This window comes from Prinia subflava, chromosome 1 (genome assembly GCF_021018805.1).
Source record: "Prinia subflava isolate CZ2003 ecotype Zambia chromosome 1, Cam_Psub_1.2, whole genome shotgun sequence".
Taxonomy (NCBI): domain Eukaryota; kingdom Metazoa; phylum Chordata; class Aves; order Passeriformes; family Cisticolidae; genus Prinia; species Prinia subflava.
The window spans coordinates 121,164,299-121,236,387 of record NC_086247.1 but is presented as its reverse complement, the minus strand read 5'-3'; positions in this window follow the sequence as shown (position 1 = coordinate 121,236,387).

Below are 72,089 nucleotides of genomic sequence, written 5' to 3'. Positions count from 1 at the left end.
GTTTAATTATGATGACAAGGAAGGATTAGGCTTTTCCCATCACATATAGCTTTCAGCTAAAACAAAGTACTTCAGCATGTGTATAACTACTAGCATGCAAACAAATCCACTGAAGTTAATAAAAGGAGAACATCTTGCAATTCTTAAACATGTACATGTGCCTTGGACATCCTCGGAGTAGAACCTTAGAGGACATGGTTCCCAAATCATTGTCTCAGCTCGTGTGTTTGTTAATATTTTGACCTGAATCAGAGTGCAGTGACCTAGCTGTGCCATGAAACCATCATCTATTCCAGCCCTCTTCAAGATGATACAGCATTCTTCTCTACTTATAAAATGAAGAATAACACCCTATCCAGCTCTTGCTTAGCATTTCACTAAAAGATAATTGCTTAAAATCTCAGCAGATTTTGCATCCACATCTGTAAATGACCATATGGCACTTTATGGTAGATTATCCTGAGCCAGACAGGTTGGTATGCTCTAGCTGCCCATGTTCCTTTAATAGTGCAAAGCAGTCATAAACTCACCTTAAGTGTCTGCTTAAGTCAGGTTTACAGCCACTGAGTGACTGAGCTGCTGAAGCCACCTCTTGCACTACATGTAGGTTGTTTAGACAAGCACTTTATTGACATGACAAGCTTGATGTGAAATAGTGTTGTCTTCTACCTGGTGCAAACGAAAGAATAATAATATGTAATGCTACCACTGACTAGAATTATTCCAATAGAAATGAATGTTTTGATTGCTGTCCTGTTCAGCAATTAAGTGTGGACTATAATAACAGTTAAAGACCATTTACCTAAAATGGTTTAGTGGTGGAGTCAGCAGTTCTAGGCTGAAGGTGGGACTTCATCTTAAAGGTCTCTTCATACATAAATAATTCTATGCTTCTACAATTCTGTGAAAATTGGATTAATTTAGCTCAAAGATAAGCAGACTATTTGCTGTTCACAAAATCTCAGAGTAAATCTCAAAGTAAAATGAAAGAACTAGCTGATGCTATGAAAAATTTTTAGTAGTTTAAGCTAAAAAATATAGAGGATCTGGAAGCTGAAAATAAAAAATGTATGGTAAAATTCCATCTTGACAGCTCTTGATTTGTGTGAGTGGGCACATCTGTGCTCTGTTGCACAACACAGAGAGAGCAGAAAAGAGCATTCAAGGTACAGTTCTGATTTCCTATCGTCCCTTTCATAGTAGTTGCTCAGAGCATTCTTTCAGAGAAACAACAGATACAAGTATTTTGTATCAATCCACAAAAAAATACCTGCCTATTGGTGCATGATGCAAAATCTCTGCTTATGCACCCCCCTCCAGCCATTAAACAGAGTCTGGTGGGCTGAAGGCATCTGATGTATGAGTTTCATTCTGTTTCCAGTGGGGACGTCCAGAACTGCAGCCATTTAACAGACAAATGAATATACAGAGCCATTAAAACATATTAAATACTCCTGCATGTGTTTAACTGCAAGTGTTTGACTAATCTGTTTGACTCCAGAGGCAGCAAGGCATACATCTTAAGCAGGTACTTAAGAATTTTGTTGAATGGAGCTCACAGAACATTAGTTCCTTTACTGGCGTGTTGGGTGGTGTAATTGTCAAGGATTATGATGCAGGGAGCAGGAGAGCAGGGCTGCAGTCACAGTGCATTGTGCATTCACCACATAGCAATGGCTTCCAAGGACTGTTTGGACTACATACAGGCACCTATAGGACAGACCCTAGAGAAAATACATGATGACTCCCATCATTTGTCAAAATTAACCTTACACTGGCAGTGAGAAGAGTTAGAAGAAATGGAAATCAGGGAGAAAGAAAAAAATCAGATTTGGGAGACTCTGCAGGTAGAAGCAACACTGAAGTTATTGTGCTGTACTTCACAGCAAGGAGCAATTTCCACCACTGTACAAAAGTCAGGGTGCAGCGAGCACCAGGTCAGGGCTAAGTACTGCCGGATCACTACACACCTCGTGGCTGCTGCTATTGAATGGACTCAAACACTTTGTCAAAAACAGGCAGATCTGCAAGAATTGGGTTGAGTCAAGGAAGGCATTGCCCATCAGTCAGGGTCCTTGGATCCTGGCCTGAACAGTGGGCTAATGATGCAAAGGCAGAGCAAAGTTAGTTTTCTGGAGAAAAGTTACATAATAATTTACAGAGTAACCTTTACATGGTGAGGAAAAGGATTTTTCATAGAGACGAAAGGGACTTGGATCTCATTGTGAAACTTCATTCTTTTTACTTCTGTCTCCATTTAAATGAAATAGGGAGACCCATTTGCAGCCAACAAAATTAGCTAAAAGGTACTCACATAAAGACAGAGATTTCATTGAAATCAAATCCATATATTATCTCACAGGAACAGTTGTCCAGAGTTAATTTCCAGGTTAATAGGCTGCTATTGCCATTTTCAAATAAAGCAATTAAAAGTAATATTCTTATATTACTGATAAGGAAGATCACACTGCATTGGGTCATCAGCTTATTTTGCTCAGTGTTCTTCATCAAAAGGTATCTAGTACAAATTATTCTAGGCCAAAGTGGAACAAGACTGCATAGAGGAAAACAATTACCTCTCTGTAGTAAAAAGTAGATCTTTTTATTAAATTTTGAAACAATGAGCTCTATTCTTTAACTTGTGAGATGTGTAGAAAGTATTTTCTAGCTAAATGTTCTTTTATCAGTTTTTCTGAATTGAAAAGCAGAGGTAAAAGAAGATGTTAATTATACATCAGATATGTTTTCCTGTAGACATTGAATGCTTTCCATGGAGCATGTGTAATATGTTAAACCACAATCTCTTCCACAAATGTGTTTTGTGAAAACTCCCAGAATATTCCCAGTTCTTTACTGCAAGATCTGTACCATATAGCCAAAAATCTGATCAAGGAGAAGAAATATAATTTCTCATGGGGAATTATCATAACATGTGAATGAGAAAACATGACTTTCCCCTTCTAAAATGGCATTACTGTAATGTATGTTGTGCTCCAATTAAAAACTGTCTTTTTTAGAATATCATCATGTCAGCCTGCACTTGTGAAAGCAATTTTGATGGATCTGGGGCAAATTTAAAATCAAAGGCGAGATCTAACCTTAGAATTTAAAAGGGGACAATAATTTTTCACAGAGGGTTTTTTTTGTCTGTTTGAAGAAGACAAAGTGCCAAGCAAATCCCCCATATCCATGTGCTTTGGTGGATAAATGCCTGTGTATTTTGCAACAGCAAAACAACTGTATTCAGCTACTTTGAGGGATTTACTGGTCTAGAGCAATGCAAAGTTTCTGACTTGACATTGTTTCTGTCTGATGAAGCCTCTAAGTTAACTATTTCTCTAGGGTGACTGATCTAGAATAAGAGCTTGTAGTTGTCACTGTCCTGGAAAAGTTTTACTGAACAGGGTGAGTTGATTTTGACTGCAGTTGGTCATCAGTCACGGGCCACGCAGGGAATCCTGACCTGGGAATGTGCCTCATGGTGATGAGAACCTGATGTTTCTGTGTCTTCATGGATCTACAGCACAGATTTGGAGTACAACAAGAGAGAGTCAGTTCCTGACATTCCTCTTCACAGGCATCCAGACGGTCTTTGGATTTATGGGACATATTGCTTCAACATCCCCCACATCAGTAAACCTTTTCATCCCTGAGAAAACACCTGTGGTTTACATTTAATCCTTAAGACCTGTGAAAGTTTTGACACGTGCCTAAATAATGCTTCACTTTGAAAGGTATAAAAAATGACCTTCCAGTGCAGCCTTCCCAGTCACTGGCATGTATTCACCACGTGGGGCAACATAAATAAGAAAGTGGCAAAGGTCTCTGTTGGTTTCAGTCATTCTAGGATATGAAATGCTTGATAAAATGAATCCTCTGGGATCTGATTCAAAGACTCAGATGTAAAATCCAACTGTCTTTTGAGAATTCTGGGTCCAGCCCATGAGAAACAAAATTAATTAGAAATCCAGACTAAGCACTGTATATTTAAAGCACATGCTGCATTGCTCAGTGGTACAGGGAAGGAACATAAGAGAGGGGACTTCAAAGTCCCAGGGAAGTTGTGTTTGAAGAGCACAGGATACTTTGGGTTTGTGCTGTTCACAAGTAGTGACATTCCTTCATCCGTAAAGGCCAGCTCAAGGCCTGTGCTCTCCTCAGCTCTCACATCAAACTTGCTTTCACAGTGTAAACTGTAGGTTTGCCTTCAGGCAGGGGTTTTCCAGAGGGATAGGATGGTGCTGAGAAGGATATAAGCTGTCTTCTGCTCCACACAGAGCTTCAAGAGCCCATGAGAAGCACAAAGGAGTGCTTTTCACTCTCAGCAAGTGACTCTTTGCCTTTCAGATTGAAGTTTTTAATTAAAATGGGAATTTCTGGGCTGAATATTGGCAGCCACAGGACTGCTGAAATGTGACATCATTTATGACTCCAGCAGTAAGGAGTTCACTGTCCACGATCATAAAGCAGATTCCAGTCTTGATTTGATATTGATTTAACAGTCAGCATAAGTTTGCCCTTTAATATTAAACAAAATATGCCAGATCATAGCATTAACAGTGTTCTTCCTATGGGTTTCTGTATGGTTATTACCTCCAATTCTTCCAAGCAGGGATGTCTTGCAGAGAGCAAGCTTCAGACCTCTGTCCTGTAAAACCACTTTTCTGGAGCAGTGGTTCCTGCTGTCCTGCACTGCCCATGTACAGTGTCATTCCTTCATCACTCTTTTTCTTCTAACACAGACTAAGGCCATTTCTGCTACAAACCTTCTGTTACAGTAATTGCCAAAGACTGGCAAATCCAGTCTGCATTTCTTTCTGCAGACACTCTGCAGCTCTGCTCAACCCTTCCTTCCCAGCCCTCCCTGTTCTAATGGCTTCAGTCTATTCTTGCAAGTCTCATTTATTTTCTTGCTTCTTTTTGACATGAGTGACACAATATGTGACCTCTGTCATGTGTCCCGATTTGTCTGTCTCCTGCCCCCGTGTTTCTGATATTCATTAAGGTGATATTCACTTTTCCAGCTCTGCTTTGCCCTCAGTGAGGTACACTCAGAGGCTCACATCAATGTCTTTTTAAATTGAATTTTCTTATTGCCATATCTGAATTTAATCTCCAGTATATTCCTTCTTGGCTTTAGCTGTAATTCTTCTACCATCTTTTGTCCCTTTGTTTAAAAAGGTAACCAAAATAATGCAGTAATTTTTGAGTTCTGAGATATCAGGAGAAACCTGGTCTGTTTGGAAAAACAGTCAATCCCATGAGTACTCCAAAATTATACTTTAGACAACTCTCCTGACAGCAAGTGATGCCAGTTTTGACAACTTACTGCCATTGTGAGCTAAAATATCCTGATAGCAGTATATAATTTTTTTCTCTCAATACCACCTCCAAGCCAAAATCCTTACTTATCAATAAAGATAGAGGCAACACTGATCTGACACAGACCTTGAACAGCCCCTTCCTGTACTGTTCTCTGAGAGACTGTTTTGGGAGAGCTGAGGAGGAAAGGGTAATTTCTTTTAATTGTAAGGATGTGGCAGTTGGGAAAATTTGTATTCATAGTGTATTGTGCAGCTGTTGGGATGGGAAGACTCATGGGATATGTGATACACCTTAAGTGTTTTTTATTTTAGCTTTTCATTAAATTTCAGGGCTGCTGAAAATGCAAGATAATAATATGGTAGATCTATAATATAAATAGAAGTAAACAGATGCATTAGCAACCTGTTTGTATACTTAAACATATCTTGCCCTTGCATATGTCTGTCCTTGCTACCATTTCCTTTTGTTTACTACAGTGAACTGGGATTAATTTTATATGACATTTTAAATCTGGGCTTGGTCAGTAACGCTACTTTTCTGAACACAAAAAGTAGTTTTCTCTATATCAGCGTGCAGAAATTTATAGATGATAGATGTGTAAACTCCATTTTGGTCCTCTGCTTATTTTCCTTATGAAGTCATAGGTGGAAGCAGCTGTTTTGTGATATTTTCCTGCCACTTATATAACAGATCTTGGAAGTGAAGCTGAGGTTAAATAAAAGCTTTGTGAAAATTTGATTGATTTTTACTGCTTGTGGAGGAAATCATGGAAGTGGAAAAGACACAATATGATCAGAGACAGACAGGAACTACTAGTTTGTAAAATTATTTCTACATTAATTCTCCTGCTGTTAAGACTACTGAAAAATCCTTGTTGGTGCAGTACCGGGGTTTCAACCCTAGCAGTCTGTGTTTGCTGCCTGTGGCTTAAGACCTTTGCCTCCTGACCACTTTTGATGGCACTTCCTCATGCACTTGTTCATGTCACATGCTCATGTCCAGCCCACAGTCACTGCTGTTGAGTCTGGATGCCAAGAAAGGCAAATTTCACTCACAGATTTCCGCCTAGACGAAGTTAAAATCCAGTTCAGTGAACCAGGCTTCTCATTTTAGGCACTGATGCTCTGAAGTGATACCTAATCCACACTCAATGCAAGAAAACCAAGTATCATTTGATCGTTCCATATCAACCATGTATTCTCCAAATGGTGAATAAGTTTAATTTTACCCTTTGATTACCCAAAAGTAATCTCCCCCAAAGCATTGATATTTCCATCGTCTTGGACTGATGTCAGGCCATGATTTACATGCAGCAATGTGGTTCTGAGGGGTCTCAGAACCATCTGAATATAAGGTTTAATGATTGGATTACATATTCTCTCTCCATGATAGAAAATAAGACAACTGACTCGGCTTTCAGGCAGATTACATAAGCCCAAGTTAAGTGGTAGAATAAAAATGACTGATATTCCCTCTTGACTTAAATACAGCACTAAGTAGTATGCCCTTGAATTCTGCATAAAGCAATTTCCTCCTCTTTGGTAACAGCTAGGGGGCATTCCGAATGCAAATAGAGTCAGCTTTGCATTTTTAATATTTCTTATATACATAATTCACTGCCTCGGTTTAGAAACATTATTGCTACCTCCTCTGTGCATTTAAATTATTTTGCACCTCTGAACTTTCATATTAACTTTAATGTCAGCTCTTAAAGCGTATTTTGTACAGGCGAGCTTGTGCTCATGGCTCTTGAAATTCACAGATTGCACAAATGCTCATCCAGGCACAAATACACTGTACAGTTTAACCTGTGTCATTTCACTGGGGCATGAGGAGGTTCACTAACTGCACACATGGTTATACCAAAGCCCTGAAAATCAATAGGTAGCAAATGGGAGCAAAGCAAGAGCAATCCGTATTAGAATATTGCATCTGTGTGCAGTCCACTCTGCATACTTAACCCACAGCCATAATGAGGATTCCAGCTGATCAGTAAGAAACAATGCATTTTTTTAAAGGTAGCCTTCAAAATAATAGAAATTATGGATGGAAGAGTATGAACACAACCGAAGGAAATCCATCCCCTTGCTAATGTGGTATTAATTAATGCATTCCATAAAGCAGAGTATGAGACGATTCTGAGCAAGATTTACTTCACTGCATTTTTCAGAAGAGATAGGCAGTTGTGGCTATCTCCTGTGACCATGAATGTTCCTGAGGAATTTTTTCCTTCCAGAAGAATGGAGGCGAAGATTTACAGCATCTTGTTTGGTTCATCAAACTTCTTCAGTTACTGGCTAACATTGTCAACTGCTTGAAACCACGGATCTCAGGGAGGTGACTGATTGATGGCTTTGTTCATCTCTGCTGATACTGTTTGTGGCGACATAGTCTGTCTCTTACTCACTCTATGCACAAAATGGTGCCAGAAAGATCCTCTCTATTGGTCCCACTCCTCCAGCAGCCCATCAGAGCAGGAAGGCAGGGATCCAGCTGTGCTCCTTGTCTAGAAGAAATACCTTTCCTGTATGACAGCCTGAAATGGAGAGTGAATGAGGTCATCTCATCTCCTGCCCCACCCATCCCTATCAGACCAATGTGGTTGCACAGCAGAATACATGACATGTACCAAGTGTTTCCCTGGAAGCCTCTCTCTTACAGCAAAACTGAAGCTGGACTGAATCAATTACAGTGTTTTGAGTGCTGACACCTGTACAGTCAGCATGCCTGGTACTTGCATCATAAACTGTGCTTCCTGTCTAAAAAAGACGATAAAGAAAAGATATGGCCAAAATCTCTCTTGGTTTGACTCTACTGACTGTTTCTCAAAATAATTGAAAATCAAACCTGCTTCCTCCTGCATTGCAATTGAAATAGATGCCCTCCTGTAACTCTATTTTCCCATCAAGTTACACCAATGTAAGACCAGTGGTATGGTGGAAAGTCCACCCCCAGCATGCACAGATTTTGTGTACTTTGCACAGGCAAAGCCAATGCTATGCCAGGATTGACAGTCACAAGCATGCTGGCAAAAGCCTGAAAGTGTTTCCTGCCTGCAGATGGGTGCCATGTTCCAAAGATGATGACTGTCCTTACTGAAAAGGAGATTGCCCTGGCAGTCATTAGCTTAAAGCCCACTCCTGCATCTTTTCCAATAAATAGGTGGTAGGGTCAGTCTTCTGTTTGATTTCTCTCTTCTCATTTGAAATAGTTACTGATGAAGTTAGAGTGGAAAACAGAATGAGTTCAGGGTTTACACTACCATTACTGATGGCACTGTGAGTGAGGAAAAACTGACTTGCAGACTGGACAGTCTTGAGAAAACCAGTAAGATGATGAAATCAGTCTTCTGCAAAGCTTGTCTAGCTGAGACCAGAAGTTGGGACATAAATGAAAATGCGTTGTGTGTCATCAGTGCACACGGCTCCCAGCAGTGCCCACTGCAGTAAATGCGGAACTGCAGCTGGAGCGATGCAAACAGCTCAGGGTGCAGTGGGGGATCCACCTGAGAAGCAGCCAGGGCTGCCCATGTTCCCATCCTTTCACAGTGAATTACTGCCCTTGAAGTGGGCTGTTGTCACTGGCCCTGCAACCACTCTGGGTCCATCTCTAGGCAGGTGAAACGAGTTTATTTTGATCTGTCCAAGGACCCCTGTCATCTGACTGTGCCTGCAGCTATCCACCCTGTTTGCTGCAATAGGTAGGGCAGCTAACTTTGTAATTGCAGCAGCTGTTCCTAACAAATACCTGACTTGAGCCTAATGTTTTGGTTTGCTGGACAAATCAAATGCAGAATTCAATTTGGATTGAATCAGTGGTTACTGTTATTACTTTAAATGGCAAAATAAATATCCTACTTGAACCTCTGCCCTAATATAATAGATTCATTTAAAACAAAATGGCCAACCTTAGATGCAAAAAGAACAACTTTAAAAATTGAAGTTGTTTGGTTTGTGGCGCTTGTAAAGAGGAAGCCTTGGGCTCTGCTCTGTTCATGCTAACTACCCAGTAGCCTAGTGGTTAGAACACATCTAAAATGGGGAATTTGGATTCAGATCTGCTTCTCTCCCTGAAGGCAGTCACAGTCCTGTCCTCAAGGAAAGCTTCGCCACCTGCAGTGCTAAGCCATGGAGATAAAAGTCTGTATACAATTTGGGGTACACGGGGTTCATGATAGGTGTCTTTAGTTGATGCTGCTCTCTTTGAACAAATTGTTGAAAACAGGATCCTTGTCTTTCACTTTTAGGTGAATATGTTACCTGTAAACTCAGGGAGTTGTTTGCTAATATATTTGAAGGGGCATCTTTCAATATATACACTGTATAAGAACAAAATTTCACATCTAGAGATTCATATAAAAATTCATATGGAAAAATTGCTCATCTTCCCTTTTGGACCTGGTTAAAATACTTCACTTGTCTTTGCAAGAGCTTTGAGGGTAAATTGCCAGTGTGGACAATACTCAATGCAAACTTTGGCATAAGTATCAATGCATTTTTATTATTTAGTGAGTTCTTTTGTAAAACAGCTTATAACATAGCATGTGTCTTATTGTACTGGTAGCCACTCCCTTGAGCCACAGAAAAGTCTGTATTTGGGTAGTTGTTGAGACCTCTCTTCCCATATTTCCTCATTTTCCTTTGCTCTAGGAAAAGTTGGAATTCTTCAAAAAAGTGACTTCCTCAGGCACCATCTCTCCTTTTATTTATTTCTCGATTCTGCTGTAGTTCATTACATTAAAGGTTATTTTTTTAATGAAGCACTGTGGGTAGGGAGAAATAACTTTTACCTTCTGTTCTAATTGATGAATGATGTGTTAACTAATCAGAAAGCTTTTCTATAGCCACCATTAAAGCAACAGATGTATATGGCTCAGGAGAGATTTGTTGAACAGCTTCAACCTTTAAGTGCAGAGGATAAATGGGTGGTGACATCATTATACCTTGACAAAAAGAAATTATATCATTCTCTTTTTTTCATTACTGATGGTTGATTTATTTCTATGGTTTTCATTTTGGTGAGATCCATTCATTGTCTCTACAGTTAAAACCTTTGAAAATTCCAATATGCAACTAAAGTGGTTATAATATTTTGCATGTGATCTTCAGCATGTTATCTTTTGAGGTTTTCTCTTGAAAGTTACTTCTAATGGAAAAATGGTATGATGTGGAGTATGATAAGACAAAAAAATAAACATTTGAAATTCATCCTTAGGTTTGTTTTTAAGCTAGCCACAAAAACAGCACATAGGGAGTCAGAGTACACTTGATGTGGTTATAAAGCACCTTCATTTGTTGCTGGAGGATTTTATTTTTGCAGTGAACTCAAAGCCTTAGAAGATAGAGAGTTGTTCTGCACAGCAGTTCTGTGCCATAATAAACAAGCAAATGTTCCCCTCTCACTCATCTCTCCCCACTATATTTTGAGCTCTTACCTTGTTTGATTGCATTTCTCATACAGTCACTGAGATGGATCAGAATTTCCCTGAAAATTTCAGTTATTACTGAAGATTGAATTTTTTCCACTTTTACTGCAGCTTACAAATCAGAAACTAAAAATAAAGTGTGCATCTGTTTGGATAATCCATTTCTCCAGAGCAGATTAAAATGACAGAATAAATCTTGGATGTACTTGGAAGAGCTTTGAATGAATTACAACAAGAGATGAAAACGAGGTGAGTTTTGCTTGGCTAGGACCTCAATGAGGGAATTAAGCTGATGCTGGGTCAGGGCAAAGTTTGCAAGATAAAATAGAGGTCCTTAGTGTCTACTACAAAAGTACAAACAGCAGATTAAAACTGACATTTCTGCCAGAAGACCTTTACGTACACTGGGGAAAAAAGAGATCAAGGTTAGTTAGAAAAGAAAGTCAGGAAGACAGAATTCATATAGAAGTTCTCATGGGTGTGAGCAGGGTTTCCCTGTCCATGGCCACAGCTTGGAAAGCAAGGACTGGATAAGTGCCTATTCTTGTACCCTGGAGTAGGAGCAGTCAACACAAGGATAAGATGTGCTGGCAAGTTCTCTTCTGCTTCTCCAGGTTCCAGGCAGGAGTTCATGGGCTGAAAAAAAAAAAAAAAAAGAGAGAGAGAGAGACCCTGAATGTGTTGGCTGATTCTCAGAAAAGCTGATGAGCAAATCCCAGCATGAAATCCATTTTGAAGGGATACATGGTCCAGAGCATGGATAAGAGCCAGTGGCTGCCTCTGCTAATGATGCTACCAGCATCAGTGCTGTTCTGGCCAGGAGTAGTAACAGGAAAGTAACAGTGCAGTACTCCTGTTCTGGGATTGCTTTACTGAAATTTAATGTAAATAAGTGTCTATTTATGGTTTTAGGGGTCAAATCTTAATGTTCCGCTTGCTGTCAGCCAGATGCCTTTAAAACGATAAATTATCCTAAGTGCGAGAAAGGAATGAAGATGCAATTTAATGTAAATATAGAAAGTTTAGGTTCTGTCACTAAACTACAACTAAATCCATTTTGGAAAAAGCTGTGTTTAGCTTCACAGAAAGGAATGCATTTGCTTCGGTAACAGCAATGGAAAAATAGTGGTGTTTTTACAAGAGAACTGGGAACAGATGATCTTTCAAGTCCCTTCTGGTCTTGAATCTGTGAATCTAGGAAATGATGCCTCATTTCACACTCTAAGTCATTAAAAACACACTTTCATTATTGAAGTAACCATATTTCTTGGAAATGTGGCTACTACCTGCTAAGATGATATATCAGATGATCAGTGTTTTACTGAAATTTGTGAACAATGTTCATTACCAGAAGTCTTTTTTATTATTTCCATAAACCTATTGGAACTCTGAAATATAGAAAACCAGTCAGTGTTATATGTTATTAAAAGACAAACTTAGCAAAGTAGGTGTGATTCCCCTCCCCACTAAATACAAGGAATATATGAAGCTCTCACAAAAAGGGAGAGATAATTAATGGAATATGAGAATAATTTATACAAAAAGAATGTTGGGAGTGGGGATACAGGCAAGAGAGGTGTTAAGCATTAGCTAGTGCTTTTAAATAATCTTAGACACATTTCAAAATACTTCTCAGTTGTTTTCTCAGTACTGGAATCATTCTTATCATACATGTTTCTAATTGGAGTTGCTATCCTTACCCTCCACTCAATGAGGAGACCTTGGGGCGCAGCTGGATCTTAAACAAAGTTGTTTCCTAACCTTAAGGCAATGTACTGGGTCAGACTGCTCTTTTCTATCACATCCTTTATGGTTTTCTGGGGAAGACAGTAAGATGCTCTAAAAACCCCAGTAACGTTACAAAGTCACTGCTCAAACCCTATGTGCTATAAATGTGTCTTTGCAACAGAAAACGTAGGCAGGCACTGTCTTCAGGTTTGCTTCTTTCAGTACCAATCCAAGGGAGAGGGACAAATTTAACTTGAATTTCTTGATGGTGCTGTAAAACAGGACCAATTAAACACATCCAGTGAGCCTCCCTGTGAGCTGCAGTGCTGGTACTGTAAACTAGCATTTGCCTTCCTATGCATGGGCCTGTACTGGCACAAAACTCCATTTCAGACGGGCATTTCTGAGTAAATAATAAGCTCAACCAGGGAGGATGAATAGAGGAAGAAAGTAATTTTTCTTACTGAATGAGTACAAGGTAGGACTGAAGTAAATGAAACAATTTGCTTGAGAAAGTAAGTGCAGTAAAAACTTCTGGTTTTGATGAGCTGTCTCTCCAAAGAACTGGAATACTTTAACAGTATCATTTCTGATTTATCTGCTGTTGCCAGATAAATTTTCTTCTGGGGGAAGAGCAGAATTCTCTTTATTTAATGTACCATGTCTGGAATGTGGACTAGATTCAGCTACATGTCGCTTATAATTATTTATGTAACTTATTAATCACTGGGCTGTCACTCTGCTGTTTATAAAACACAAAAGAACACTTGGAGCCTGAAAAATTACATTTTTCCTCCCCTGCACCTCCCCAAAGGCCTCTTTGCACTTCTGAGGAGACCTCCATTTAAATAAAAATCTCTTGCCCAGTCTAAGAAGGAACTCTGTAATGATAATTTAAAGAACACACTTATACTTTATCATTGGGAAGGGAAGATTTGCTTTAAGGTGCTGTAAAACTTTCTTTTCAACTTTTCTGACCAATGTCCTTGGGTCTTTGTTTAGTTTATTTTCTCAAATAAGTCATAGATAGGGTCCCCTTCTTGCTTGCTCAACAAGCTGTTTTCCCTATACTCAGTATTTGGGAAATGGTAGCACCTCTCAGATTGCTACCTCTGTATCATGCCTGCTTGAAACTTGTCAATGCATAGAAAAGTTAGGGTGCTCAAACACAGACATGCTCGCACCTACTCACACCCTTGTTTCACACATCTCATTTTACTCTGTGAAGAGTTAATCTGTATGGCTTTGTGCAGCTGTCTTGTGAGCTCCTGTGCAGAATAGCTCACAGCTTGTCTTTCAGGGGAAGATACCATGCCAGTTCAGAGAGACGCATTCGGGCTTGTAAATGATGCACAGAAGAGCAATGATTCCATCCAGCTGAATTACATTTTAAATTTGATTATGAATGGCATCTTTGAGGCAGGCTATTCATCATTTGATGTCCTATGTGGGTCTCAATGTCTTGAAGCTTCATAAAGGCAATTCATTAAACAGCTTTTGCCAGACCAAGAGGTGACTCAGCGGGCTGGTGGAAAACAGTGGCTGGCACCCCACTGCTGGCCATGGCATTCCTGCATTATTGTTTAGATCTGCAGTATATATACAGGGTGCTCGTCCTTTTGGTGCCCCAGTTCAGCCAGTGGTGTAATGGCCATACCAGAATTTACCTGCCTTCTCACCCATTTGCTGGGCTGACTAGCAACATGTTTTCAATTTTTGCATGAAAGGCTCCACATTAATCCATGCCACAATTTGCTTTGTTTGCTTTCACCACTAAAATTACTTGTTTCCCCCAAAGATCTGCCATCTGTCACTATTCACCTTTTACATTTTTATGCTCCACAGTTGAACAAACACCAACGCCTGAATAACTCTATTTCCCATTATCAGTCTTTGGAAGTGCCCCAAGGTCAAGGCAGTTGTGATGTCTTGCCCCTGGCTGGATTCCCTGAGACCTCAGGGCTCACCCTGTAGCCTTGCCCTCTCTGCAGCCACTAAAAATATCCTGGGTCTTTTTCTTCATAGGGATTTCCCTGTCTTAAAAAAAAGATAAATTAGTTTTGTCTGCCCCACACTGCCATAATCTGGTGGATGTAACATAGAATTGTAGGAGGGAAAGCCAGAGAGATGACTCATTGTCTGGTAGATGTGGGCAGCTGATGGGGACTGCTCTCTGCTCTCTACATGGTTAATGATATCGTGATATTGTTGGGTATCTTTGTCTGCACTTGACAAAGGAAAGGGGCACACCCTGGGTGACAGCTGGGATGTGCAGCTGTGAGGCACAAGCCAGTGTCTGAGTAGCCAGTTGCAAATGATTTTTGTGTTTTCATAATCCATGTGAGTAATATCCTGTCAAAGTCTTCATCAAAAGTTATTAGTCCCTCCATAAACTGGTACTTCAATATGTAAACTTGCCTTGTAATTAATTTTATGAGCTATGCCCCAGGCACCATAGAGCTCTTATTTCATTTTAGGAGCATAATTGATTAGGCTTCCTGTTGCTGTGATGTAGACCAAGGATGTTGCCACCAAACGAGGAGTAATTTGTGACAGCTCATTTATGAGGAGATATCTAGTGTTTGCCAGCATTGAGCATACACACAAGGCAAAGTAAAATATTTTGTATTGCTACTGCTGTGCACCGCTTGAAGTTAAAAAAGCAAAAGGAAAAACAAAGAGACTATAATTATACAGCCAAATTAGTATGGTTAATTATTATATATTAGTACAGCATCTTTTATTCTTCACTGCAAAGGTTTTTGTTCTCTGCTGAATTCCTTTGAAGATGTTTGTCTCAGCAGAGCATCAGATGACATTCCTGTCTGGGCAACTAGATTTTGCATTGCTAAAATTTCCTTTTGTTTCAATTGTATCAGATACTTTTCTCTACTTCCTACAACTGTTATGGTACAATAAAGTCTCTCACTCTGATACAACTTTTAACTATTGCAGAGTCCATCTTGATGCCAATGGTTTACATTTTCCTTCCTTTTCTCTCCCTGTTTAATATTTAAGTGAATGTTATCAGAGAGAAATATGTTGGACACTCAGTCTGTATTAGCTTAATTTATGGCTAACATAAATGAAACAATATTTCCCGTGGGTAAGGTCAAAAGGGCTTTGTTTTCTATTAATTAAAAATAGGCTCGTATAAGACAATGCATGTAAGTAATAAAGACATAATGCTTACTTGGGGCCATAAAGAAAAGGAGTACTGATCTGCACCAATCATAGCTGCAGTCTCTCCCTGACAACTGACCAAAAAAAGAAAATGTATAATTTTATCCTTTTTATACCTTGCTTATGTGAGCTAAAGAAGTGAGCTGAATATCCAAGAAAGGCAAGCTAGGTTGCTGCAGCCCCTTAAAACCTGAAAGCACAAGTTGAAACTAAAAGTGTCTGGTGTTTGCTGCCTCTCCAGGAGAAACTATGTATGGCAAAATTCAACTGGAGTTCTGTCTAAAATAAAATAAATTATTTAAAAATAGGTAATAAAACCCCAAAAACTACTACAACAACAACAACAAACCACTACCAAAAAAAAACCCCACCACACAAAATCTCAGAAAGTGGATGTTTAAAAAATGAAACTAAGAGAATTTCAGAGGGAGAGTCAGAAGAAATGAGAAATGCTATGCTCCAAAACTGAAACAGAATGATAAATTACTTTTGCCTTTCTGAAGCCAAGCTAGAAAACCTCTGCTCACCTCTATTATCTACTTCTGGTCTCTGAAGATGCATTACCATATTAATTCATTGTGTTATACAATTTGAGCAACTAAATGAGTTTACCTCATGCCCTCTTAATAGAATTTTCTTCTAATGTTAACTTTAAGTGATACATTTTAGGGGATACTTGAAGCAGAATGCATTAAAAAAAAATAGACTCCATTTTGTTTACAAATTAAGACTTAACCCTTCTTGATAAACCAAGTGTAGAAAACCCCCAGCCTCTCTGTGGACAAAATATCTCTTGGCATTGGAAGTACTACCATCTCCTAAGTCATGTGAGGTTTTTCTGGGACTCAGGAGAAGTAGAAGGATTGTTTGTGTGAAAAGACAACCAGCACATCACAAAGAAAATTACATGCATGGTGAATTGGGATGGGTAAATACACAGCCCATCAGAATGGGTGGAGAGGTGCTGTGATGTACGTGTGGTCAATTGGCTGTACCATGAGGGGGCTCACCAGGCAGCAGGCTGCTGGACACTGGGCTTGGGCCAAAGGCCAGCCTGCAGTGCAAAACACCAGGAAGTGTTTTCCAAGCATTGAGAGCGTGGAAAAGAGGATCAAAAATAGGTCAACTCAAATTTGACAACATGGTTCCTATCAGGACAGGAATTTTATGTCCTGCGGCCAACAAGGATACTCCATCCAGGCACTGGCTACATTTTTTTTCTGCATGTATTTTTATGTACGTGTAAATGCACACAAAAAATATGCTTACAAGCAGCTTAGAAGCAGAAATGTGATCTGTGGACTCATTTCTTTCTTTGTTCCTTTCCATTACCCAAGAGACTGAGGAACTCATATCTCATGGAATTGCCCCAGGATTTATGAACTGATGAGCCTACCAACTCCAAACGTGTCCCCACATCACACACAAAGGTTTCAAGGAGACAGAAGCCTCACTGGAAGCTCTCCACACAGCTGGTCCCCACTTCTGCTTGTTCTTATTCCTGGGGTTCCTTTTGATTAGTGCCTTCAGCTATTCAGGAACATTTCTGGGCATATTGAAAAATTTTTATATATTCCAGTTTTAGCAGAGGTGAATGTTTTTCAAAATGACCATTGTGCAGCTCCCCTCTATTCACTGGGGCCTCATTCAGCAAAGCCTTGAGTAGCTGAAGTGTATACATTTCTGTATTTTCCTGAAACACAGAGAATGGGTGTAATTCCAGGGAGTAAGTTCCCGTTTCAGTCATCCATGGGAGAAGCACAAACAGCACTGTGCAATTTAGGTATTTAAATTTTAAACACAAATATTTTGCAAATAACTGGAAAATCACTCATTCAGTGTAATGATTATCAACAAATTCTGACTATTAGAAATAAAAAACCAGTTTCACTTTGTGGGCACAAGAGAACTATAGGTTTGCATTCAGTGGAACTAGTCTCATGTGGGAAGTTAAGCCCCCACATGAAGTTTTCAGGCCTGAGGAATACATCTGGAATCATGCTTTTTTCCGTGAATGATGGAAACTCCAATATTATGGACAGAATTATCACCTTGTTTCAAAAACCCAGGAATAGATGCTACGAATGAAATTTTCTGTTTCAGATTCTTAAAATATAACAGCGAGATCAACCTAGCATCTTTGGTTGGCTTTTGCAGTTGTTTACCTTCTTGGAACTTTGCTTTTCTTAATTTTAAAAAATCAAGTATTAGCTATTTGCAATGATTGATAGAAATAACATTAACTTACTGCCAATTGGAAATCAGTTCCTATTTGACCTTCTGATATGTATTAACCACCTTTACACTTTAAAGAGAATTTCACCCCATCTTTGTGGCACTGACATAAATTAGTAAATAGAAAGTGTCTTCATTTGATATTTTTAACTGTAAGTACATGATCAACAGTCTTACATTCAGTGATTTTAATTTAATGGGTTTATCCCTGTGCTAGGTATGGTTTTCATTTAAACTGACCTTGCTTTATTTGAATTATTGCTCAGATTTGCACAAGCACAAATGACCTAATCTTCCAAAATACGTTTTCTGATTGACATAAGTAAACAGTCTGAAGAAGCAATTATGTAAAAGAAACACTTTTAGGCAACAAATGGGTCTATAAATAAACAAGTACTTTCTAATCACAAGCTAAAATTGTGTCATTTTCCCATTTTTAATAAAAAAAATAGATAAACTCAATGAATTTTAATGTTCCTGGAAGTGAGGGACCGAGATTTTTTTGCAAAACTGAGCACAGCAAAATCAAAAGCTGCACCACTTTTTTGCTAAAGTTCAGCCAGCATTGCTGCCTCTGACCAGTACCATCTTTGACTTTCCAGGTCAAATCAGCAAGAAATCACATAGGGAAAAAAAGTGTCCATTTTTATATTTGCAATGTGTAGGAGAGAATTGGATTTTTTTACAAGTCAGACCTTTTTCCCCCCAAATTGGAAGGCAGTGCAAAAATATACCATGCTATGTAATTTTTGTCTTTTCTGTGTTTTTCCATTGCCAGTGCCCTGGATCTCATTACTTATTTGGATTTACCCACCCTAAGTAAAGGAAGCATATTGAGAACTGTTTGTTGAAAAATGTTTCTGAAGGGGAACTTTCATCTAGTCTTGGTATTTGGGGAAAAAAATGATTGTTAACAGTTGGAAAAGTATTATTAGGACGTACTATAGTTGTGTCAATGGGCATGAGAAGAAGTGATAGCTCTTCTCATGAAGAAGCTTGAAGAGAAGAAGCTTGGTGCTGGAGGGGTCAGTGTAGACAAATGATTTTCTCACAGTGAATAAATCAAGAGACTCAGCTAAAGATGATGGATAGTTACACAGTTACACATTGATATGAGCAGAGTCTCAAGTCTAGGAAAAATAAGGTGGATGAAAGGCAAAAGTCACTTGACGTGAGGAGAAATTATACTGCTAAAGCAAGAAAGGAAGAGCAGCACAATAGATATGAAAGCTGGTTAGAGATTTCTCTGTGGAAAGAAGACAAAGAGAGGAATTAATGGAGAGTGTATGATGTCAGAGAGATTAAAGGGAAAGAAAAAAAGTCTTTTAAAAACCCCAAAGAAATTCAAGAAGACAGAAACACAGAAATGTTTTTTTTTCCTTAAAACAGCTCAGCTAAGGCTAAGCATGAACCCAAACTCCAACTAAGGATGAACCTAAACATACCAACTCCTCCAAAATACTGTGCCTGCTTTGCTCTGCCTTGTCTGCAGACATGTAGGTTGGGCTGTATCTCAGGCAGGCAGGGGACCTGCACTGGAAACCTATGGGAAAACAGTTTTGCTAGGGTAGAGACATGTCTATGAGGTTTAAGAGAAGTTCTTGCAGTCCCAAGGAGAAATAATAAACTGAAAAAATGAAAGAAATCAGATATTGTCCCTGTGCTGCTCAGAAGAAGGGTGCAGGAGTGAAACAGGTTCATATTCACTTTTTAATGTTAAGGACACTTCTTTGGCTGAAGAGAAATCAAAACTAAAAAGGGGAAGTTCTGCAGAAATCAGTCTTCCTCTCCATGACACTGGTGAATACCAGGAGCTGCTCCACTGAAGGGAAGTGGTGGTTGTCACCAGAATAAACCAATTAGAACAGAAAAATCTGAACTTTGCATCTGAGGTCATCTGTGTGTTTTCTATGCACAGCATATACACATATCTCTACTGTTTCCATAGGGAAGAATAGGCAGACACATTTGAGCTGACGACCCCTCTAGGTCTCAAATCATGCTTTTGGTATCATTTTTATTTTAAAGCTGGTTTCTTGCTTTCTGTTTATACCTGTGCTCCCTTGGCAGCTCAAGCTTCACACCTCCATTGCCTTCTGGAGCAGGACTGTAAGTGGAAATGCAAATGCTGTTTGCAGTCGTCCTGTTGGCTGACTCTCAGTGCCCTGAGCAGCACTGTCTCCTTTACCAGGGAACACAAATTCTTCCAACTTAAATGTTCAGCATGTCTCCTATGTGCGTGTTTTGTGAAGATCATGATCTTGGATGTGATGTCAAGTTCCTGTACATGGCACATAGGCAAATGACATGTTGCTTTGTCTAGATGTACTCATAAATACAAATATTTTCTTTCCTTGTTTCCTTTGTGTCAGGAGGCATCATGGATTATAAGGAGGATACATCTTCCCAAGTTTGTAGCTGTTTAGAGTCCTAGAAACAAGAACGTCTTTTCACATGCACTTTGATGTTCTTCCAATGTCTGCAGATTACCATAACCCTTGTGATAAAAGACTCCAAGAGAAGAGATTATTTTCGCCTTAATTTTGCAGCAGTTGCTATAAGGGAATTACGAAAGGAAGTATCCAGTCTGACATAAGTCATATAATGTGCAAATGAAAGGCATGTCTCTGTGGGACTTAGGGGGCCAGCATGGTGCTACCTCAGTGGGCATCTGTCCCCAAGCAGGCAGGGTGGTCAGACAGTGGCATCAGAGTCCCTCAGGAAGGAGGAGGCGTGTTTGTCACATCTCCAGCTGATTGCCTATGTAATGTGGGCAGAAGACAAGCTTTGTTGAAGGAAATACTCCATTTATGTTGCTTGTGGCAGTGTCTTTCTAACTTTGATGCATAGTATGAAAAGAAAAAATGCAATGTACCTAGACAAACAAGTGCATTTTAGATTTACAAATAAGGAGTTATTTACATATCCCTCTCTGGCAAGGAAGAAGGAGAAACATGGCACAGTAGGGACAGCATGTTAAGCAAATGTTTAAGTTTCATATCCAAGATACATGCTGCTTTCTTCTAAATTAAGGATGCTTGTACCCTAGAGAGAAAAACAAAAAAATACCAGAGTGAAAAGAGACACTACATGAAGTTTTAGGTTGATACTTGCTCGTTTCCTCAGACTTCTGAGTTTCTCAAATACCTCTCCTTTGTATAGTTTGGACCATGGAAGGTGTTTCCATGGTGACAAATAGATGTTATGTTTATTTACTGGGCGGCAGGGAATGACAATGTCAGCAAAAGACATTTCTATCCTTTTTTTTGTTTGTTTTTTCCAAGGGAGATGTGTTTTAGCTAATGAAACTAGCAGCAGCAGCAACAGTTTTTTAGATACCCTTCCCAGTCCCACTGCGAATATGTGTGTGTGTGCTTGAGACAAAAGGAGGCAGCAATTCCTGGGGCTGTGTCGTTATCTGATCAACCCTTTGAAGCCTTTTGCTCTGTTTGGTGTGAACATAGTTTCATGTGAACAGCACTGCCTGAGAGGTATCAAGGAGATTTCACGCTTTACTCAGGGGAAAGAACCTAAATATTTCTTGCATTAAATGCCTGGCCCTTTCTTCAACCCTCCCACACACACACCTGTTCTTGTTGACAGCTCTACTACATTGTCCGTAAAAAAAATTCTGATAATTAGACCTCAACCTTGTAGTTGATAATGCTCTGGTAAAAATAAATGAATAAACAAATAATCTTAATATTTGCAGCAGGCTGTGTAAAGTAGGAAAGAGATTTTCACAAGGATTCTTCTCAGATAAGAGACCAGGGTCTGAAAAGAACACAGTTTTTGCAGGTTGATTAATTTAGAGATTTTATACCTGTTGAAATATTTTTAAACCTGAAACCCTCTGTAGCCCCTCAGGATTTCCCATCAGCTCTGCTGGGGGATGTGTAGCTCAGTGGGAAAGTGGAAGGTGATAGGTCCATCCATTGTTCCTTCTTGTATCTGTCTCTGTAGAAAAATGCAGTAGTGTGAGACTTTGCTCTCCTAGCACTGGAAGGAGACAGTGCTGGTACCTGGCTTCACCTTGACAACCCTGTTCCTTTGGTGGGCAGTGAAGCACAGACTCTGCTTCCCACTGCAATTCAGAAGGGGTGTAAAATTACTGCTAGGAATGTAAGGCTTTTGTGTTTGGTCCTTTCCTCCCTCCTACCTTATGTTCTTGAGCCAGAGCTGGCTGGTATCTGTCAAACAGCAAGACAAACAGTTGCATGCAATATTAACAAGCTGGAGGTAGAAGCTGATGATAATAGTGCCAGACTGGAAAAAAGTTTCAACAGTTGACTTCAACTTTCAAGAGCAGTGGTTAGGTAAACTCCCACTGTTTTGGTTTTTTCATGCATAACATTTCCTCAGTTTTCTGTTACTGGATGACTACAAAAACATGAGGATCAGGGGAAAGAGTTTGACAAAAGCTAATTTAATTTATGTCTGGAGGAAAAAAAATCAGTAAAAAAGTTATACCCACTCCTCCAAAAAAACCCACAACCCAAACTAACAAACAAAGCCCAGGTCCCTTTCTACAGCTCTGCTCTCCATCTTCCTCTTTCCAACATCCAGGGTTGCCCTATCCCAGGTGCAGGATGCGGCACTTTTCCTTCTTGCACTTCACGTGCAACAGGCCCCTTACTTGGTGAGGTCTCTCTGCAGGGCCTCCCTATCTTGGAGAGAGTGAACAGCTCCTCCCCATTTTGTGTCCTCTGTGAACCTGCTGAGTTTCCCTTTCGGTCCTGTGTCCAAGACATTTAGTTGCTGCTGAGCAGCACATGCACAGCATCAAGACCCTTGCTGCTTCTCACAGCACCCCACCAGAGCGTGGGCTGGGGGACACAAGGAGCTGGGAGGGGACACAGCTGGGACAACTGACCCCAACTGACCAAAGGGGTATCCCATACTATATGATATGCTTGGCAATAAAAGCAGGGGAAAAGAGAGAGAGGGAGCTAGAGAGACACGCTAAAATGGTACCTATGTGTTTCACAGAAGTGGAATGCAGTCTCTAGTTGAAAGATACACAGTCTGCACTAGCTGAAATGGAATTAGCACTTTCCTACTGCTACTTATAGTCTGGCATCTATATATGTGTGTGTATATATACACAGTTGCATAGAGAGGCAGAAATTGGTCTCTCTCTAACCGATTAAAAAATCAGTACTTCTTCTGAGCTTGGAGGTAGTTTGTTCATGTGACTTCTTTTTTATCTTTTTTACCCCCCGAGCTTTCTGTGTTATGGACCTCTCTTCACATTTCTTCATCCATCCATCTACCTGCTGGATCTTGAGCCCTGGGCCAGGACTTGCTGTTTTCTCTCAAATTTGAGGGAACCTCAGAAAACGTTAAATATAAACAGAATTTGTTCATAGGCCATAGCAGGCAGACAAGAGAATACATTCTCTCCTTTAAGACACAGTAGCTCTGTTTATGCACACAACCATGAGTTAATTTAATTATCGAGATTTGATCCTTACATCTTGAAAATAAATTAGTTGCAATTTTTTTCCTTTTTGACTGATAGTTGGCACATCTCTACAGTCAGGAATGTAAAACAAAGCTCTCACTATTGCATGAGATTAAAATATGTGAAGTTCTGTTCACATCAGGTCCTCTAAAACCGTGTTTGTGTGCTTTAGCAAGGAAGCCTTCTGACTAATGTCAGACAGATCCCTGGGATGGCTATTACATTCCTTCTGTCAGGGATCAGAAGAGTCTGTGTAGTTGGCCTTGGCCTTGAGACAAAGAACTTTGTGGCGTGGTATCAAGGAAAGGAGAAGAGAATAACAAGGAGAACGAAGAAATTACCTGGCCAAGCCAGAAAATGTGAAGTTGGAGCTCAGCCAAAGCCAGCCCTGAGACAGTTTGAACTGTGAAAAGCCCTGGGGCACCTGGCCTGTTTTTTGTTGTGTGTCAGCCAATGTGCAGCAGTGCTGGACCAGGGGAGCTTGCACCCTCCTCTGGATCAGGGTAGGGATGCCAGACATCAGTCCCAAACCAGACTGGAAACCAAAAAGAGAAAAGAAAAACATGTAGAGTTTATGGATTTTTTTAATTGAATTTGAATGATTGTGACAAGTGATGGGGTGCCAGGGCTCTTGATGCATTTGAAGTAAAGGGTAGGAACCTGATTTGGGGATGTGGTGGGCTTCTCTGCTCTTGAAAAAGTCTCTGAGGAGACAGACTGTGCTTGATGCATGAGCTGTAAGGTGAAACCCTGGTGCAACCCTGCTGTCAATGAAAGATCATTTAGATGATATCTAAAGATTTCACACAGGGACACTTTAGATGACGTCAGTGCTCACTGCTCATCATAACACTCCAAATTTTCCCTCCCACAAAAAACCCCAAGCCTTTCAGAGATTGGGGATTTATTGGGAAATTAGGTATTCCCATGCTTAGTATTTTCTAAGGGGTCAGATCCAAAGCCTTTGAAGTCGTTCAGTTGACTGCAATGGTCAGTGGCTCCAACTTTTATATGGCTTTTACCAAGAACTTCATAATGATTTTGTGACACCTCATAGCATCCCTCTGAGGTTGCTAAGACTTCATAAGGAAAATGCTCCTCCAAATCCTTTGTTTTGGTGACTAGATCACATGGTTTTTCATGCTGAAAAGGGAGGAAACCATCTGCCAATCCAGGTCCTGTGAGCTTCATATAAAAACCTAGGGAAGAAAAACAGATCTGAAAAACTGGTCTTCTTCTTCCCATTACAAACCTACCAATATAATTCTTCTGCCAGTGTTTGATCATCCTTGATGGATCACATGCAGGCAAGGACAGCCTCAACATTGAAGACAAAGTAGAGAAATGAGACAGAGGTGGGTGTGGCAACAGGAGGGAGGAGTGGAAAGTAGTTTGAAGATGGGCTGACACCAGAAGGACCAGCAGAGGACCATGAAATGGGCCTCGCCATTTGACAGTGGCGCGTTCTGATAGGAGTTGGAATGGTACAAAAGCAAATGTTGGACAAAATAACCAGACCAGACATTTGGAAACATACCCATTTCCATCAGAGTGACAGTCTCAGTAATCATAAGTTTTGTGGCATAAGATCTCACTGGCAGAATTGACATTGAAGAGCTCCAAGTAAAGCCACTTGCCCTTACTAAATGTCTAAGGCCTATGGAGTCTGAGGAATCAACATTATCCTTTCTATATGTTTGAGACATTTTAGGTCTTGGCCAATAAAGATTATGCTTTCAAGTCCTGGCCATTTATTTAGTCCTAAAAACAGTCAAGGAAGCACTTAGATAGGTAAGGTTTCTATATAAATCTTCTCACAGGGGCAAATGAGAACAAAAATGTTTTTCTTTAGTATACAGGCTCTCTTTCACCTCTGCCTGTGTTCCTGCAGGCAAATCATAAGTCTTCCATGTGATTCTGATATTTCTCTTTTGTTGTTTATTCCCAGATTCACATTTGCCCAAAGCTGAAGCTTAGGAAGAGAGAACCTTTAGCAGTGCTTTGTCTAGCACAAGCTGCAGAGAGAGGATCCAACTGGAGGTTACCATTCATTCCGGAAAATAGGACGGCTTTCCCAAAACAGGTGGTTCTGTCATCATTCAAAAGAAAAAGGGTTTTTTCTTAACCTAAGATGCCAGAAGAGGTAAAGTCCTAGTCAAGATGATGACGGAAATTGTTAGGTTTGGCAAAATCCTACTTTCTCATAGCCTTTAGTTCAATCTACCATTTTCGATGGGAAACTACAAATGTCTGATTCCATCTAAAGATTGTTTTTATTCTGTGCAAACATCTAAAAGATGACCATCTGTCCCTTTTCTCACATCCTCACTCCCTGACCCTCAAATTCTTACACTGTTTGTTTTTCACTGGAAAAAAAATTTTAAGGTTCAAGATCCAAATGCAGCTACAGTTTCTATGCTGACAGGATTTATAATTTCCACTGGGCTGATGAGAATGATGCTTTTAAAAACTGTCTATGTGAACAGAAAAATCTATCTGATTTTATATGCTTTCCTTTTATCAGAAAGTGCTGAGAGACATGGAGGATTTCAGGGTTGCTTGTCTGAGTATAATAGATTTTTAGTAGTGTGCACTTTTGGTAGACATAGGCTGCAAGTGGACGCAATTTACATGATGCACAACTATCACTCATTATTGGAACAGATCTTGTTATGTTAATAGACCTGTGACCCTTCTGAAACCATTCACAGCACCTAGTGGCATAGACAGACAGCAGGAAGGGTTGAAATGAACAGCATTTGAGTAACACATGATTTTGGTACTTAAAACAGGAAGTTTGATGGTAAATCATGAAAAAATAATGTGCGTGTGCCTGAGTAGGATCCTTAAAGGAATGCAAAACACCAAGAGATGTGCCAGATGACTTTAAAATGATAAGCTTTTCCTAAATGCATTTCCAAGAACAGTGTCCAATCTCCAGTGTGGAGCATGCTGCTGCAGCAATCATTTAAAATTCTGCTAAATCATTCTGCGACTCTCTAACCAGCACTAATAGCTCTTAGGCTGGCTGGCAATTTCACTCCAATAGGAAGTCGTGCACGGGCTTCCAGGCCATTTATGTGTGTGGTAGAGAGAGGGAGAGCACTGCAAATTTAATTTAGTGCCCTTGGTGGCTTTCAGGAAAAAATATATATATTAATCACTTATGACTTCTGGTTTGGGGGTGGGAGTTCATCCAGAGTACAGGAAAATCAAATGAAACTCATAAAGATGAAAGTTGTCTTGATTTCATTTGCTGATTTTAAACAGCAAATTGTTTCTTACTCATCCTTGCATGATAATTGGTAAATGTACTGAAATGGGTTATTTGAGTTTGAATGGACTCTCTGGGCAATCACACCATAACTAGAGTTCAGAATGTGCCCTATAGGTACAATTGCTAATGGCATTGCTCAGATAATTTCTGTCTGGGAGAAATGCATATTTTGAAGCTGGCATCTTGCAACAAGGAGGCAGGGCCATATTTAGCTGTGTCTGGTATGGGGTCCCCAAGCAGATGAGAGGCTGTAGCACAGCCCTGAATATGTGAGCCATTGACTCAGCTGCAGGGAGCAAGAAATGGGAGTAAATTGTGTGAGATGAATGAGACTCAGTAGATCTGAAGGCAACATTACTCTGCAGATGAGAGTCACTTCATCAGACATTAGGCTTTGAATATTGCACTTTAATTTGGTTGAGTAGTGTCTGTGGCCCTCAGAGGGCAATTTATCCTATCTGATGCTAAGGGTTTGCATTTCCAGAATATGAGTCATCTCCTTATCTGTGGATAATTCACCTTCTGCAGGTGTCTTTGAGAATGGATGGATCCTGGTTTTCACTTCCACACTGAGCTCCTTAGGTGATCACAGCTAGAATAAGTGGTGTCATGCCAGGGGCAGAGTTTGATCTAAGAATCTCCAGGATAGAATGGTTTGCTTATAAAGAACTAAATTTGGAGTAGGCATGAAGCTACAGGGTTCTGTGCAGATGCAGCTGAGAGCATACTGTGCCTGTAGTCTGCAGATTACAACTGTGGGGGCACTTCCTTGATTCTTTTTATCTCACACCTACAGAAAGCAAGGAGGAATTTTGTTAAATGAGTGAAAATAGTGCAAGGGAGCTCAGGGTCTAAAGAGGGGTTGGAGTGCCCTGTGCTCAGAGTGGTGTACAGGTACCTGCAGTCTGTGGGAAGAGCTACTGGGGTGGCACTGCTGGCAGAGGGACATCTGCCCTTTTGTCCTTCAAACCCAGCAACACAGTACTGAGCAGTTCTGCTGAAAATAAGGGAAAAAACAATCACCCAGCCACAGCTGGTGCCTGTCTCCTCCTCCACCACATAGCTGCGGTTGCCATGGCAGCAGTCATTGCCATTGCTCTGGGGAGCCTCCTCCTCCTCACCTGCTGTTCTTACTGCCCTAGGAGCATCAGACTGCTCCTACGGATGAATCAGTGACAGGTTCCTTCACTGCCTCCCCTGCAGAGTGCTTGGCTTCCTCTCTCCTGAGAGTGTCTGCAGCAGTGTGGCCGTTTTATTGATCATTGGCAGCACCACACAACAGTGACACCTTCCCCTGCTCTTACTGTACCAGGTGCAGAGGTACTTCCCAGTCTCTTGGTCCAGACCTGTGTGTGTCATTGCCAAGCATTTTGTTGTTCTTAGCATGTATAAGAGCATATGTCAGGATCACGGCATTTCTTTGAGCCTTGAAGATGCAGAGAGCAAGTTTTCCAGTCCTCTCAGTGTGACAGTGTGAAAATCCGCCTGTCGTTGCCTGTTTTTGTGCTGCCATCAGGCAGTGGGAGTCAGTAAGGGTTGTACGCTTAATTCTGCCAGCTCTCCCTCAAGACTGCCTTGTTTTCTGTTTAAATTGCCAAGCTGTACTACTGAGCCCTGATAACTTTCAAACACCAATAGGCATATAAAGGAAAAGTTTTGAGACGTGTTGTTTGCAGATTTCAAAGTATGTGGATAGGTGGATCTTGGAACCAGCCACCAAAGTATGTTCAGGTTATTTCTGCAATTCACTTCCAATTTTTATCACCTATTTTCTAACTAGCTGAGGGTCTGGGTCAGATCTAAGTACAAATTTAAAGCAGGGTTATGGTTGTGCAGGACTTCAAGGGGTTGTTGTAGCAGGCAGACATTCTGATGTAGATTTTGTCTTGCTCCCTTATCCTATGAGTGGTTTTCATGCATAGAGGACTGAGAAAAGGATGACCTAAAAGTCCACATGGTACCAACCAAAGATTTCTCCATGCAGAAGTCATCATAGTTCTTGTCTTCGTATTTAATTGTATTTGTTTTCTCTCTACCCCCATGGAAAATTTAAGCTATGATTGAAAGACAATTATTACAGGGTTGAACCATAAACTTTAACTAAGTTTAAAATAAAAAAAAAGACTACTTTGAAAAATATTTTCCTGTTTGAATCCAGACTAAAGATCAACTGTCCATTCTCTGGGAAATTCAGACCAAAACAACCTCCTCAAACAACATATTAAATTCTCTCGGCAGGGATTTTCTTAAAGGAAGCAATTATAAAACTATCAAAAACATCTCACTTCAAGGCTTTCATAAGGCAGCATCACTGGGGGAATTCAAGCTCTGATATCCACAAGGCACCTCTTCCCCGGCTTCCTACTGTGGGACCCAGATCTGCACTTCATGAATCCTGATTGATGACCTGCAGCCAGAAGAGTGTTTGAGCTCATGGTCCCTGTCTGGGAAACCAAAAGTTTTTCAACCTGCAGGGTTCTGATGACTGCTAAGTTTAGCAGAGAGGAGGGGAGTGGGGGTGAGCTGACAGGAAAGCAGACGGTGCTCCACTGGAGCTCCTGCAGGGTGAGTGAAAATCACCATTTCTTTTCCTGAACAAGCAATTTTCAATGGAAAATTGTTTTTGTCAGAATTTTTCTGCCCAGCTCTTCCCTGCGGCTTTTAATGCCTGTTCTCCATGCCCTTACCCTTCTCTGCAGGCCTGGCAACCTACCCAGCCAAAGTCCCATGGACAGCAAGGTCTCCTGTCTGGTGGACACACTGCATTGCAGAAGAGCAGGAACTTGATCTTACAGGTTGAAATGGGACAAACAACTGAGAGCTTTCAAATGGGAAATGGAAGCCTAGGGTTACAGGATACTTACCCTGCAGCACTTAGGATTCACTGCACCAGCATTTCCTGATAAAATAATTTGAGGTACTGGTCAGAGATGTTGCTCACGGGTTCCATTTTTGTGAAAGACAAAAACTTTTCAGTTCAGAAATAATTGTTGGGTGGGGTTTTATTTTTCAAAATTCATCATTTTCTTCAGGCAATGGAGGTATTTTTCATTACTATTTTCATGAAGATGGGACGTGAACTGTCAAAAAGAAAAACTAAAATTTTGTACTAAAACTGGCTTAAAAGGATCATGTGGAGGTGGACTGGATATAGCTTTTACAAAACAGAGAGTGGATATTTAAAGGAAACCCCTGTGTTTGCCACAGCCAAGGTTGTATGTCACTAATATTGTCTCACACTGAGCCTTAATAGGATTTATATGTTATCTGAAACAGAATTTCTGCTGTCAGCTTCAAACTGAAATAAAATGTATTGGTGCAAGCCATACCTAACATTAAAACTATTTTTTTTGTATTGGGCACTCCAATTATTGCTAATACATCAATTTATTAAAAGGCATACTGCAAGCAGGCTATCATTTAATAGGAAATCCAGAAATATGCAGAGATGGCTTAAGACAGATATGTTTATTGCTGCTGCTGACAGTGTCATCTTTAAAAGGGAAAAGAGATCACATAATTAAATGCCTGTAATCTCTTAGTGTTGTGCCACAGTTCTCATGGTAGGGCTTGAATCCTTCTGTTTTCCAGAAAATCTGGCAGTTCCAGTCTATGTTGTTCTGTATGTCATTATGTGTGCCATGCTATTAGGGAGTGGCTTTACCCCAGAAATTAACAGGATGAAGGTGTTCCAAATGGAGCTGGTATATCCCATGTCTTGGTCATGCAAGAGCAATTTGTTGATTCTTGAAGGAATTACTCTGAATATTTTTAATGTACTCCGTGCTCTGTGCAGGGACAGAGTTGGAAAACTAATAAGTCCTAAAGCACATGTTCTCTCCTATCAACACAACACCAATATTATTGTGGTGCTCTTGAGAAAAATCAACAAATTAAAAATATGCTGATCCTGGGAACTGCTAATGTATATGGCACACTAGACATAAATTAAGATCATTAATCGTACAAATTAGCCATTTTATGAATAATATTATAACTAGCATGATACTACCCAAGTTTAAGAATAGCCCAATTCAAGTATATTTATAATTTTGAAGTAGAAGAGCTGGTGACATTATAATTATTATTAGAATACTTCCTGCATTACTTCTGTTCTGGAGGGGAAAAAGGAGGGGAAGCAGTCCAGCATTTTAAAGATAACTAAGGAATTTCCTGATTCTTTATTAGCCATTTTGAACCGCAAATTTAGTTCTGTCTGGGGAAAAAGACTGGAATAGGTCTGATCAGTGATTCAATAAAGGAAAAGTCTTTTAGTAGCCTAGCAAAAACAAAATCATCACCTCAAAGAAAAGAAACTTGGAAAGTCACAGTCAAAGCAGGAGTGTTCATGCAAGAGTGTGGAAGCACAGGATATCACAGAAGACCTACCCAAGGGTGAAAGAAAGAAGCACATGAGGAATTTACATTAAGTATTCTCTTCTGTATTGCTCTTTCAAGCAGTTACAATTAAAAATAATAATTGAAAAAACAAAAATTAGCCCTCCTGTTTGTGAACACAATTTTAAAGTGTAATTGATTTCCTTTGTTTGCTTTACTTTATTGTTATTATTAAATAGTTGCTAATAATCTGCTAAGGCAAAACAGAAGTACTTGATGAGAATAAAATATATTTTCAGACCTGGAAATCATTAAACAGCATTTAGTCACCAAGATCAAGTCAGCCTAGGCAGATCATGCTGGAGCACTGAATACTTAGATGTTTGAGACCAATACCTGGGCTGCAGCAGTAGCATTATTTTTCATAGTAAGTAAGCTTTTTGAACAAATCCAGTCAGATATCTTGGAAGGAGCAATGGTAATAGAGTGGGAGTTCAGGTAGGGAAGGGAAAAATGGAAATTAGTACAACTGTTTAGTTTCTCACTTCAGATGCCTCACTCTGATGATGCTGAACAACACTGGACATTGCAAAAGTTCTGTTCCATGCCCCTAGACTGTGATTTAGATTTTAGACATTACCATTAATTATTGAAACTCAGAAGGCTGCAAAAACATCTTGATTCATTGGCAAACTGACAAACATATGGTGTGTTTTGCAAACCTCTAGGTTTTTGTTCAGAGGAGGAGAACATTAATTGCATGCAAATTCTACTGGGATTTCTGAAACCAGCCATCGTTAACATTGTTAGACATCGTATCTGGGAAGCTCAGTGCATTTTAAAATCTAAGTTAAAATTCAGAGCTTTTGCAAAACTTCTGAGAAGGAAAGTACTGCAGTCTCATAAACTCGAAGAGCATAAAAATATCCAATGCTCTTTGGTATCTGATGTTGCTGTATCAACAGCTTTGCTTGTTGATTGATAGTCTGGATGGTAGGGTAATATTTGTCTTGGTAGGTTAATATTTGTCTTGTTAATATACCGTGGAAACTGGAATCAGTTGTAGCATCAACTGATGCCTGTGTCCTCCTACCATTTCTGTTTCAGCTATTTGATTGCCAGTCTGACATCTGAAATCCTATGAATGTCAGAACTTCAGACCAAGGTTCACTGAACTCGGAGTTTAATCAACATTGGCAACAGGCCCCAGATGAAGGGGATTGTGCAGTGATTATTGGCACAACCCAGAAAGCCTCGCAAGAGAGCGCTACAACAACACATCATGTAGAAAATAAATTGCCACCTTTTTCTAGGCTGCTTGTGTGACAGCTGTTCTTCTGCTGATAAAGAAGTGTGCTGTCCAGCTATCTCTCTGGTTGAGGAAGGTTGTATAGATGTGGCTTTGCAGATAGACATGGGGGGGACAAGATCGTATGGGCTGTTTTGACCAAGGGCTGCAGGATCACCCTACCAGGTGACCCAACAGGTTTGCTCCACTTGCATGGAAGAAGTTTGAAGAGCACTCACCACAGGCTCTAACTTGCAGGATGGTAATTCTGTCACAGCATGGCTTCACAATCTGGAGTGATGGGAGCTGGGATGCCCCTGACTTACAGAAAGGTCCAGCTGAACAGCCCATGGACTTGTCCTGTAGCCCCAGCACGCAGAGCAGAGACTAGCTCTGTGTAGGGCCTCTCTGGGACACAACAGAGAGAAATCCTGGGTTGTGCTGTGGCATAAAGTGACAGGATGAGAGGACATGGCCCCAAGTTGCCCCAGAGGAGGTTTAGGTTAGGTATTAGGATAACTTTTTTCACAGAAAGAAGCAATGAAACAGGCTGTCCAATTAAGAGTTTGAATCGACATCCCCAAAAGTTAAAGAAATGTGTGGATATGGCTCTTGAGGACATGGTTTAGTGGTGAACATGGTAGTGGTACTGTGTACACGGTTGGATCTTGCTGGCCCAAACTTAATGATTTTGTTTGTATGATTCTAAAGGACCTGTCCCATTCCCCCACCTCAGTTCCTTTTATTACTTTCCCACTTCTATATGCCTTCCATGACTCCTTTCTTTCAGAAGCGTTAAATTCCCCCTTGTTTAGCAATTTGTACATAGCCCTAATGATTTCGCTATCAAGGGCTATCTCGTTTTAAGCCTCGTATTTCAGTACTTCTGGTCAAACTCCAGAAGCAAAGCACACCTCATTGTACTTCTGTGCACACCCCTAAGAACACCTTTCTGTAGCAGTCTCTGAAGCTGTGACTGCTGGGTGGATTTCCATGCTTTCATCTTCCATCTCGCTTTCTTTATGTGTGTGAACTAGTTTAAAACTGAGCCCCAGTGTGCTTATAAAATGCCAGGTCATTGACAACAGTGGTACTCATTTGCTGTGGTTAATTTAATATTAATAAGCTGAAACTGTTCTGCAGGGATTCTTCTACATGGAACATAAACTCTTTTTCCCTCACTTAAGAGCGCTTTCCTATGAAATTATTGCAGCCTAATAGTTTTTCTCCTCATTTTAGTAACCAATCTCAGTCTATATTAGTGCTATTTTCCCCAGCAGCTTTCCCTTTAATCTCTATTTCAAGGCACCGAATCAATGATTACATGGTGTGCAGTCCATTCAACTGTCCATCCTGGGAAGCCAGCATGTAATGCAGCCCCTAATATCCTAGTGCCACAATGAAAGTAGAATTTACTGCAAAAGGCTAAATTTAATGCTCAGACTCTTTTGATTTTTAATTTTCTTTCGTTATATCCAGAGATTTTAGAGCAGGTGGGACTTCTTTGGTGCCTCTCAGAAATGCTGAGTCTGCACATGGGTTTCCTGACCCTCTGCAAATGCAATAACAGCAGTGAAAAGGAAGTTTCACACCCTCCTAAAATCATTATTCCCTCAGCTCTGAAGACTGCAGTTGCATATGTTAATCACCTTGGTCATTGCATCTCTTTTCCTTTTAAACTTGTCCTGTCCCTATACCCAGCTGATTTCCCAAATTTGTTCTCCTTTTGCTCTTCTCTCCTTTTGCTTTCCCTGTGGTTCTGGTGCTTTATATGTAGTAATCATTCTCCCCTCCACATTAGTCTGAACATTTTTCAAAAATGTCCTTTATGCTTAATTCCTACTCTGATTTGCTGAAATTTTTACTAAAATAATCGAAACAAAACTGTAAGCAACCCCCAACACGAATAAATGAATGCAATTCATACCCTGCCTTCTTCTGGTGTCCTGTTTGTACAAGGCATTTCTTGCTTTCTGTACCATGTATCTGCTGCAGCTTCATTTATCCTATTAATATATGTATTTTCACCAACTGCTGATCAGATCTCCCTGATCATATATTGTTTATATGTGAAGCCACAGCTCAATGGGGCTAGAACGTCTGGTTCAGTGGAATTATTATTAATAATCCAGAGTAAAGCTTTCCAGCAATGTAGTTACCTTGTCTGATCTCTCTTTTACAGCATAAGTGTCGTCTCTTGTCTACTTATACTCCAGGAGAAGAACTATATAATTCCCTGATAAAATGACTCTTGTAATTTTATTCCCAATAAATTGACTGTGTGACATCATTAACTTCCCGCACATTCTGTGTGGCTATAAATAACCATCACTCCCACATGGAAAATGGAGAACGCTATCTTTCTTGCAGGCTATGCATTTCTATGAAGACTTATTAAAAAGAGTTATTAATTTTATATTAATTAAACTAGTATTTTAACAATAACAGCTTTGTCCTTATGTTTTCCTCAGCAATAATCAGATTCCTTCATTGTGATAAAGTGGCCGACCTTCAGCCTCATGGCTTACTCACTCGGGAATTGAATTATTGCTTCATAAAACAGAGGGTAGATTATATAATCACTTAATTAAATGTTGTACTCAGTCATTGCCAAGCTATTCCTGAAATGCATTTGGCATCTGTACTCACTAGTCCAATTTAAACATTGGAAGAGTTATTTTTTTCAGATGTGCGTCTTTAAAGGTTATTACTTCCAGTGTTCCTTTGTCTGTGTGGTCTGGTTGTTTTCCATGTGTCAGGCTTACTCTTAATCACAAAGGGGATGAAATGGTCTTTGTGTTCTTATCTGACTTGCAGATTGCAGTCAGATTCTGGCTGTTATCATTTTGGAAACATATTTCTTGCTTCTGTTTGCAAAAGTGCGTAGAGATAAAGAAGCTGCAGTCACTTATTGGAAACTCACTTCTGAGCTAATATTCAAGATATCACCAGTGACCACCAGAATTACAGTAATGAACTGTGCAGGAGGCCTTGGAAACAGTCAGAAGCCCAGGCAAATCCGCTGCAGACAAGAGCAGAGCAGTGCCAGGGGGCTGGGCATGAGACAAACCCTTCTGTTCTGCTGCACCCAGCCAACACCCTGGCTCGGTGTTGAGTTCCTGAGGTTACAGTTCCTGAGGGAGATACCCCGGTGCCAGTGACCTTTCATGGGGCACAGTGCAGTTGTAGGTCCCAGGACCACAGGGGACATCGTGTATCCCCTGGCCAGCTCCTACAGTCTGGCCCAGAGCTTCACCCTGACAAGGCTGTGTGTTTTCACCCTTCAGCAACTCAGTGACAGGATAAGTAAAACGCTGGCCATGAGACTACATTGCTCAGTATAGTCTCATGGCCAGTGTTATAAAACAATATAAACATGCATAGACAAAGAAGTGAAAGGCAGATTTACAGGAACAAAAAGTGTACATTTTTGTTCACTAAACTTGTTAGTTTCCTTGCTTTACCTCAATATTTCTTCAAGCTTTAGATCATAGGGGCAGTGCAGAATTCACCAACAGTCTCTGCTTCAGTATTTGCATCTTCGTGTCTGTTCCTGCCTCCATCACTACCAAGAGATGCTCTTTAGATTAAACATAGTTTCATCACAGGCTAATGTGACCACATGCCCTGGACGTATGGCACAGATGCAAAGCTCTTCCAAAGCAGGCAAAGGGATGAGCCATCAACAACCAATACTTCTTGCAAGGAAGTCCCACAGTCTTACCAGAACCAGTTCAATTGTTCATTTTCCCTATGGTCTATCACTAAACACAGCTGTCATTTATTTCTCTCCTACCAGGAGAAAGAAGATGCTCAACTTGTCGAAGTTCATAAGATTTCTGATCTGTTCTTTTCCAGCTTGGGTTTTGCCCTCTGTTGGCTATAAGTTGAGAAGCACAAATAAGGCAGTCTTAACCTTTTTTCTTCCTCATGGTTCCGCTTCTCTGTATACAACTCCAGGGTCTGGCTCTGTCTCCTGCCAATTTTAGTAGTACTGTTTCTGTTACCATCCAGGGGAGCAAAGAAATAGGGCAGAAAACACAGGCTGACTTCAACTTCACGGGGTTTTTACTAGTATAAAAAAGTGAATGCAAGAGCTTTTGCTCCCTCTGTTTCCATTTCTCTCAGAAACAGGGATGTCTAGGACAGTAAGGCAGTAATATTTATTCTGAAACAAAATCGGATTTTCCATGTTTATACTCATTTTGCTCAATAATAGGCAGATGCAGCCAGTGAAATAGCACAATCTCATTGCTGATTTAGACTTAGCATCCCTCTCTCTATTTCTGAATTTATAGAATTTTTCTAGATTGCAAGACCTTGTGACCAAGAGGAAAAACTTCCTTCTCGTTAGGCTGAATCGGCCATGTTTTGGCTAAGAACTGCATATTCTGACATATATTTTCCCCGTGATCTTGTTTAATTATTTCCGCAGGATTAACTACTTTCTGTTGTGTGTCACTTTCCTCTGCAGGAAGCTCTGCGCTGGGCAGTGTGTCTTCTCTTATTATGCGTTTGCTTGGAATATAAATTGCTTTTCAATCAGATCTTTGCATTTCTAACAACGTCTTCTGTATTGCAGCAGGTGCTTTCCCTGGTGGTTACTTATATGGACTCTAATGGCATGTCATCTGTCTATGCAGGCACTTTGCTGCCAAATATGTAATAGAGGAATTTTCTAGTAGCAGAAGCTTCTGGTAATTTTGGTTCTTTAAAGGCTGAGAGTTTTTAATTTATTTTTACATAGCTCATTTCACTGGGCTTAAATAAACTAAATTGGGAAGGTTTAAAGAGTCCTTCTGGAAGCCTGATCTCATCTCAAATCAAGCTGCTTCCTTTTCTTCAACTTGATTTCATAAGAGCAGTAAGAACTGGTTGGGTGGGATTTTTTTTTCCAGTCCTGTTTTTAAAGCACCAATAGGTTGAAAGATTAAAACAAAATAAAATAACTATTTTTCACACATCAAATAGTTAAACCATGAAACTTAACTCTGTGCTATTGTGGATGCCAGGACTATGGACAGGTTCACAACACAGCTAAAAGAGTTTCTGAAGAATAGATCTGATGGTGGCTTTTGTAGCTGGTGCAAATGCAGCCTCTGATTGGGTAAGTTGACAGTGCCCTGCTGGCTGATAGCCAGGGGTCAGGGAAGGATGGGATGGGATTGTTGGCTTTCAAACTTGGGTTCTGTGAGCTTCAGCAGCCTATGCTCTGCAACCATCCTGGGCTGGATGCTGGCTGAGTATAACCCAAAATTCTTGAAGATGCTGACTCAATATAAATCAGGGATAGGGACCAGTCTGAGGACACTTATGACTAGAAAAATGCTTAGGTAAGAATACAGTGGTAGACATAGTAGGTGCTTCCTAGTCTCCACGTTTCTGTTCTGCCAAAAAAAAGAGTTGCTCACATGGAGCAAGTGTGGCTGTTGAGTGAAGGCAGGGATCTGCACTCCTCCATCCAAACCAGGTGCAGCACAGGGGGCATTGCTATCCGAGAGGAATGAATGGTGTGTCTGCTACTGGACTGCTTCCTTCTCTCATCGACTTGAGTTTCATCAATTTCAGGACATCAACTTACTGGTCCTTCAGTTAATCAAAGCAGTGAGATGATCACTGCAGCAATGCTGAGGTCACAGACTCTGTGACAGTTTATTTGTATGACTGCAGGCAATAAGACAGTTGCTTACAGTCTGCAATGAAAAATCCATGTCCTCACCAGCAAACAAAGGTCTACAAGTCCTCCAAACTCCAAAGTGGTCTTATTGAGAATATTGTTGCTTTTTGTACTATTTCTATAAATGAAGAGATTGCTTTTATTTTCTGTTGGGATAGCTTTCTTCTCATCTTGAAGAGTGCCAAAACCACAGCAGCAAAAGAAGAAAACAGACATGTGAGAAAAGAAGAGGAGGAACAGACATAACAAAATAACAGAACTGTCATGGCCTGTATGCCTCTACATCATCTCCTATATAAGAAAAGAATTGAAAGAGTTTGTTTGTGATATGATATCAGCAAGGACTATTGCCCTCTTTCATCACTGCTCTGATGCCAAATCTCCTGCTAAGCCCAGCAAAACACTTACAAAACAGATTTGGGCAGTACTGCTGGTAGATTTATAAAAAAGAAATGCAAACACTACCTCACTAGCTAAGGTCTTTTAAAGCCACATGAGATTGAGAAATAAATATTTTCTGTGTCCAGTGAGACTTAAAATTAGAACTGCTAAAAAAAAAATATAATTAAGCAGTTCATTCAGGGCACCACCATCTCTTTCTTTCTCTCCTTGTATAGCCCCCCCCGAAGGTCTGAGGCTGCTCATACACATTTCATCCTGTCAGTGGCTGCTTGTAACCTTTTGTACATCAGGGCCTGCAAAGAAGTGCCCATGTTAACTGAAGGGCAGGATGGACTGAGGAAAGCTGCTTAACCCTAAACTGTGCAAGGGCTGATAGCAGGACTGTGGGGAGGTGCAGAGGGGATGCCACTGCCCCTTGGACATGCCTTGATCGGTTCTCTGTTGTAGCCTTAGGCTGTGCAGCACCAGCAAAGAGGCCTGGGAAAACAGTTCCAGCAGGAGCCTTTGGAACTCTCAAACAGCTCTGAAAAGCTCATGTCTTCACTCAGTTTTCTCTGATTGGAAAGTGTTAAAAAATAAAGGCTTTGGGGGCATAATATGAGCCCCAACTACATTAATGTGGGAGAGGCTGGAAAAAGCCACACAGTGGGCAAGGTTTGGGTTTGATTATACTCTCCTGCTGCCAGGGTGACTTCAGCTGGGTTGAATTTCCTTCTGCTTGAAATTTATGCATACATACTGGATTTTTACGTGAAATCAGAATGTCAGGAGCTCAGGCCAAGGTTCCTAACCATAAAAACAACTGTTAGCTCTGAAGGCAGTGACTTTATTAATTCTATCACCAAAGTCTTTGAATTTTCTACTTGGGTCTGCCTTGTATTTCAGGAATAAATCCACCTGGTCTTCATCAATGTAAACAATAATATATGTCTCAGAAATATATTTTTAGAATAAATCCTTTCTTCCACTTCACTGTTACCTCTTGAGACAGTGACTTCTAAAGATTTTCGTAGCTTTAAAAAAAACATGGTGGGACACTTTTAAAACAAAGATTTTTAAAAACATTTTTTGAAATCAGTTCAGAGACAGAAGTTCATGCTGGGTGGACCATAAGGACCAGCTGGATTACCCACATTTACACTTTTATCTTATAATTTTATTTCCAATATGTGGCCTTATTTGTACAAAAGAAACAAACAAAAAAGTGAAACAAAACAAAAAACCCGTATACAATCCAGTGAAAAAGAGGAAGGAAGGCAATGCTAAAAAATCCCAGATGGTGGAGCTACTTCATTGCCAGTGACAGTATAGTGCTGTGAAAGTTTTCTTCATAAGCTCTGCAGAAAAGAATCAGCCTCAGCATAGAAAAATGGATGGAAAAAGAGGCATAGAATGCCTCTGCCATCACATCCTAGATCTTGTGTTTCCTGACTACAAAGTATAAGTCAGTGTGCACAACTTTCTGCAAACCCTTCCCAGGCAAAAGTCTTGACTCTTCAATATGTGTGTCCTCTTTTCCTTCCAGAAAAAAAAAAAATACTATTTACTTCTTCTTTGACAAAAAACTCTTTAATGAATTACATGCAGGACACTGTGGTAAGCAAATTCTTATATCTTTTGTAATGAAAACATTTATACTGAACCAGAACTTTCAGAACTCTTAGAAATTTTGGTACAAGGAGGATGATATAATTTGGTTCTCCTTTTTTTTTAATACAAAGGTGTTAAGACCATTGGAAGCATATAATGTATTATACTTCAATACGCAGCATATAAGGATGATTTTGAAAGGAATTTTTTTCCTCCAAATAATTTTATTTCTGACTAATTCTAGGAAACAACAGTAAGAAAATGGCAAGTGAGAGTATTCACAGTGAATTCCCTCAGTTTTAGTCTTAAACAGCTCAGCTACTGGTTTGTGCTTGGAAACGCACAATGGATACACCATTATGTTGAGTTTATGCAGGCATTGCTAGTGAATCAAAAAGAGATTAAATCTTTAAGAAACATGGGTCAAGGTTCAAATGTCCTGCTTAGCTGGGTGCAGGTTTTTACTAGGTGCTGTGTTTTAAACACGTATGAAACAAACAGAGGAGCAACAGCGACTTTTATTAGAGCTGAGCACTGAGGAGCTGGGTGTGAGTGAGAAAACACCTGGAAGCATACAGATCTCCTGGGGCATCAGAAGAGCTGAAACACTGGTGTCCTGCCATCAAGGGCCATACCAGCCACCCACTGGGCTGGCAGCCACTTTCCTGGGGTGCCTGGGAGAATGGGGCCATTTTCCTTCCCTCAGTGACTTGTCAGAAAGGTCCTCTCCTGCTCCTCAGGAGCAGAGGGGTGGGGAGCCATCCATCCAGCCACTGTTATTCTGTCATGTCCCTATTGGCATGTCCTCTGCAGCTGGATAGGGTGGAGGCAAACATTGTATCATGGGATTTTCCAGAGGACCAGCTGAGGTATTGCATCACTGTGGCTGCTCCCTGGGGTCAGCAGGAAAGCCTGTGGGACCTGCCAACATTGTCTACAGCCGTTATTAGAATTTATATAGTCATTTAGGGAACGGGCCCATCTGGCTCTGGGGATTGGATATGGGATGTTAGCTTTCCATCTCCAGGTCACCTCACAGCTGTTGGATGTGCCTGTAGTGTGTGTGACATGAGTGATGGTCTGAGGGGGACAGCGGGGTCTGCATTACACGCACACATACCCATAAATGCTGTGCAATTAGCGTGATTTGGCTCTCCCCTTGGAAACCACCACCGAGCAGCCAGGGACCGAGCACCGCGCAGGAAAACCCAAACTGGTGTTCAACTCTCCTAATAAAACTTGGGGATTTGGCCTGAAAGATCAATTTTGGAGCTCTTGGACTGAAAAGGTTAAGCCTGCCCTGGAGCTAATTTCATGTCTTCCTTTAGTATCAACATTTGGAGAATTAAATAATTGGGCAAAGGAGGACTGAGTGATTTCCTGTGAGTTTATAGGACAGATGATCTGAAAAACCTCTGCCTGCCCCTCAGGCTCCCTGCCATGTGTATAAATATGAACAGATATTGGTGCCAATTAAATAAACTCAACCTCCCCCTCTCCCAAAAAACTCCAAAACCTCAAAGAAACTAGGAAAAAAATCCAAGGTAGTTATCATTGTCTTGTGGCAGATGTTTGGGGTCACAGAGGATGAATTGTATATTAACTTAAAAAATACCATACCTTAAAATGGCTGCTCTTTGCTTATTTCTAGACTTTATTTTTCCACAGCCTGATGAAACAGTCAAAGCCACCAGATTCATTTCTTTCCACCACAAACCCCATTGTGCCCAGGTTCCATAACTCCTCTCTGCTCAGGTTCCCTGGGCTTCCCTGGTCCCTTCATTCCAGAAAGGCATCCTTCGTTTCAAAGGCACCATGGCGAATTTAAAAATATTTTGCTGTCACTGAGGGCCAGGAGAAACCAAGGTTTTGCAATCTTCTGCTTGACACAACAAGCACTGTCTGCTCTGCTCTCTGTACATTGCAGCAAGTGCAATTTCTTGGGTGTTGCTTTGTTGACCAAATGTACCTGGAACTGGAGTAAATACTCACAGCTGTTCCCATGAATCTCCCCTGGCTCCAGTGAGGCTTGACTGTGACTTCCCTTGGAGAGAGCAAAATGGGTCTCACACATGGAGCTGCAGTGGGGTGGCTTAGTGGTGCTGGGGCTCAAACCCTCCCAGCTCTCTGTGGATGTGCTGTATCCATGGAAAAGAAGGACTGCATAGAACACAGTCAGAAGCAGCATCATTTAAGGTTAAATTAACCATTGGGGACTCCCAAGTCCTGTGTTTTATCTGCTGCTCCACTCTCTGGTGCCTGACAGCATGCCTTGGTCATGTCACTTCATTTCATTTTACCTTTAATGCCTCTCCTGTTTCCTACCAACATCATGTGCAGCACAGCCTTTTGCTGGGCTGTAGTGTGGTACTAAAGCATCTGACACAACTGCTACCAATATCAGGGAAGTTTCTGACTACTGCATTTACATGTACATACTTTTTCATCTTTATTATTATTGCATTTGATATGATTTCAGTTTCCATTATGTTGCTTTTCAGAGAAAATTGAAATATATTTGAAATTATTACCATTAGTACCAGCAGCTAACAATCCTATACAATGTTGCATACAGATGCAGTTATGAAACTTCTTTAGTTCATGTAAGGTGAAGGTTAATTTTAGAATGGAGTAAGAATATCAGAGCCATTAAAATAGTATGGAAAAATGTTACCAGATGAGAAATTGTTCAAAATAAATTAAACCCATGATTTCAATCATGTCTTTCCAGACCACTTTGATACCAGACTGTATTTTTCTTGCCTGTATCCTGCCAGAGATTTTCATAGCAATCATGTTCATTTCCAAGGAAATCATTCTTTCTTAAGTTAACAATAAAGACTCTTTCTCAAGGTATGTGAAGGTACTTTGCAAAAACAAAATATGTCTGATCCTCTGAAAAACCTCCAACCCTTCAGTTTTACTTCTCTTTTGTGTTGGCCTAACTACTGATAATCCACTATATAAAAACATTAGTGCAAACACAGTATGCTGCATTATTTTGACACTTCTGGATATATTTCTTCATTCCCTTCTGAGCTTTATTATGCCACTGTCAAAATAGCTACTGGTAAGAAATTTTATGACTTGTGTGGCAAAGGATGTGGTGCCAGAGAGATGAACAAAGAATGGGTCAGCTACAAGATCATCCATCTTTCCCCCTCTGGATTGCACTCCCCCTTCCTCCTCTCCTTGGACAACTTCAAGGCTCTGCCGCAGAGCAGAGCATTGCTGTGAGACTCAGGGTCACATTAATGCTGTGCTGGACACCTTCCTATTCCTTCATCCTTGTGAGGATATTCCTGATGCAACTGTCATTTGCCAGCTCTGATTTAGCACAGTTGGTGTAAAGAGATTGTGAAAAATAAAGCTAGCTTTATGTTCCACCTTTGTTTTTTCAAGAACGCTCCCACTGATTGAGGAAGGCTTGTAGATGCTTTTCCAAACTAGGGTCCAGGCTCATCTGCCTGCACGTCCTTGTTTCTGAGATGAGGAAAAGGTTATATTTTATCCCCTCCATAGAAAATATCATCATCCTATGTTTTTCTACAACATTAAATATGTTTGTTAAACAGTGCTTACTGCAAAACCTTGTCTCAGAAAACAGTTTTATTCTCATACAGAGCCCAAGCACTTTGCTTGGGCAAGGCAGATTGTCACCTGTCAAAGGCTTCTTTCGCCTCTTCTGATGGTGCCTTTCCTTAAATCCCCTCCTGAGCATAGTTTAGTGGAGCAGGCAGCTCTCCCAGCTATTTTAACCTCTCACATTGGGTAGGGCATGTTTTGCAAGGTCAGACAAGAAAAACCCAAAATCTTATGGTGCAATTGAAAGGTAAGACACAGGATCATGTAATGAGATGTAATACTCTGCAATGAGGTGGAATACTCTGCATGATGATTTTTAATGCGTTTATCTTTTTGTGTGAAAACTAATTTAAATACAGAGACATAGAAAAACCTCATCAAGCATTGGCCAAGGGCATTCATGCAAAATTTCAGCTTGTAGGAAATGCTTCTAAGTAGTCAGCATAAAGTACCTGTGTCCTGCAATAGTTTCCTTCATCCCCACAATTAATGTATATCAACAAGCAGCCTGTGTGGGGAAACCAATCAAGTATATCCATGCAGTAACTCTAGTCCCATTGACCAGTACCTGTGAACGTGCACAAATGTGAGCAGCCGAGGCCTGTCCTTCAATGCTCGCTGAGTGTTGCCAGCAGGGCAGAGTTTGACATCCCACGCAGGACAGATCAGCAAAGCAGAAAGGATTTCCCTCCCCTGCTTTCCAAATGAAGACAGGTTTTGACCATGGAATTAACTAGTTCATTTTCTCTATTTTCTCCTCACTGTGCTGTGCTAAAATGCAATTAGACAAAGACACAGCACACAGAGTCTGTTCCCTGCCAGAGGGCACTTCTGAGGAGACAGGCAGCGTATGTTGAAGTTGTTCCAGGAGTTAAGGCTTGAAGGGTGATTTAAAGGGAAGCATGTTGCATTAAGAAATGTTACATGCTGCTTTGAATCCATCATTTTACATTTGCTCAGTTATTCCCTGTGTCGCTTGACGCTTTGGCTGTTATTGCATGCATTAGTTTATCAAATTAAATTTGATCGGGGGAGGAAGGTGAGGATGGGGGTATAACAAGATTACATGTCCTTCTTTTCCCCTTTTACTCTCCCACAGCTTTTTGGCTGTGATGGCAGCATTCCCCACTCAAGCAAAACCCATCTTGCTGCTTCTTGCCTGAGGCCCTGGTGCTGCAGCAGCTCAAGGGAGGTTGGGTGAGAGCAGAACAGGCAGAGGCTGCAGGATAGGTGGTGGGGATCAGGTCACTCCTGTCCTCAATCATTGGGGGTAACCCTCCTGGTGACAGATGATGCAAAACAAAGATCTACCAGGAGGGGAACAGGATGTGGTTATTCTAAACAGTGTTATGAAGTTCCTGTGGTTTGCAGTAACAGCAAATTTAATAGGCTACTAAGTCCTGAATAAAATGTCAGGAAGGTTGAAAATTAAGTTTTATGTCAAAAGACGCAGAGAATTTGTTGAGCACATGGAACTCACATTTATTTTATATCTGCAGAATGCCAAAGAAGCCCTCATAGGCTCAAGTTTTAAATTTGCCACAGTAACAATATTTGGGAAGTCAAAAGTCATGGTAGACAAATGGCAAACATTAAAAAAAAATCACCTGTTGGAATTAACCGTTCGATTCTTCACATATATATTGATTCTGTGTACAGAAAGGATGGAAAATCCAGTGTACAGCCAGGTCTCAAGGACATCAGACACAGACCAGCAGTGGAGTGGAGATCAGCTCTGTGCAAACCAGATCTTGCACTGATGTGGAAGAGAGGATAGAGAATGGTATTTGCTATACTGAAATATAATTTATCACTGTAAATTCTATTCACATTGGCTTGCACTGTCTTGAAAAAGTATGTTAACAGAAATATAGATCTTCTCAGTTAAACATAATTGAAGTGGGAGTTAAAGGACTTAAAGGAGGATTTTCTTCAGAGGCAGGTGGGGAAGAACAAGGCAGACTTCTATAGAGACAGTTGGGTCAAGAACCACTTTGTTTTTCTCTTTGTATTGCAGGTTTCAAGTTAGTATTCATATGCATTAATGTGAACACAATTAATTTGCATATTTCTATAGCACAGAAAATGTCACATGTAATATTAATTTTGAATATGAAAGTTTTAAAGTAAGAATCCAATTTGCACTTGTACCAAAGAAAATCTCAACTAACACTCCAGAAATGTTACAAGAAATCCAAACTTGATATATTTAACTTATTGAGCATTCTAATGTCCTATGACCTTATGCAAAAGCTTAAGAATTTTTATTATTAAATATTTACACAAATGATAAAAAGGTATATGCAGTTACTCTGTTGAGGCTATAAATTCATGATAAAGAAAAAAAAAATCTAAATTTTCAGTGTACAAATCAACTGAAAGCTTCCTGTTCAGGTAGAAATATATAAAAATATATGGGCAATAGCCCATAGTTCAGTGAAAAACTTTAAAGAATTGTGAAGATTTTGAAAAGAATGAAACTCATTGCACTAATGCAGTTTATCTTATCTGCTTATAAAACCTACAGATTGTAACAGGGAATAATCTCTATAACTTTACTGGATCCACAACTGCATGGTTCGCAATTAAATTTTGTTCACTTGCTCAAAGGCCTTTTGATTAAGTTTAGATTTTATTAAATTAGGTTAGATTTTATTACATTCCACAGGATTTAGTTGTAAGAGAAAATGGAATTGGATAGCATACAGTCTAGTACTCCAGTCCAGTACTCCTGTATATATTGGAATCACGAATCACCTTTTCATTGCTGGTGGCATCTTCAGTCTCCTGGCTCCTGAACATATTTAGCATTTCATTTTCTTCCATTCCAAGCTCTGTTTCTAATAACAAGTTGAACAGTATCTGTGCATATGGGTTAGACAGACTGAATTTCTCTAACACCCAATCCAAGATCTATTAGAGAAAGCAGAGGGGTGCCCATTGATTTTATGGCGAGCTAAATCAATTGCAAATCAGAATAAAAGTGGTGCAAGTCGGGAAGAGTTTTGCAGCCTCAGAGTATAAAAGTACTTGGAGCTGCAGGAATTGTGTGAGATCTTTTCTGAATAGGCATTTTAGACCCAGGTCCTCAGTAACGTTTAAGCCCACAAAGCATTTTGAGTATCTGGGACCTTTCTGAAAGGGGATAAGTTGTCCACAAGATAGTGGTACTTACTATCTCAGATACAGTTCTCTCCCTGCCTATGGCTTATCCTATAGTCATCAGCAGGTACCAGATCCTTCCCAAATGAAGATTTAACTTATATCTAGAAAATGTAAATCCTGGCTATTCTTTCCTCTCTTCAGGATGGCCCTGCCCAAGTTGACTTCTTGAGGAAACTAAGTACACCATGACACAATCTCTTAGGTCATTTGCATAATGATCTGAGGCCAAATTTTCACATCTTTCTAAAATTAACTGGAGGCTGCTTCTTTTGTAGTTTAATATTCCTCAAAAAAACACCTGTCTGGGAAATCAGTGTGGATACAGTTTTGCTTCTGTCCCAACGCTGAGACAGTCTAATGGTTACAAATAATTACATCAGAACAGTAGAATAATAATTGTATGAAACAAAAAATCAAAGCAGCTCCTCCCTGCTCCAGTTCCACCACATCTCTGAGTTACTATTTTCCCCTAGAAGTGCATTTGATCTCAAGCACATTTGGAAGACAGGACAAAAGTTTTGATTAATATTCCTTCCCCTGTGAGCAGAGGTCTCTAGGCAGACCCTCATGAGGGATGTCATGGGCAGAATCAATAGTGGATCAGAGCATGGGAGATTTTTTTACAGATGTGGTTGCACATGGCTTCCTCATGACTCTCCCATATCTATATTTTGCTCTCAGTCCCTTCAGTAGAGTTCTACAGATCTTTGGAAACCACAGCAGCATCTAAGATTTACTTCTCTAAACCAGAACAGCTTAAGGTCTGTGTACACTCCATTAGCAATCTCTCTTTCCATTGCACAAAAAGATGGATCATATTCTGACCCCAATGGCGTCACCAGTTCACCAGTTCGCGGTTCACCAGTTTCTGTCTCCAAAGACTGTGGTACCAGTGACAACAAAAGCAGGGTTTATATTTTGTTACAGGCTTAGAGTTTGGCCACTTTCTTCAGAGCTACACAAGGACTGGACCCATCTCTACAGCTGGCAGCAAAGCATTACTGCCCTGTTAGCAAAAGGAGTACCTCACTGTCCTGAAAGTAGAAAGGAGCTCCTGCTCAAGCTGCTGTTGCTTCAGAGAAATATCAGTATATGAGACTGGCTTCTAGCTTCGTGGTGTCATTCATCACAACACCTGTACACCCTCATCTGTTTTATGCAAGCTTAGGACTGTTCAGAAGACAATCGGGGGACCAGATCTGATGCTCCTGTCCCTCAGTGCAAAGCAAAATGCACAATCCCGTGAAAACCAAGTGATAAGTCTTCTTTTTTCCCCAGTCTGCTTTCCTAAAGCCTGCAATATTTCCCTGGTCACATTGTCCCAACCCAGGACAGAAGGGCTGTTTCCATCACATAACAGATCCATACCTTGTTTTTCAGTCTGCTCTGTGCCCATCCTGTTTATCTCTTCTGAACTGCGCATTGTTTCCACTTTAACAGCTCCTGCCAGCTGTTTTCTTTTGGTACCTTTTATTGCAGATAGAATTTCAAGGGCTTCCAGGGGGAAGCTGCTGAAAGCACTGCAGCTCTCAGACTCACTTCAAAGCAACTTTCATCATTTTTCACGCGCTCTTTTTAGGACTCTTCTTCTGTTCTTTCCCCAAAACAGATTCTCTCAAAGATCACACTGGGAGATAGCACTATTTATGGCACTTCACCAGGAGACATTGTGTTTTTTGTCCGATTTGGACACATCCACTGTCCTGTAAAGGTTAAAACCAGTGAGGTCTCCTCCTCATCTCACTTGTAGTTTGTTGTTGGTAGGATTTTTTCCAGAGGAAGGGGTGGGAGGAAAGGTTATTGTTGGAATTTAGCTGCCAGAATCCTGAGGGTCAACTTTAATTTTGTTGAACCTCCCATCATTAAAGAGATTGTAGCTTCTGCAGTGGACCAGGCAGACTCGCCTGTGGGAGGCCCTGGCTTCACACCAACGCTAATTGTGGCTGAATTGTTCTTACAAGCTGTGAGGCTTTGTTGCTGAACTCAGAGGAGAGATAGCCCATCAGTTTCACAACTGTCTGAGGGTGGAGAACAGGACGGGAAAGAACAGTCCTGCCTAACCCATGCCACCCTCCCCAGGCACAGGGCAGGGCTGCTGTCCTGAAGAACTAAAGGCTGTGACCTGAAAAGTGGAGGGGAAAAATGGGCAGTAAGTATTGAAAAGAAAGGGTTGAATGCCTAAAGGAGAGGGATGGGAATGCCCAAATCAAGCGATGATATAAAAGGCTGTGACCTTGTGAGTTAGTGCAGATACACTCCTCCAACTGAGACGCTTTCAGGTAGACCAAATACAGTGAGGAAGTGGTTGCAAGAGCAGCTCGTGGCACCACATACTGTTGTATGAATTTTCTTGAGTTTGAGCCACTTAAGAAATGAAAAACAAGGCACTATTTAGACATTCATCTATTTAAATTCTGGTTCTTCCACCTGACTAATTTCAAAACTCACCTGGACAAGGCCCCAACTAACCCGTGCTGTCAATCTGACCTTGCTTTGAAGAGGAGGTTGAACTAAGTGAGCTTCAACAGCCCCTTTCACTCCAAACTTACCTGGGATCTCATGACGAGATCAGTCTCCAAGAAACCGTATTTAAACCAATAAAATTCTTGGTGAAGAATAGAGAATGTTGAAAAGGATGAAGACTCATTTCCCATTATATCTGTAGACAGGAATATATTGTAAATCTACCTCCCCCCTACTCTCTAAAGCACCTGTAACACCACTGAAAAGAGAGGGAGACTAAGGCCACCTTGCCATGCTTGTGAGGGCTCACACTCCATAGCCACTGGCACAGTACAGAAGGTAGCAATAGCAGTGAACGGTGAAAATGCTTAAACCTCCTCTTCCCTTGTGCATCCAGAATTTAACAAGGCATCGGTAGCTGAGAGCACAGTCCCATATCCCTCTCTTCAACAAGCATGGCTCAAAGTATCACTGGAAACTCTCCTCTGCTGCCTGCAAAACCAAGGATAGATTTCTGTATTTTGTGATGCAAAACTCTGCAGAGGACACGGCATCCAGTCAGGACCTGGAGCCAGGACCAAGGCACAATGGCTGGTTGTTACTGCTCAGTGGTGGGCAGAAGGTGGTTCACAGCTGCTACTTCTTCTCTGCTCTAAGTTAGTGGTTGCAGAACTGGATAGCTGGATGGTAACATCTGGAGGTGCAAATTGGTCTTGGATTTGCTTTGCCCCGAACCTCTGAAGTTGAAACCATGATTGCCTAGTGGCCCATCTTTCAGTCCTTGTGTCTTAATTCTTAAATAAATAAATAAGCGAAAAGCAACCTCTATTTGTCCCTCTTTATCCATTATTCAAACAAATTAATTTAACAATTTTAGAACATCTTGTATCTACAGCTACCAAATGTTCCTAAGTGATGTTGCCCACACACTCTAGTGGAAGACTGCCAAACATATCACGGATATTTTTTCTCCTAAGCATCGAAGGCTGAAGGGCATACTGAAGTTAGTTGCTGGATTTGTGCCTTTGGAGCACTTTCTTTAGGTCATTTGAAAAGCAAAGGCAAATCTTTTCCTGAATTATAGGTGCAGAGTGTTGTTTAGAAAACTGAATTGAACTTGAAATATTTGGGATGGTCTCCTGGCTATCTCCTGGCATGGGAAGGTGGTGTGATGTGATAAAGGAGATGAATTTTCGAGGACATGCAACTTGTTTCATGGGTATGCAGTTCCTGGACTGTATTTGACGACTTCTACTGATCTCCTTGTGACCTCAGTTAGTCTCTGGAACAGATACACCACTGAGAATACTGTCTTCCAATCTGTTTGGTAAAGCATTGAAAAGTTTCCACCTCTAAATCTCAAAATTCAAAGAATTTTTTATCATTAATAAAACCCTGAGAACAGCATCATTTTGAGATTTTTTTTTTTTTTTTGATTATATGTAAAAAAATTCTCATGAACTAAAATTTTGGGCCCACAGTGAACCCAGAATTTACCAGCCTGAAACAAGCTTCTTCAGGAACTATGACCTTTTGGTGGAAAAATGCTTTTCTTGTAGCATAATCCCTGCATACATAGGATGTCGATTACTGCAACTGTTTTCTTGCATAAATGAACAGCTCTGGGCAAAATATTGCACAAAAATTGATGAAACTCACAGAAGCTATAAGCACACATTACAGCTAATAGAGGCTTTTCCCAAGGAGAGGCAGCAGAAGTTTCATACTGGCAAATCTATCACATCATTGGACTATGAAAATGGTAAGAAATATTCTAGGATACATTATTATATTAAAAGAGGAAGCCTCTGGCAATTGTAGAGACTACAAGAGCTCATAGCCTAGGGCTTACTCTGATTGCAGGGAAAAATGATCTTGTCTTCAATTTCTCAAGATACAAACCAAATGCCTTGCAAATTGGTCACATTCCATTTAACTCATATTAATCTACATCATGTTGCCTGGGGGTCAAACCCATGTTTTTGGTTTTTTTTTTCTTTTTTCCCTCTAGACTATATTTCTTTTTGGCTGTAAAATGTGCTGAAAGCTGTACAAGAGACATTCACAAATATGCTTCTCATTACCAGCATGGTCCATGCAGTGATGCCCACACAATCATGCTAATGTGCTTTGCTTCAAGTTCACGTAAATCAAGCTGGTGGGTCAGCCCATTTTAGCTGTGTTAGCACTGCAAGAGATTCTGGTCAAGGAAAGGAATTCTATTAGAAGTGATTTGCTTTTTCTGACTTCAAAGATACAGAGATCCCTCAAATGCAACAACATGCTCATTAACTGCTGTGTATAGAGTCAGTTTATCAGGTATTTCCAAGACTCTTAAAGCAGACCTTGCACAGTGCCCTAATTCAGCCTCCAAGGAACAGCCTTTAGGACTGGAAGAGAAGCGCTTTTCCTCTAACTAGCTTCCCTGTTAAGGAAGTGAAGCTGAAAGCTGAATTAAATGTTTCAGGCTATTAAGAAAAGCATTAAGCCATTTTAAGATTAAACTGGGCATATTTTGTATGCTCAGAGAAAAAATCCTGCTCTCCTTCATGCCAGTGAAAATAGAGACTCTCTTAAACTTGTCCTTTGGCCTGTAAATATCAGATACAAGAAGGTCAGCTCCTTACTGAGGAAAATGTTGCTTTTTACTGTATCAGCTAGGATTTCTCTCCAGAGAAATTTGATCAGAGCAGCGTGACCAGAACATGCCTTTACAATGAAAATTTGAGCATGGAGCAGAGATACATGAATATACCCACAGCTCACTAGTGCAGGATTTTCCAGAAATGCACAGCTTAACCCTGTGTGGAATGGCACATCTCAGACTTGGTGTCCAGGCTGGGATGTCCAGCCCCTAGAAGATCCAGACATGTTTCAAACATGTATATTATACCTTTTTACCTTTTTTTTTGATAATTTACCATTATACATTTTTAATGCCCTAGCTTAGACTGCTGCTGCCTGAGACCCTCCTCCTCATGCCAAAGTTCAGTCATGGTGTTCTCCTTCCTTGGCTTCCCTTTCCAAACCTGGCAGTATTAGGTCATTCTCTATTCCAGGGAGAAGGATTTCCATGGAAGTGGAATGCAGTTGGGGGTCACTGTTCCTGAGAACAACTCAGCTGATTTGCAAACACCCCTTTAGGGGGCTCCGGGGCACAAAGGAATGGCTTCCCTGGAAGACTGTGAAACCCATTCACCTGGATAACGTCCCCTGCCCACAAAGTGGATAGTTCATGGACAGCCTCTGGCATGGCCTTTGAGAGGGGCATGTTGAGAGGCTTCCAGGCTTTACATGCCACAACAAGCCTCCCATGACATAGGGCCTGGGCTCATGTATGGCTCTATGTGGAGGTGTGTACCCATGAGGTTGATTCGACAAAGTGCTGCGTGTGGGGGTGAAGCACAGTGGTCTGTAAGGACACAGTGCTCCTGGGATAGCCTGCTGGATATCAGTGTACCTTATACAGATATTATTGTGAATTTTTTACAGTAAATCCCAAGGGAAAAAAATAAATTACCCAAGGACCTGTCAAAAGGAATCTGAAATCACATATGGATTTACCACACCTTCACTCTCTCTTGCAAACACCAGCTAGACTAGGTCCCCAACCTGGCTGAGCCCCCAGCCGTCTCCCTGCACACTGGTCTGGTGGCGGGGAGAGCCACGCTTGTCATCTGCACTCCCAAGTCCCCTCCTGATGTGACAAGCTGTATTTGCCTTTAACCCAGGCAAGGTTCACCTTCTCCTGTGCTGCTTCTTCATGATAAAAGAATCAGTGCGTGAAACCATCGCCATGGATATGAACAGATGCAGAGGGGAGAACGGGAACAACACAAACATTATGTTCCTCCCAGAGCAGCGCTCCTGTCGCTGCCCGCGCCACATCTGTGTTTTTGAAGGGAAATGTCATAACATTGCTAATCAATAAGAAGAGTGACAGGACCATTTGTCATGAACGAGCCGGCACTGCAGCTGTTGCAGTCATCCTTTCCCTGGGCTTTGCGACAAGAAGCCGAGGGAAGGACCTGCTTATTTGCCGGCGGCAGCCCCCGCCCGCCTGCGGGCAGCCCCGGGCGAGGGCAGCCCCGGCCAGCTTGCCAAGGTGCCGCGCCAGCCTTGCAGCGGCCAGGCTGAGCAAGTGGGCAAAAAGGCTGGCAGGAAGCATGGAGTTTGGAACAAAGGACACCAGACACCCTGCAAGGGGGAGACGGGCCTGGGTGTCGGAGGAGTCTGCTGACCTTTAATCTGGAGACCGCTGTTGCATATGCATCACGTTTGAACTGCAGATGTTCCTCGCCGCTCCGCCGGTCAGGGCGAAGAGCGGCTGATCTTAGAGGAGGAGGCAGGGCTCAGGGAGAACTTAATGAAGACTTTAAGCTGCGGGTTGCAATTAAAATGGCCCGGCGGTGTAAGCGTGGGAGGGGGTCACTAAGCTCCTGCAGCTGCTCTGCCGGCAGTAATGTCCGTGCTGATCGGCACAGCTCTCCTCCACAATGAGAGCAGTCGTGCATGCCGGGGGGTGTTGGCGGAGGTGACAAAACTGAGCTGCCCTTTCCCACCCCATTAAAATAATTCTTAAATTAGGAAATTTATCTTGATCTGATGGTCTATCTGTGTGTGGCACTGCCACATAAAGCGCTCCATCTCTTTTCCCTAGACAGACCAGGCCAGTAAATAGAAAAGGATTAAATATCAATATAGTGAAAAGCATATAGGGAAATACTGGGAAATATAGGGAAACAGCTCTCCTTTTTCAAACCACGACCTGCTTTTTCATAGGCATAGTTTCACCCTCAACATGGTCTTCAAAAAGAAAGAAAGCTGCCTGCTCAAAAAAAGAGATCTGCTTCTCTGCTACTGAAGATAGCCAAGTAAAACAAAATCCACACATCACTTATGGAGTCTATGCCGAACTGACAGGATGTCTACAGGCTTAAAAGGATACAGGCTCAAGCTTGGATTACACTTCTGAGCAATATCCACCAAGGTGCAAATACAATATTGATCCCACATGACATTTCTGAGTTCAGCAGTAAATGCTGTTTAACTAACAGCAATGACCAGGATCTTCCCCCAGTGTCACCTTAGCAGCACCTGAGGGTTGTCTCCTGACACTCAGGTTCAGACTATGGTGCTGGAGCTCAGCAAAGCACAGCCAAATTATTATTTTTTTTTTAAACCAAAGTTTCTTCTAATAAAAAAGTGCCATTTTTTCTTTTATTCGCTGCTTTGAAAAAAAATGTCAGTTTTTGGCAGTATTTTGTTTCCAGAACTTCTTGTCCCAAAACAAAGCATTCCCTTAAGGTTGAAGTGGCCCATGTGAACATTTCTGGAATGGATTTTTTTCAGTTTTAATCTGGAAATTATTTTTTCCCACACGCAATTCACTGTTATTATTTTCGCACAGAAACACATCGACAAGCTTTCAAAGGGAAAACTTGGACCAAAGTGCTTTGATTTCATAACAGTGGAAAGTTTTGATTGACCCAAAGGAACATTTTATCAGACCTCTATTGCACACAGAATTTCAGTTGCCTTTTTTTTTTTTTTTTTTTTTTTTTTTTTTTTTTTTTTTTTTTTTTTCTTTTTCCTTTTTTTTGAACCAGGAAAAATATTTCTGTAGATGTTAAAGTCTGGCTAACCTTGATCTTATGAGTCCTCCCAGGAGCTGATGCTCCCTCCCTGCTGGTCTTCCTGCTCAGGCTAAGAGCAGGCAAGGTTTGGGTACTGCCTGCTGTAACAGCCATCACTGGATTTCGCCCCATTTCAAAACCACAGCCCTCACAGCCTCCTCCAAGGGCAAATTCATTACAGCTGGGAGGTCTGATCAGAATGCATGAAGTGCTACAGCAACGGCCAGGCTTGAGAGATAATTCGTCAAAGTATTTGTCGTTTCTCATCTTTTTTAAACATGCTGCAAAATCTTCAGGCACCTGTACCAGCAGTCCAAGAAGTGGTCACATAGTGAGATGAAATTTTGAGGAAAAGGGGTAGGTCAAGAAGGTTGAATTCATTTTAAGGAAAGATATAGCTTTCCCAGCAATATATCTACTGCCTGTAATTTATAGTCCGGGCTGCCATAATGATCCTGTATCCCTTTTTCTTTCTGCAGTTCCAGTTCAGTGAAGAATTTCCGCATACCCTTTGATTGACAGGGCAGATGTTACATTGTTTGCTGTTAATGTTAACCTATTATTTAGTATATGTGTTAGTTTTATTATTTTTAACAGGATACTAGTGACTATAAAGTTTAATTGACCTTTTTTGCCAATAAATAAATCATCGCTGGTTTCAGCAAGGATTGTACTTTTATCTGCCAATAAAAAGCTGAATGAAACCTCTTAACTACACTCTTTCCTCTTTCCTTTTCCCTTTCATCTCCTTAAGACTCTTCTTATGACAGCACCCTGGAAAGAAAATTATCCTGTGATGGAATGAGCAGCTCTATATATGTGTATAAGTTAGAGTTTACATCAGAAAAAGAAATGGTGTTTAAATTGGCTTCATGGTAAATTCTGTCTCTCAAAGTCCTGACATCACTGGACCCGAAATTTTATCCCAGGAGAACACAGGTTTGGATCACATCTTGGCTGCACTGGACTTTGCAACTTCAGGGCCTTTGATGTCACATTTGTACTTCGAGTAAGGGAAAGGAGCAGCAGAATCAGGCTGAATGTATTTAAAATGGGAAACTTAAGTAAGAAAAACTTATCACAAATAACTTTAGAATAAGCTTGCCCCACTTTATTTACTGTTGGGTGGTACAGAAAGAACTTTGCAGTTTAAAGCTTTATACCAAGAGTACATGATTAATGCAGACACTAGAGCCCAGGAAAGGCTCAATGAGGGGATGGCCAGCTGCACTTTACCGGAACAAGCTGCTGTGGATCCTGCACACTTTTTAATGGCTTCTTCCTCTTGGTTTTGTCCTCTCCCTGATTTAAAACTATCACCTGACAGATTTTTATTTTCCCTGTAAGCACTTCAGGCCAAAGTCATTAGAGAACAGAAAAAGAAAACTCAGTTTGGTTATCTGAAGATCTTTGCTTAGCTGACTCTGGAGGAAAGTCCATCCAACCACAGAGAAAGAATAGTCTCCTTTTTCAAAACTCTGAATTCATTAAGAGAACTCATATGCATAAAAAGCAGTGAAGCTGAACAAAATGTAAATTTTTCTGGCTGAGAGAGATTTTCTTATGTTGTTATAAGCATCTACAGCTAAGATGCTGGATTTACATTTAGGTTGGGGTTTTTAGCATCTGATTTCTTAACTATGTGCCTCAAGTTTTCTAAAGGTTAGGGTTTGGGAAAGGAAACTTGCTGTTGCATAGGTAGGACAAGTAATAAAAACCCTGTGAGCAGGCATACACAGCATGTGCTGTACCATCATAAAATTAGTATGCTACTCTGGGTAGAATTTCTCAGCTTTTTTCTCTGCCACACATCTGGACACAGTTCTCATTGCTCGAGAAGTAACAAACTAGCATATGCATATATATTACACATATAGATCAAAGACACAAAGAGCACAAGAAAAGCCAAACTGGGAGGTGAGATTTCCCTTTTTCTTAGTGCAATGATCACCACTCCAGTTAAATGGAGAACAGAACAATAATTTCCTTTTTCTTGTCCTATTCAGTTGAAGCAATTAAAGCTGAGAGGGGCTACAGTGAAGATGTAGCTGGTGGCAGGATAACCTCAGTGAATGGGGCCTAGTCTGGCTCTGAATAAATTTCTGTGTACAGTAATAAGAATAACACATCTTTTGTGTACTCCAGAACTGCTACATCAGGTGAGATCAGAGGGGCTGCTTCTAAATCAGTGTTTTGGGGAGCTGGGATGGAGTTGCTATCACACCAAGCTCTGGTCATACCAGGGACTGCTCCTTTAGAACCCCCCTGGCTTTCCACCAGACTGCTGGAGGATACTCCTTGACAGTCTGATCCCAAAGAGAGCAAGGTTCTGACATGCTAATATGCACACCCCTTTTAGAGGTGAGAACAGAATTGTTACTTTTCACACTATGGTTACAATCCATTTCTGGTAACTGCATCAGGCAAACAAGCAGGTGCTGCAGCTATGCTGGTGTTATTATGGAAACCCTGCTGTGATGGGCAGCAGGGATGCTGAGAGGATGGAGAAGTAACCCACTTAGACCTGCATGCAGTAACTCCAGTGCCAGGGCAGGTGTCATGCTGCATTTTGCTGTCTATTTAATGGTGCAGTGGAAAGCAGACATGGGCTGTAATGGGCTGACAGCCTTTGGATGGGTTAGACTTTCTATTCTGTGCTGTTTGTTCAAAAATCTTCTTGGTGTTATTAGAATAATTTTTCTCCATCTTTCTAATGGGTTGTGAACAATTAATCCTAAATGTTGCTATAACAGGGAAGCAGCTTTGAGTAAGTATGGGAACCCATTTCCTGTGTGCAGCACTGCAGACTAAATCCCTCATCTTAGTCTATTTGTGGAAAATCTTATTTGCCTTTTTGCCTTGCCTACAAACTTAAGTGATACAAGTCCTGTTTCTTTTCTGTGGACCTAGAGGGCCTCTGACCCTTGTAGTTCAAAAATAATAAATTTAATTCTCTGCCAGAAATGAGTCACTGCTTAATGTGCCTTAACACGCAGGCACTATCTTCTTTCACCACTAGAGTCTGGGTGGGGGCAGTTGTGTCCCTCCTCAGACCAAGGCTGTCTCCTCTCATCATATTGGCTTTATTGTATTGAGGCATTCCTAGGACAACTCATCTCCTCTTTAGCATCATATTATCCATGAAAGAAGCCTCTGCTAAGCAGAGATGACAACCTATAAGAGCTTTTTCTTATGCCAAGGGAGCTGAATTAGAGGAGAAAACTGCTTCTAGATTGTTTGGGAAAGTGTGGAGCTCACTGGCTTCCATCCACTAAGGCAGGAAAGCATTGTTTTAACTTCAACCACACAAATAGTTGACTTCAGTGGGACTGTGCAAGCCTGTGACATGTATGTGTATGTGGAGACTCTAGTTCTCAGAAATTCCAATAGCAACAAAACTTCCTTTGTGCTTTCCCTTTCTTTCAGGTTACCTACCAATATCTCAGATTATTCACTGTTATGGCAAGCTACATGACATACAGCTTCAGTCCCAGAGTCTTGAATCTGTCTGAACTGAAAGAATTTGTATTTCTGTGCTCAGTTCCATGTTACCTCCAGAGATCCATTCTTTTTGTTTGCTCCTTTCTTTGCTCTGAGACTTGCAGAAACAATGCACAAAAACAACACACTAAAACAATGGACTTCCTGTAAAATTCAGGTTTTCTACTTTGCCATAGCATGATATTTTGCAATTTAGATTACAAGAATGTATATGAAATCTTTTTCTTTTCATTTCCAGTGATAACGAGTAGGAAGGAAGACATTAAAAGACTAAGCAGCTCCAAGGAGGGGAGCTTTTTCTGACAAGGCAGCTGGTTTGAAAGTAGTGGGATTGGCAGTCCATGCTATTTACTTGAGTGTGCCTGAATCTACCACTACAACTCAGTAATGCTGCACTTAAATGCATGAAACATTTTACCATCCTCATACCTGTATTTCACAGATGAGAAGAACTGTTTTACTGAGGAGCAGTTCAGACTCTTGCTTCCATGAGATGGCAAATGTCGCTCTGGATAGATATAAATTGTCAGAGGATAATTGTGAAAATTTCTATTTGTCCCTTTGATGAATATGGTCAGTCTTTAGGATAACACTGAAATTAGTTCTGTGTTCAGAAAGTTATTTTGTGAAGTTTCTTGTGTCAGCCAGAATGATTTGAAAATGTCACATCAGCTTTACCAGTTTGCTCTGAATAGCAGCTGCAGCACCTCTCCATAGAGCAGTGGCAGCTTTGGGCCTGTCTCATGAATGCTTCTACACCAGGCCAACATTGAGTGAGCTACAGGTGTGCTTATGAGAGGTTTGGGTCAGTGAGAGTTTTCCATGGTATGATAATGTGATGGACAACTTATTCCGAGAAGGTAACTGAAATAACTACATTAGTTAAGCACATATGGAACTGTGTGCCACTGTATTTTCAGTCATGTTACTGAGAGAATAACGACTTGTATCTGAGAACTGTAGAAATTTGCAAGTGCTAGTGTAGGACACTTCCTGGGGATGGATGGAAGCTCTGTTTTTGAAGGTCATTCCTGCTCACCTTCGGCTTAATCTGTTCCAGATGAAAGAGGGAAAGCTGTAGGGACAGAAATGGTGAACACATTGGCACCTGTGTTTCTTCCTCTACTATTCTGCATGGCAGGGAAGCACTTTCCCATTGTGCAGTAAGCCCTTCAGTGAGCTCATTTCTACCTCTTACAGACAGTCTTGGAAAGATCCTAACTCTGTGTCTACAAGAGGCACAAGGAAAAGAGTCTAGACTGAAGGACACCAAGTAAATATTCATAAATAACAAAAATACCAAGGTATTTCTTTGACATCCCAGAAACTGTTTTCCCTGTCATGACATAGTCTAACAGCTGAATTCAGGCCCAGAACTGACCAACTTTATCAGTTCCTTGACAAGCAATTTTCTTATTTTCCCTCTCTATAAGATCTTTCAGACAAATCAGCTTAATGCTCTCAGTTAACATGAGAGCAGCTTATTCAACCAACCTCTAACTTCCCAAGAGCACTATAATACTACTACAAAGCTCAGAAAAATATTCCCCAAGGTTTCTGAGTTGGGTTTCAGGATAAATAATTTGCTCAAACTGTCTTCCCCTTTTTTCTGGCAGACTCAGCTTAAGTCTGAGTCCAAACAGAGATATTAGACTAATCACCAGCTCCTGGGAGCCAAACCCTTCTCCCTCTTCCAAATACACCAATCCCTATTTGCCTACCAGCCTGCCTTTTCTCTAACACAGGAATCTCAGCTGGAAATAATTGGCAACCTGCACAATTTCTACTTGCTGTAGTTTTTAACCCTGAACCTTCCTGATCAGACCTTGGAACCATTCATCTCATCACCAATGCAAGTACTATTTAAAATCAGCAAATGCATATTTAAATTCTAGAGAAAGACAAGGGTTTGTGTTCGAAATCATTATTTTTCTGGTGAAGAATCTCTTACACGTTCAAAGTTATGTGATTCTAGCATGACTTGTGTATGGGATTCTTTAGGAGAGGAATTAGAAGCTCAAGGCTCCAGCAGGGCTTGATCAATTTGTGTCACAAAGTACTAATCCATTTAGCACCACGATATAGCAAAAACACAGGAATATGTACTGTCAATGAACAGGACAGAGATAGCAAAAAATCCCTTTTGATAGCTGAAATATTGCCAATGGTGCTGATAGACAAGAAAATACAGACTAACACTGAGAACTGTATTACTCATTATATTACTCATGCTTTAGGCAGTAACTGAGTCACTGAATCATCTCCTCCCTATCAGAAATAGACATTGAAAGGGGTGAGGAGGGAACATCCATTGAAAGGACTTAAATGTACTGCTCCTGTCCTCTGCATGTGAGGTCTGCTCCCCTCAGACTCAGCCTATGCTCCCATATGCCTCAGACTAACAGCTGTGGATGGAGGCACCTTGTTGATTATCCTGCTCTTGACACAATCTTGTCTAGTCTGGAGAAACAAATTCAATTATTCCTCCCCACCTTACTGTCTCAGACTAAGCTTTTATCTACTGAAGTGTTTCTTCTGTGAATGTAAATTCCTTCTGATGGTGCTTTATTTGGCTTGTGAATGATCACAAAAAGTACAAATTCATAAAGTAATAACAGTAAGTGTTTTGTTTTCTTTCTTGGTGCTTCTGCTTTTACTGGCACATCAGCATGTACGTGATCCAATGGGTCATGTTGGATTGATGAGGTGGGAGTCATGCTAGGATACATTTGACTTTTCAGCTTGACTAACTAGGTGCCTCTTAGAGCTGGATCAAGTGGGAGTGACTGTCAAGACCAGTCTGAAGGAAAGCTCAGATGGATATGTTTTCAACTATAGCAAAATATCTCTGCCACCATAACCCCAGGGAGTAAAGCAGAAGAATTTCCTCTTTGGAGAAACAATCGTACATCAGCCACCCATCCCAAATGTTGTGACCCCCTACCTCTGGGAATGCCCAGATCTCTGCTGTAACCATTAGGTTTCAAGGTTCTCTGTGCAGCAGCTATTTGCATAGGAAGGTTTTGAGATAAAATTCTCTACTGATATGCAGGAAACCAACACATAGTATGAGGGCATATACTGCCATACACGGGTGCAGAGGGCAGGGACATGGTTCCTGCCCTTGCATCAGGAGACGGGGCTCAAGGTGTCTGCAGCTTTAGCGAGGCACACCTGGGAGACAGGTTCCACCAAGAGCTCTGCAAACATGACTGCCTGTTGGAGAGCCAGGAGCACTGCATCCCACTGCAGCCCTGCCTCCCACTGCAGCCCTGCCTCCACTCTGCCTGGGAACCATGGGCTTCTGGTGTGCACACAAGGATAGAAACATCCCTTCCTGTCATTCAGGCTTGCTCTGAACCCTGTCATGAAACCTGTGACAATGCAAGGACCTTGTCAGGCAGCCCCTTGAGATCAGGTTTGATTTCAGTGGTATATGGAGCAGCAGCCAGAGGACTGTAATTTCCTATTGCATTCTGGAAATGAAATTAGTCACGTTTTGGACTCTACTGATAATTAAAAGATTACTTTTTTGCCTTTTATTTGTATTTTCAGAAGTTTTTGTCTGAGAGACCTGTTATATTCAGTTTACCTCATCTTATCTTTATCATCACTCTTGTTTTTCTTATAGCTGGGAATTGTTAAGGGAAACAGCCCTTTGCCCTGTGGTCTCACAACTGACTTGTCAAGGGAAGCAAAGCCTTATGTTTGAAAATAGGCTGTGCCCTTTTGGCATGTGGTGACAGAAATGATCGAAGAACGGAAAAAAATGCAGTGATAAAACTGATAATCAGTCAAAAAGTCTTTTCTTATGAAAGAATTCTTTGGGTCTGATTAAAAAAAAAAGGCAAAAAAATAGTGCTTCACATTTTTACAGATGTATCTCACAAAGTGCGATTTTATTCCTGAAGTTTCTGGATAGCGTTTGAGTTCACAGCTCTGATGAACTGTCCTTTTGTTTCCAAAGGCAGAAATTCTTTTTCCCTTGGGGAAAATGAAAAGTCAAGAGAAGACACTATTGAACCATTTGATCAGTGCCCATATCTAGCTAGGCTTTGAAAAAGGAAAGTATGCAGTAACACTAACCTTTAAAGACCTCTGTTTAAAAAAATTCAGATAAATAGGCTAAAGATAAAGGTAATAGCCTGAAAAGATTTCAATACAGAGAAAAGAATCAAATGTCTGACAGCAAAATGCTAGTTAAAAATAATCATTGCAAGATGATTAAATTATTACAAAAAATTATACCCACCAATTTGAAAAGGAAAAGCAATTCTTACCGTATTAAATTGGGCTTTTATAACATTTCACTGCTTCTAGATTTGCAGAAATATTTCTGTACATTTCAAATCCCTTGTTATTCATTGTCTTCCATGCTTCATGAAAATTGAAAAGACCATATAAACCTGTGGATAGGGATGTTTGTATGTATTTCCTATTTCCCATTTCACTCTATATTGGTGAATTGTATAATTGGGATATTTCATCTGATTATTTTTTTCCACAGTCAGTACAACAAGTACATTTCAAATCAAGTTTGGTATGCACTTCCTTATTTTCTTTTGGAGGTCATTCAAAGACAATATCAACAGTGTCATCTCATTTCATTCTTTGAGGAGAATCTATTTTGTTCAAGCCAACAGAGATCTCCCACTAAGGTACAATAGAGAACATTGTCCTACTGTGATTAAAGCTGTGTTTAGGGCAGCAGATCCAGCTGGCAGAGGATTTTGAGACTGACCTTTATCTTCTGCTGAAATTGCAATTGCCTCCTCCTTTGCCCCCAAATACCGGTCTCATAAATAAGAGAAAAGCAAAACAAAACAATACTTGCAGGTAGGTTAACAATCTTAATTCCTTTTTTCTTCTCTTGAGATGTAGTTAGTGCTAGGTGAGAGTTTCATGATGAAGCACAGGCTTGTTGAAGCAAACTGTGTCCCAAACAGGTGCTGCTGGGAGAGTACACTCTACTCTGGGCTCTGTTTGCCTGGTCTGTGTGTGGCTTGTTGGCATGGCTGATGGGACACTGGGTCTTCCCATTTCCTTAGCTTGGTGTTACTTTTTAAGCTGACTCCAGTCAGCAAATTGCAGAGTTCCTGTGCTCTGCAGGTCCTTTCATCCCAGGACAGGAGCCCTTGGGGTGTTGATCCCTTTTTAGAAACACCAGGGACCCTCCTTCAGGTCTGCACTGAGTATCTGGATGCTGTTGAACCATTGCTTTATACTAGAGCTATCAGGACTCCCAGGGACTGTGTCTGAAAGAGTTTTCTCCAGGCAGAGGTGAGAGGGCACCAGGAATCAACCAAGCCCTCAATGCTGAGTGAGTGAGTGAGTCGGCTGTATAAAGGCCATATTCTCTCAGGCTCTCTGAATATGTGTAACAAAATGATAAAGTTATACCTAGATGAATCACTGCCTGATTTTCTGTAGGTAAATTGGATGACTGGATCTGTCATGCTTAAAGAGATTCTCTTCTTACCCTAAAGTGGCTATATTTATCATGGAATCAACGTTCTATCTTTTGAATAGCAATATTTATAACTTGGAGGCCACATCCTTTAAATTTGTTTTTTTTTAATTGAGACATCAAAAAATTTATTTAAAATATTGAAAACATAGGGAACAAATATTTACCGTTTCTCCTCCAAAACCTTATTTTGGCCAAATCAGACCACTTTTGTAAAACATTTTGTATTTGATGAAAATGCACATTCTGAGGGAATGACAGCCTGCCAGAGTTTTGGGGTCCAGCTTTAACCACAGCTCTGACAACCATGGAAGGGCTGAGCTGGGCAAAAAGCCTTCAGTGGAAAATCCTGTAAATTTCTGTTTCTTCTACGGGATACATCTGGATGATGTGAGGAAAATGGAGCTCACTTTGTATCCAAGTCTAGGGGTTTGATTTACCTCTGCAGAGCTCTTGCAAATGTCTTTGGAGCCATGTGGGTTTAAGTCAGTCCAGCAGGACATGGATAGCTCTGGCCCCTGCCCAGGAAAGCGTTTGAGCACATGCTTAACTGAAAGCATGCCATTAGTCCCCTCTAGGGCCGTGCAGCCCAGGCTGAGCAGGGCTTTTGCACAGCGTCTGCTCCTGGGGAGCACATCTGGGGAACACATTGGGCTGCTTGAACTGTTACACTCGCTGCAGGTAGGGCTGCAGTGCAGTCTGACTCGGGGTTGTCTCCAATGATGTAGGCAGACATCATCCAGATAATGGGGCCACGGCCTGCCCTAATAACTGCACGTGCACACACAGGGCCTGTGTAAGAAGGGCATTGTTTGTTTTGTGCTGTGACACACACAGAAATAACTTGTGCCACAACCTTGCTGAAGTTACTTAATCCACTGCCAGAGGACACAGGAGCTGTAGTGTAACGGGGCAATTTACGTTCAGCCAGGGCAAATGAGGTTCTAATGCTGGGAGTCAGTCTGCCTCAAGAAAGCTGAGAAAGGGTTTTCTTTGCCCTTTTTTCATAGGCAACTAAGAACGTGAAGGCACAGAATTATGCCACAATTTGTCCAGAAGAATGTCAGATAAGGAACTGCATAGCTTAATGTACTCTGTTTGTTATACCCCTCGCAGGCAATACCATTCATACTCACAGGCTTTTTCAAACTCAAATTACTTGGCAGGCCTAGATTGCAGCTGGCAATGTCCTTTTCTTTCTGAGATTATGGTCTTCTAATTAAAAACTACGTTGCTACTTTGCTCCCAGCTGCAGCAACACAGATAAAATCAAAGGTCAAGTCATAGTGATCTGTTCTGATCTAAAAGTAATGAACACCAAATTCACAGCTTGCTCCTAATCCAAAGACTTTCTGAAGTTAAAAGTGTTGTTTACTGTCATAATGACATCCCTTGTGTCCTTGGAGTACCAAGAAATCAGTTATAGAACTCTGGGTCACTGAGGCCCTCCCGGTTCCTAATTGTGACATGGACCAATGAATGGCATATGCTTTTTATGAGACAGGTTGTTTGGAAAAGGAGTAAATGGCTGGTTGGAGCTGCTGCCAGGATCTGATTGGAAATGAGTGGTAAATTGTAGATACCACTCCAAGGAATGGTCATGACCTGTTTAGGTAGAAGAGTCATCTTTAAATACTATGAAGCCTTTCTCATGCTAGTTATCATTCAGAGATGTTCCTGCTGTTCACAGACACAAGCAGCCCAACACTACAGTGATCTCTGTTATATAAATACTCTTGTTTAGTGAGAAGCGACAATTTGAAATGTTAATAAACCAAAATGAGGTGTCATGCCTTTTGCCTTGTTACAAGGGCTCTGCAATGCAATAAGTAAGGGCTAGCAAAATAGTTTTTCAGAGGGTTTGGAGGCCTGCTGGTCCTAAAATCCTACTGTGACATAACTATACTCAGCAACTGAGAGTGTCAATCCATGGCTCTGAAGCCCCATGCCAGTAAAGCTTGCATCTGGGCAATGAGATGAAAGTATTAAAAACTCAGTATTTTTTCATAGTTCGGTTTCAAGAGGAGAGACAGTGCTCCCTTGCTTTCCAGGGATTCATCCCATTTTGTTTTAATATTCAGTAGATGGCACAGAGGGTTCGGGTTGTCATCTTGGCTGTTACAGCGAAATGTCAGTGGATTCTGTGAGGAATGCCCCGTTTGCTCACTGAGTCCCAGACCCAGCTGCTTGGAATTGGCTGGAGACACTTTTAGCTTTTGAAATAAATAATTTGAAAATGATGCTGTCCCTGCTCTGTCTTCAAAAGTAAAAGAAACTGTTCAAAACAGCAGTTGCTACACCAAAGAAGGTCTCATTAAGTGATATTGTAATGCACAAGCACAGGTACTGGTTGTCACAGATGCTATTTTACAACTACTTAACTGCAGAAGTAATGACACAGCAGAAGGTGGGAGTGAACATTAGCAGTGATCTTTATTCTGCTTCATGTTCTCAGGTTATTTCAATTTTTCTCTTTGTTGTACAACTGCTGCAATGTACTACATTAAAACTCAAGAGCAAAATTTAAGAGCAGCTACTGTCACATGCATGAAATCCAAAATAGATTTATTTTTGACAAGGACAAGTTTCTAAAAAGAATATCATGTCATGCCTACAAAAATTGTAGTAAGCTCTCAAACCAGATTTAAGCATATCTCTTCAAAAAGCCCTGGTTAAGAAGAAGGTTTGAGGTTGCCAGTTTTTTTTCTTAATTGCTTTAAATTAGGAGGTAGTTTTGAAAAGAGCATTTCACATGTAACTCCTTCTTCGTGCAGATACAGTAACTCCTTGCCAGTGCAGTGCATTACAGACATCATTTTGTAATGCGATGTGAAGCAAAGGGAAAGACTTTCACAGAGGTTATGGGAAGAAGACCTGGAAGGTTCACATGGAATTTCAGATCCACATCAAACACTGCAAGCAATAGAAAGTCCTCTATGCATATTTCACAAACAGCCAGTAGCTCCAGCTTTCCAGCGCCCTGGGTTACGTTTTAATCCAAAGGCATAACACTCTCACTGCTTCAATAGATGATCAATCAGAAAGGCCATTCTTGGGTTCACTTACACTCCACATAGCCATGGTCAACCATTCAGTACCTTTGACCCGACCTTTGAACGGGAAAATGCAAAGACAGCAACAGCCGGCTTTAGAAAGAAAAGCACATAACAAAAAGGCAGAGAAACATTTTCATAACAATAGGAACTGTTTCAAAAAATGCTGACTACAAGCTTGACATAGAAATTTCCCTGTTACAGAATGAAACTATTCAAAGACTTAGTCAAATCGAGGAAGATTTTAATATGCAGCAGCTGCTGAAAGCAAAAGCTTGCAGGGGTTAACTTACAGCCATGAAAAAATTATTAGGTTAATGACTCTGGCATGTTACAGAGACTGTCTTTCTGCTGTGCCTATGCTAGGATATTGCCTTTGCCATTTTTAAAGGGAATGTTCTTGATCTAAAATTGAAAATACTACATGCACATGAAGTACAGAAATATGGAGGTAATTCAGTCAGTTGCATACTGGCCAGATTTTCTTAAATCAGCACTTTGAAATGAATGTGTCTTTCAGATCTGGCATGTGTTTGTTATTTGTGTGGTTTTCTAAAGGTATTTTGATTAAAATACCTGTTTGCCAATTGCCTCATTTGTCTTGGTTTATCAGATTACAAGATTAAATTACAGTCTTCCAACCTTTAAGGGCGTTCGCATGTAATTCACTTCTCTCTTCCTCTCTCTCACTAAGACTACAATTATTTCTAATTCTATGAATAAGCTTTACATTTATTTCACGGAAAAACTGCAGTTCACAAATGAAATACTCAGGAAATTATAAAGTAGATATTTTAAGGCTTATGTGTCCTCATATGGATTTGGAAGCTACTACATCTCTTTGTACACGTTAACTTTTTGAACTTGCTAATTTTACAAACATTTTAACTATCAGCTTTTTGAAAATTGAGGTGCAAAATAACTTCTATTCTGTAAAAAGGGAATTCAGCAAAAAGTTAAGTAGGCCACATTTCTTGCAGTGCTGAGCAATTAATTTGTGCCTCAGCCCACTTTCTGGGAAGCATATGATGATACACTCTTGATTAGATGTAAGATTTTTACAGCTGAAATTTCAAAAGTAAAGAAAAAAAAAAAAGGAAATGGAGTAAAAAACCCAAGAATTTTGCAATGCACATAGTAATTTAAGATTTAATGCTATGGCACTCAAAGAGTCTGATGAGGAAAAAAAAAGCAGTTTAGATAAATCTAAAAGTCGTCTTCAATGAGCACTCAACTGTTCATGTTTTACATGGATACATGTTGTTGAATTTTGGAAAGGATTATTTACATCTTGCAACATATGAACTCTTATCTCTAACAGAGTTGTTATAGACATGAATATCTATGCTTTACAAGATATATTTCACGAACTAATCTACAAATATTTCACTTTTCACCCATACTGAGACATCAGAGTTGCTTCACCACCAGCTTCCCTGGGGCGAGTCCATTCATAAATACCGGTTTGTGCAAAGGTGTGTGTGCACTGTGGGGAGGCCAACACCTTTACCAGCCACTTCTGAATATTCATTCTTTTTACTTGAACAAACAGATAAATCAGCATAATAGGCACAACACATCTTTATTCCTCTCCACCTGCTGGGTTTTGCAGCTGCCCGTGTCTGGGGCTGGAGTTTGGGTGGCACAGGGGCAGGAGGGAGAAGCAGTGCACTGCTGCCCGCTGGTGCCCTGCAGCATTGCCAGCATCTTTCACATCAGGCCACTTCCCTGGGGCATCCCCGTGAGGACAGAGTGGGGATGGCAACACACAACCTCCAGCCCTTCCTCCTGGTCCCACCACCCTGTTGAGGTTGATCCTGCTGCAGCTGGCCACAGGGCCTCCCTGGGTGTTGGCCCTCTGCAATGCCATCAGGAACTGCCCTTGGAACACGAGTGTTTGTGGGGTTAACAAATCACCTGGACACTCTTGCATCCCTGGGAGTGCCCCACATGACATACAGTGCCTGTGTGAGCACCAGAGCAGGAGCAAAACCCTGGCAGCCCCAGAGAGCAGCAGGGCAACACGTCTTTGTTTTGTGTTCTCTGTGCTCAGAAAGTATCTGACAACCCTGTCCAAACAATCCCATTGGACAAAAATGCAAACAACTTCACGCACAGGAGGTCTTCTTAAAAATGCCTTTCATTTCTAGAAGGGGAGAGATTTGGGATCTGGGCTGGGGTGAATTAGCATGCTGACCTTTTATCTTGAGAGGCCACTGATGTTTGAAGACAGCCCAGTTCTTGAATGAAATTACTTTGGGTGGTCCTGGTCTGCTTAGGAAGGAAATTTTTTGCTGCGTTGAAAATAGCGGCATGAAAGTACACAGACATAAACACTGAATCCAATCTCTCTGCAAAGTGAGAGAGGGAGCCGTGGGCCAAAACAAAGGTGCATTAATGAGCTTACATCAACCAAAAGAAATGACTAAATACCTGTGAGTTATATTGGAATTAACTGAGATTGTCATGTATGGCTCTACTGATTTAATGGAATAGAAAATGCACAGGGTGATAAAATAAGGTATTAACATCCTTTCATCAGTCAGAAGTAATTTTCAAGCATGAATATATTGTGAGTGTATGAAATTGAAACTCACAGATAAATTCTGAGAAAATTACTCTTATTATTGGCAATTTCAAATAAAAACGGGAATAATGTTGGATGTGTTTTATGTCTGTGTTTGCAAAGCTCCCCCCAACAGAAACTTTTCAGTACCACAGTCGTATAACAGGTAGGAAATAAGAAATGCTGTGGTAAACCTTTCCTTTTCTCATCTCTAGACCTCCAGAAAGAGAGAGCATTTAGGAAACAGAATATTTTGGGACATGCTGCAGATCTTTGCACAACCCAGACTACATGCCCCTCTTGTCTGATGCTGGAGATTCTTGTTGTGTTTCCTTGCCCCCTCTTGCCATGATGGATCTGCTAAGTGATATCACCTGATCATATTACTTTCTGTTACCATATGTCACTTAAAAAACAAATTTTAGAAAGCCTGAGCTGTACAGCAAGCCTGCTGGCTTCTCAACCTGCTTTGACATATGCCGGAGAAGATTTAAAGCTGTCAGGTTGTTGGATGGTTGCCATGGGATTGCAAAGAGGGGGAGAGAGAAATCCCCAGACAGGATGCAGATGGATGGCTGGCTGCAGTGGCTGGGCTGACCTGGCTCTCAGCGTACCCAGCTGAGAAAGGACCCCTGAAGATCTTGTTTAATATTATTGCCCTTAAGCCTTATTTACCTTGACATTTTGGGCAACTTAGATTAGGAAATCAGCATAGGATATTAGTCTAAATCAACATGCAGACAAGCACCTGAAGCAGCTGAATGGCTGTCTGAGCTTTCTGCCTGACCAGAGAGAGCAAGCCTCACGTGTTACCCTGGGGTAAATATACAATGCAATACACGTGGGAACTGTACATGCGTGCCCTTGCCATGTCTGCTTTCTATTTGGCTAAACACACATGAAACTGTCACCGGTGCTCCTGCTTTGGTTGACCTCTGTGCTATTTGAACTATTTGTCTTGCCAGTTGGAAATTTTCTGAGCAAAACAGACTAATTGGCCTTGATTAACAAGCATCTGGTGTGAGTACAAATGGTTATTTGAGCAATAATGAGAAAGAACATGGGGAAGCGAGTTGGCAGCCTAATTTCTGGCAATTGATCCATTCTCCATCCCCAGGCTGCTGAATTTCTTTCTCTGGCAAGGTGGGGGAGGTGGTTTTGTCCACAAGCAGCCTATAATCTGGCTTTTTGAAACCACACTGCTTGGCATGCTTTCCCATTGCTCTGCCATGCAAACTGGAGGCTGCAGCCCAACCCTTAATGGTACACCCAGCATGAGGACACATGAAACTGGACTCTGTCATTTGCAGCCATGCTTTTCAGAGAAAGTGATAAATATTGCAAAGGCAGGAATAGTTTCCCCTTTGTCTTCGTACCTGATTTAAAATCTGCAGAATGGCTGTTCTTAAATAATGCCTAAAACACATGCGCCTTGGATGCTGAAAGCTCAGGATTTAGGATTTTTAACAAGATAAGCTTTCTGAAACTTCCAGCTACTTTAACACAGCATCTATTCAAAAGTACATTTATTTCCTTTAGAGAGGTGGGTTATTTCCCATTTCTTCAGGAGAAAATAGTATTTTTTCTCAAATATACAGAAATACCTACAAAATGGGGTTTTTTAAAATTTTGCCAGTGGTGCAATTACATATATTCTCTCTGGGGGAAGACAAGAATTTGCACTGCCTTAAACTTATATCAAATTATCAGCAATAAGATATGGGTGTATTTGCATTAAGCTTGGTAATGTATCCAGCTAGTATATGTTTATGAAACTGCTCACCTTTGAGAGACAGCAGGATCAGAGGATGAGGATTATTACTGAGATTCCATTTCCTTATGAATGCATCATTATAGTATAGGCTACTCATATAGGTATGAGCTGGCTGCATTACCCTTCCTCTCAACAAAAGAGGTACAGAAAGACAAACTCAAGAAATTTCTAGTATTTTGTCCAGTGGAGGACACAAAATCATGAGGGCTTTTTCAGAAATGCTGGCCTTTTGAAAAAAATGGATGATGATTTGATTTCTTGATAAAAGTCAGAATTGGAAACTTTAAAGCTTGGCACTGATGAGGAAAAATGAAGTCTTTCTGAAGTGTCAGCATTTCAGAGCTGAAGCACATCTCCCCGAGCAGCACTGATTTCAATGTTTTCCCCCTCTTAGACTCATACCTTTTATTATGGGCCAGCAGGGCCAGCAGACCCATTATGGGTATGAATTACATTTTTGTAGCTCCATAGTTTTGCTTTCTTTTTATTATATTATTTTTCATCTAGTATAGGATTTTGCAATGTACATTTGTAACACTTTTCATAAACACATTTTTATTTCTGTTTGGTTTATTTAAAAATAGAGATAAAGAGTAATTTTGAGGTGCTACCTGAGACACACTGCTATGGGGGAGAAAATGGTGAAGTCCAAGCTTTAGCAAGTACTATATGTCACTCTCAAAATACTAAAAAATATTGATCTTATAATAACCACTTAGAAAATTTAAAAAAAAAAAACAAACAAACAAACCAAAAACAACCAAGAAACACCTCAAAACCAAGCTGTTCTTCAACTATCTAGAGAATCTTGAGTTAAAATGATCAGGCTTAGTATATCACCAATAAGGTTACACTGGGCATCACAACACAGTGCATGCTAGTGTGCATTGCTTTGGGCATACATTTTAAAGCATGTACAGAAATTATTCTGTATAAAACTCTGGTAA